At 44.1% G+C, this 58,730-nt stretch overlaps 1 protein-coding gene across 1 annotated transcript; it reads left to right on the plus strand.

Annotated features, from left to right (window-relative positions):
* Positions 1-7,298: 7,298 nt before the first annotated feature.
* On the plus strand, positions 7,299-25,050 carry LOC121858849 (ATP-dependent RNA helicase DDX18-like). The gene is made up of 5 exons (XM_042355509.1): positions 7,299-7,428; positions 12,288-12,427; positions 13,958-14,100; positions 14,682-14,763; positions 24,925-25,050. Exons 1-5 carry the CDS (start codon positions 7,299-7,301, stop codon positions 25,048-25,050), a joined length of 621 nt encoding a protein of 206 aa, XP_042211443.1.
* Positions 25,051-58,730: the final 33,680 nt, after the last annotated feature.

Here is a 58,730-nt window from a genome sequence, read left to right on the forward strand (position 1 = left end):
CTATAGACTCATGTTATGGCAAGTGATACATTGGCAGCTTCCATAATGCCGGTGGCACATTAATGCTTAGCGTGATGGTAATAACATTGCCACGACGCTGCTAGCTAGGCTGAATAAATATAAATGGAGCAATACATATACATACATAATACATAATCCATATATACATACAGTACTTTGGATATAAATTGTGTTTACAGTTCACAAGAGTAAGTGTGTAAATGCTGTTAAATTTATTTGATAGCACTGTGTCTGCAAAAATTTTGTGAAGGAAAATGGCATCATCAAATTGTAAGAAGCAAAAGTATGAAGATGAAAAACTGGAAATTTTAATGAGAGTAGGAGGGATTTTGCATTCACCGATAAAGGAGGCAAACCTTTGTCCTTTCTGCAATGTGTCATTCACTCACTACAAAGCCAGAAACTTGAAAAACCACTACAAAAGCAAATCACAAAACTTTTTGTGTGATTATCCACCTAAATCAGAATTACGGAAAATCAAGCTAACCGAAGTTAAAATCATCACTAAATAGCCAGCGGACACTGTTGACAACGTTCAGTAAGGAAGCTGATAACGACGACTGAAGCTAGTTTTGTTATTTCATGGAATATTGCCATGCTAAACGCATATTCTGATGGAGGTATTGGTAAGAATATAGCTTAAGTTGTTGCAGTGTTAGATCCAAATAACACAAAACTCAGAAACTAATAACAAACCCAGTTTCACACCACACTAAGCAGAGTATATTTTCTAGATAAGTGCTGATGTTGTAAGCAGATGCAAAATGATTTGAATGAAGATTTAGCTTTAGCTCTTGATGAGTCTACAGACATACAAGACAACCCACAACTGGTGGTATTTGTTCGTTATGTTTCCTCTGATGTAACTGTGAAAGAAGAGATGTTAGACTTTGTGGCACTAAAAGAAACAACTCGTGGTGTTGACAATAAAATGCCTTGACAGAGCCTTAACAAATGCTGATGTTCCACCGATAAACTTGTCAGTGTTGCAACAGATGGAGCACCTGCAATGGTGGGGTAGATATACAGGACTAATTGCACTCATGAAAGTACTCCAAATTCCCCAGAGTTCTTTATTCACTGCATCATTCATCGCCAACACCTAGCAGCCAGATACTTCAGGTACGAAAAATGTTATGAAATTTGTCCTAGATATTGTCAAATTATCCGCTCAAATGAAGACCCACCGACAGTTAAAAACTTTAATGAAGAACTGGAGCTTGAAGACAATCTCAACGATGTCTCTTTCACTACGTGAGGCTTGCCCATCAGCAACGCCCTGAATGGGTTTGTAGATCTGTTGGACCTCTCACTACTTTTCTTGAAGAAAGAAAAAGAGCCTATCCTCAACTGGAAAATGATGAATGGATGCAAGATCTGTGTTCCTTACTGATATAATGAAACCTCTACAAACTCTCAACTTGGCACTCCAGGGGAAAAGATTATTTCCTATCTTACTCAAAAATTTCAGCTTCCAGAATAAAATAAGAGTTTTCAAAGAAACACACTGTCAAGAAACTTCAGCCACTTCCCCATCTCAAAAGGGAATAAATAGATTCCCTGATATTGAAAAAGACCACAAACTAGAAGAATACAAAGATAAATTACAAGGACTGCTTGACAATTTCCTAGCCAGATTTCATTATTTGCAGAAGCTGAAACCCTGCTTCACCTTTCTTATAAATCCATTCATGGTTAATGTAATCAATGGTGGTTGTCCATTCTCGAACCTCTGGTTACAGAATCAGCTGCTGAAATGGAACTAATGGAATTTCAGGAGGACCTGGGCTAAAGATGATCCATAAATCTCAGTCTACAGTTGAGTTCTGGAAGCAAGTTCCAGAAACAAAGAAACAAAGTCTCCTGAACTCAATAAAACTAGTATCGCCTCATCTCAATTTTCAACACAACATACTTCTGTGAATCACTGTACTCTGTGATGAAGTTTGTGTCAATCATACAATCCTCACAAATCAACATCTGACGGAGCTTACGTCTTGCAGTTGACGCATATTGGCGGATTTTCAAAGACTCACAGCCAAGTTAGAGACCCACAAGACTTCTACTGGTAGTAATGGTCTGCATATACACAAAACTTTTATGCTAATGACAAAATAGTACTGCTAGCAGTAAAATAAATTACACAAAGATTAACTCTCAAAATTTTACAGCACAAATAGTTGTTGTTAAGTACCGCTAAACATTTCTAAGGATAGCAGGAGTTCATCATATAAAATGGTCTTATGGCTGAATAACCTCAATAAAATTATGAAGATTAATTTAAATATTTACATTTATACAGCTACTCCTGACGACTTACGCCTACTTGACTACGACCACCGACATACGACTTCTAGTCATACCAAAATTTTATCAAATTACGTATTTTCGAGTCCTGACATTAGTGAGTGCGGCTATGCTGACAAAATTTTCAATTGTATTTCACTTTAAAATGGCTATGAAAATGAGAGTTTTGTGGTGCTAGAAGAAAAAGACACCCATTTTAGATTTTCTATGTATTATTTAAGCATTTTCACTTACTTACGACCAATGACTTACAACCTGGATTTGGGTCCTAACCTCGTCTAAATTGAGGAGCAGCTGTATACATTTTGATCATTAAAATAAAAATAAATCTAATCTATGCCGTTTGAAGGAGGATTTATTAACCGAGGATAGTGATCGGTGGCTTTTCCTCGCGGCGTTGTTAGTAAACAAACGTGTTATTGAGGAAATGGAATTCACAGCCCCACGAAAGAAAAAGGAAGCCCAACTGGGCAGCAGACTTTATTATTGGTGGATGCTAATGAAGAGAAAAGTTAATATTGAATGGCTGCTTGAAGGCTTTCCTGAATAATAAAGACGAGGGGGTTATTTTTCAATATCAACCTCACCTTTTAAGTATTTTCTTACCATTTAGTAGATATCATCGAGTAATGAAAGAATATACTTAAGTAAACGGCGATTCAACAAACGCGTGATACTTTGGATTTATTAATTGTAAAAATTTTTTCAAGTCCCAATTTATGTTATGGTAACACGCAGCATCACTCTGTTGGTTGCTTCACCACCCATTATCCAGATGAAAATATTTTTCACTAGTTTTCTTGCTGTTTAGATGATTCTGACATTTATCTTGGGGCAAATAACTTTTTGAGGTTAAGTTAGGTCAGAAGTTAGGCGTAGCCTGCTAGGTCAGGTAACCTAACCTAACCAAAAAAGTGGTTTGCCCCAAAGATAAATGTCAGAATCATCTAAACCAGCAAGAAAAACTAGTGATAATTTTTCATGCAGAAAAGGTGATGGGTGGTGAATAAAAATAACCAAAGAGGGCTTGGCTGGAAATTACCATAATAAATAATAATAATAATAATAATTAACGGTTTATTGAAAGAGCTTGGCAGCCAGAAGGCTGAAAATATACAGTTACATATTTGGGGAAAATACTAAAAATATACAAGTAACATAAGTGACACAAATAAGACATATAATAACTAGATGGGGAGCTCAAACTACAGTTCATTTCAACATAGTGACAGTGCAAGGAGTAGTGTTTACTGGGAATGAATACACTGGTTTATTACAAGTTATTGATAATTTTTACAATGGTTGGGACTGGGCTGTTCTTATAACGATCAGTTCGTTGCACGTATGGGCTGGATGCGTTGTGGTGTCGAACAGCATTCTCGGACTAGGGATCTCAGGTGGTAGTAGAGCCGTGTCGATGATGGTGTGAAGCTTCTTACCAAATTTGCAGATGAGGTCGTGGTGATGGTCATGAGAGTCGACAGTGTGTTGGCTTCTTGATATGTGGAGTAGGAAGGGGAGAGTAATCGCATGCCCTCACTTTTCTAGGTGTTTACGTTGTGTGGCATTTAGGAGGAAGACCAGGTGGGGGAGCATAGGTGAGCTTGGGAAGTATGAATGTTGTGTAAACACTGAGGGCTCGGGCAGGAACCCGAGGGACTTGAGTCGGGAGGAGGTGGAGACGGAAACTGGAGGATTTGACAACTTCACTGGTTTGTGGTTTCCTGGTGTGGTGAGGTCAGTGGCAGAGTGTGAGACACGTTGGTTCTCAGTATTGTCCAAGTCAAGACAGAAGATCTTTGCTATAAAGAGGTAATACCAATATACTCACAATATACTCACTATATTCATTAAATATATCTCCTATCCCGATAAATGCTGTCGCCGCTGATGATGTTGTTGCTTCGCCTTGGTATCAATTAACAGACCACTATTACGGACTTAGATGTGCTCCCGGTGTCTAACTTAACAGTGAACTATTAAGGCCCTTAAAAGTTTGGTGTATGTACTATTAGTGCTTAACGAAAATGTCAACCTTAACTGTTTGCTAGCACTTAAAGGTTTTGTGTATACCGGCCTTGATAATTGTAGCAATATCTCTTTCCGCATGAATAATGTTCTGACAATATTGAAACTTTGTAAGGTGGTATCTGATTAAAATATCTTTAATTTTATTGGTTTATTTTTTTTTTTTTTTTCCATATTTTCCTCCCAAGTTTTACCGAATGTTTTCTAAGGCAAATAAATTTAATTAAAAATACGCATTTGGATATTTTTTTTACCTTTTATTTCACCAATCTCATTTTATATTAATGAAATGCAGAGTTGCATATTTTTCTGAGATGTTCCGTAGTTCATTATGCATTAAACTTACTCAACACAGATAAAATAAACATCACTCAAGATTTTGATAACATTTGGTATATATGTGAGCATTCATTATTGAAATTAATTCAAATTAAGAGTTTAAAATCTACATACATTAGTATATAATGCTGCACACGTCTATTTCTTAGTAATACAGTACTGTACAGTAAAGCCCCATAACGGATAAATATGTCTCCAATATTGCAGTGTAAGGTGAATCATCGGTAATGAATCCTTAATTACCATTAAAATAAAGCAATAATAATTAGATGCGTTCTGTCTGACCTTTCATATATGTTGTGTGGTGTTTTACCCTCTTTTCCCCAAAAAATAAAATTAATGAAAAAATAAAACTATATTCTTTAAATAATGGTTGTTAATAGACATTATACTAAATAAATGAATAATAATATGTAGTAATAAGAGGAGGTGGACGCCATTGTTGTCGCCAGTGTTTACACCCGGACGATGGTTTTCCATCTGATACTGAAGAAAATAAGATTTGTTGTAGCTGTAGTAAAAATATTGTTAAAAAATGTTTCTTTTAATTAATGTTATTTAATGAATGTACAGTAGAAGTAGCCACTGATGGTAAAGAGAAGTGAGATGGCAGAAGGCTAACGTTCACGTGCACAATCATGTAAACAGGCCATTTCTGTTATGTACAAAAGATTCATAATTGTTTATTACTGAATGTCTAGTTGATTTAATTAATATTTATTTGTGCAAAATGAACCACACAATTCATTAATAATACTTAGAATATTAAAACACGGAGGAGATGAGACGGTGTTGTTTTCAGTTATGTTTACACATGTGACTGACTGGTTCTACATATAAAACTGAAGAAAATAAGACCCTGGTTTTGCTAAAAAATGTAAAAATTAATATGGTTGTTTTAAGTAACATTATTTAATGTTAATAAATGGAACAATAGAAGTAGCTAACCACTAAATAAAAGAAAAGTGATACTAGTAACGCCAACGTATGTGGCAAGCATAAGTGAAAACATATCGTAATTTCTCTACATATATAATACAGTTATTACTGTTTACATATGTTTTAATTAATGCTTCTGAATTAAAAAAATCTACTCACCAGTGTTGGAGATGAAAACACAAGGACAGCCAATGTTGTTGTGTGAGTTTTACTGATGAAGAAGTTGCCAAGTCATCAGGTTCAACTCTGGCTGAAGCTGTAGCTCCATAACGTTAAAAACTTGACTGGGCAAGTAGCTGCCTTCCTCGATTATTTTGTGTAGTTCTTCTGGATAAGCATTAGCAGCAGATGAGTCACCACTTGCTGCCTCACCAGTGACTTATAAATTATGTAATCGGTGGCATTGTTAGAACCTTTCAAACCAGTCTCAACTAGCACTGAACTTTTCTGTTTTAGACCACTTTAAATTTAGATCATTAAACATTGCTAGGGCTTTTGTTTGAATAATTATAGTGCTCAATGAGTATGCTTGATTTTTCGCCAATCCATATACTTAAAAGTCTCCATTCTCCATAACCTCACTCGCTTTGGCAAACTTTAATTGCACTTGTAGACAGAGCACTCTCTTTAATTTTTCTCCATTTCTACGGATAGTTTTCACTGTTGATTCCGCAATCCCAAAGCACGCAAAATATCCACAACCCTCAACCTTTTCATACCGCTTTAACACATTTAGTTTCTCGCTAAGCTTATACACTTACTATTACCTTGAACCAACACTACCATCACTTACTCTCTTGCTCATGTTGAATAGGAACTCAAAAATGTCGTAGAAACCTGGGAATGTTTTTCCTGTTCCTGTTCAGATGAAACAAGGCCCGCCAAGCTCCGACTGTTATTTACTGGCGATATGCATTATCACCATTAGCCCAGCTCTTGCTGCTATTTTTTTACTGAATTTTTATAATACATATCGATTTAGTTATTATTTATAGTATTTTATTTTTTTATATTTTCAGTAATACGTATTAAAATAATGACAAATTTAATGGATCCTAAATTAACCAGGGTCTTAAATATGAATAGTCGTCAAACCGTCATCGAGGCTTTACTGTATTTGCATATCTTTTAAATATAATGTGTATGTAACAAAAAACGCGTATAAAGTTTCTTCATGTCTTAGGTTCTCGAACATTTAAAGATTATAGTATGCTCTCTTTGGGTTAAGCAGTCTGCAACCTTTTATATATAGTACTATAACAGGTGTTTTAACAAGACCCCACAAATTTCAGTTTAGACTAGTGTACCTAAGTCAGTTGATACATCACCCTGGCAATAGATATTTATATAATCTTGGTACAGTTGACTAAAAACACATCATCCTGTATACCCCTCTTCTGTACCATAAGTATAATGTAGTTGGAATCAGCAGCAACGAAACTTCACAGATGATTGCTGCCTCCCATTACACCTAACTTCCACTGATGGAAAGTGCCTTTATTCCTGACAGTGAGAAAAGATTTGATATAGCTATGCACTGAAAATTTCTCCTTTCCTCCCTAGGTACCAGCACAGTCGGGTTTGATGCAACAACAAACAGATCCTTTGAAAGTATCCGCAGCCGCCCTAAGAAACTATGAAAGCAGTTGATGGGGTTTACGGAGATGACGGAGATTCAAGCCAAGGCAATTCAAACTTTTGAAGGACGATTACGGGAACAGCTAAGACTGGGCCGGACACTGGTGTCATTCCTGCTGGAGTTAATATATAAATTGAAGTTTAAACCCAGAAATGGTAAGCAGTGCTAATTCTGTGTTAGGAATGCCCATTTATTACTACTAGTTAGTGTATTTGCATGCCTGTGTTTCTGGAAAATCTGTGTAAAACTATCAATATGCTGTATCAGAATTTTCCATTTTCTCTTACTGGAAAGGCTCGATAGTTCAATAATACCGCAGTTTAATGAAGGTTGACTGAAGATAAAACACCTTCAATTTATAATGAGGTACAGTACTTGAGCACTTTTATTACTTCAAACTTACTACACACACACACACACACACACACACACACACACACACACACACACACACACACACACACACACACACACACACACACACACACACACACTCCAAGGCACTTGACAGGCTACAGGCATGGACTACGGAGAACAAGGTCACCATCAACCACACCAAAACCATAGTCATGCACCACCACCACTCCAGTGCAAGCCCCAGCAGTCACAGTGGGTGCCCATCCTCCAGCTGGTGCAGTCTGCCAAACTCCTGGGTGTAACTATAGACAACAAACTTGACTGGAAGGCCCATGTAAATAACACAGTCAAGGCAGCCTCAGACCGCTCTACATGCTACTAAGACTTAGGGTCACTTGGGACACCCATGCCAGTGCTGAGGACCATCTACAACGCCTTTTATTCTCCCCAAACTAACGAGGCCACCAGCCTGGGTCGTCTTCTCAACTCCACCCAACAACGTCAGCTGAGAAGGTACAGAAAAGGGCCTGCAGAATCATGCTCGCAGAATACCCGCCACCAGCACGCCTTCTACCCTGGAAATGCCATCCTCAGTGACTTCCACCACCAAGCACTGGAAAGGTTTGCAGGGGACTATTGCACCACCCTCGCATCACACCTCCTGCCACCGCAGCCCCCACCCACCTCAGCGACAGTCCGGCCACTACAACAAAATACAACCCAGAAGAGCCCGCACCAATAGATATAAGAACAGCACCATCCCATCTATTGTTAAAATAATAAACAACCTGATTTATGTACTGTACAGCCCTATAAATGTATTCACTGCATATTATATCATTATGTCTAAATCAAATGTAAGTCTGTATATTCAGCCACCGGCTGCAACTCTATTAATAAACCGTTAATATTATTATTATATATATATATTTATTTATATTATTATTATTATTATTATTACTACTACTTTTTATACTATTATTATTATTATTACACACACACACACACACACACACACACACACACACACACACACACACTACATCCTTGACCACCGGAGGGTCAAGACGCACCTGGCCTCTCGAGCAGCCAGGTCAACTGTTAAGCGGCCCATACCAACCCTCCCTGAGCCACTTCTCCCCACCGAATATCAACAAGTTCTCGCCAGAAGTTACAATTTAGGAAAGGAATGGAACCAGTGTTAAACAGAGTGAACATTGGTGAACAGTGCTTAAGTCAGTGAGAACAACTCAACAGTAACAGTCGCATCTCAAGTTCTTCACACAGTGAGGTCCCAGGTACCCAGTGATAACGGCTCCGTGAGACCCAACAACCATGTTAATCCGTCTACGATAGGAAGGCCTGGCGCCACACCTCACTCATATAACACCATCTGTGAGGAATTACTACACCACGTCAAGTCCTCATAACACCATCTGTGGGATTACGACACCACGCGGATGCCCCTCATAACACCATCTGTGAGGAGTTACTACACCACGTCAAGTCCCCATAACACCATCTGTGAGGGAATTACTACACCACGTGAGGTCCCTCATAACACCATCTGTGAGGAATTACTACACCACGTGATGCCCTCTATAACACCATCTGTAGAATTACTACACCACGCCGGGCCCCTCATAACACCATCTGTGAGGGAATTACTACACACCACGCCAGGTCCCCTCATAACACCATCTGTGAGGGAATACACCACGTGATGCCCTCATAACACCATCTGTGAGGGAGTTACTACACCACGTGAGGCCCCTCGTAACACCATCTATGGGAATTACTACACCACGTGAGGCCCCTCATAACACCATCTGTGAGGGAATTACTACACGTGAGGCCCTCATAACACCATCTGTGAGGGAATTACTACACCACATCAGGTCCCTCATAACACCATCTGAGGGAACTACTACACCACATAGGTCCTCCTAACACCATCTGAGAGAGTTACTACACTACGTGTTTGCTGTTCAACACCTACATTAATCTGAATGTTCACTGTATGTCCTACCTATCTCTAATGAAGGCTTTTGTTATACCACCAATGTATGTAATAAGTCATTTATGTCCAATGTATATTTTCAGCCTTCGGCTGCAGAACTTTTCAATAAACCGTTAATTATTATTATTATTATTATTACATATATATATATTTTAAGATCTTTTAAAACCTTTTATTTATTTTCTGATTTTGTAGATGTTCTGAAAATAAGAGTAATGATGGACTTTATCCTTTAGGTACTGGTGTCATCATAGTGTCCCCAACACGTGAGCTGTCTATGCAGACCTTTGGTATTAGTGGTGAAGTTATGCAGGAGCACACCCAGACCGCTTGTCATGGAGAGGTCCGACCGCAAGAGTGAAGGAGTCAAACTGTCTAAAGGTTAAAACTTATCACATTACTGAGATTTGGTATTATTCATGGTAATGTCTCCAAAAATTTATACTGTATACACTACCTTACAGATTTTCATGGAGATTTAGTGAGTGCTTATCTTAGAAAAGCAACACTGTCCTTACATTTGGGGGGCTTCACATTAACAAGTGAAGACAACGTTGTTTTTATAATACAAGCATTCACACAACCTCCAAGAAAACTATAATGAAGTGTATACATTTTTCTGAGACATCCTACCAATGTAAAACAAGAAGCTCTGGGTTAAGTGAATTTGGGTTTCAGGTATATGAACATGTCTTTGAAATTTCAATTACTTTGAAAACATCTTATAGTTATCAGATATTTCACAAGCTTTGGAAGAATAACTGCTGGGAATGGTGAATATAAGACCTATAGTCACATAGCTATTTAATGTTGGGAGAAAAGCCAAGTATTTTCTATTATATACAAGTCACGGTGGTAGATGGCTGTTACATTTTACGAATTTCTATCTATTTGGAACACTTTACATAACAAGCATTAACCTTTTTTAATATTACTTGTATTTTAGGGTTAATAATATATATTTTCCATTTAAACATTTTTTAAAAATTTCTGTGTTAATTGTTACTTATGTTTTTTTACGGTATTATTTGATTTGAGTCTTTTAAGCCTTTATTATTATCCGGCGATATATGACTGTTCGTCACCAGGATGTAATTACCTCAATCGGTAAATCAATCAATCAATCTTTTCTGTGTAGTATCATTAATTTTGTTTTTGCTTTGTTTTTCAGGAGTAAATATACTGGTAGCTACACAGGAAGACTTCTAGATCACCTGCAAAACACACCACATTTTTTGTTTAAGAACTTAGTGTGTCTAATTATTGATGAGGCAGATCGATCTTTGGCGTGGGATTTGAAGAGGAAATGAAGCAGATTTTGCGGATACTTCCGGAGTGAGTTACTCCACCAACTGGCACATCCATACAGTATTATTAGAGTTTTAGTTTCCCAAGTTTAAAATGTATATTGTAAGAGTAATAGTGTATAGTATTTGATATATATCTATTGGCCAGTTTTAGTTGGAAGGTCAATATATTTCATCATTGTTGTTCCTGGACTTTCTGGTGTCAGAAATATAACTTAAGCTTCTGTACACCATTGAGCAAAAATATTACATAGGGATCACAGTCTTTGGAGAGGAACTCTATTGAATTTTGAGACAGGGTTGAAGGCCAAGGTTATTATGTACACTCGGTAAAAGTCTACCGTACAGGTGGGGTCGATGATTTTCCATCTGAACATTCCGTTGTCTTCTGGAGGGTTAGTAGGCCTGAATGTGGGACATTTCGGTACTTAATTTGGTAGGCCGAAATTAGCCATTTCATTGACAGTATTGAATTACTTTGTTACAATATGACTGGAGAATGTCAGTACAGTATATCTAGATAAGTTAAACAGTATGTTATATTACATATTCCATGCACCGTGGACTACAGTAACCATTGTAGTGGATGAGTTGCCATATAGGAATGCATTATATGTTTGACAGAATTAGTGGATATCATAAGGTAGTGCTACTTCACTTTGGGCTAATGTCACATTATGTCATTCTTTATTTATAATGAAAAAATATACCATGCTGTTCTGAAACGTCTGAATAGCTCCACAGTTCATATATACACATTCTTTATGTAAGATATCAGGAAATGTTGGTAGCACTAATTACCTAAATCACAATACTGTATTAGGCTGCTACAACCTCCGCTCACATTGTGTATTCAACATGGAGAAACAAGGCATAGTTTCAGGCGCCGATCACTTGTTTCGGCAAGTGTGGCTGAACTCATACATGCGCAGGCTACCAATGCGAGAATGCCTCGGGGCTTTTCTAACACTTCGTTTTTAGTGACAGTTTGTTTTGCAGGAATTGTAACAGGGAGTTTTTCTTTTCCGGTGTGCAGTGTATTTGAGTGTAGGTTTTTCTTTTATTTCCAGCTTATCTTTTTCTGTGATCATTATAAGTACTCTGCTTTTGATAATGAGATATAGTCTTATATTTAGATGTGAAAAAATTACAATTATAAGGTCCAGTGTCATTATTCTTAAGGATATTCCGTAAATTTGGAATGTTTTGAAAGGTAATTAGGGTGATACATTTGATTAAATGTGTTTGAAATGTATTAGTAAAGCTTTAGATGTCAGGGTTCACAGGACCTCATCTGGTTATGCTGTACTAAATTTTAATCCTTTCTCAGAACGGCGACAGACAATGCTTTTCAGTGCAACTAAAGACAACAAGACCAATGAACTGGTTAAACTTGCCCTCAAGAGTGAACCCATGGAGGTGGATGTTGATGCTGACAAAATAAATGCAACTGTTGAGGATTGGAACAAGGTGCGGTATAGTCAAATTAAATTTAATTATAAAGGCACAAAATAATAAAATCTGTTTTACGGTTTGAATTACAAATATCATTATGTAATTTTACATCTGCTTCACATTAAAAGTTATGTCAAAATGTAATGTGTTATCAGGTTTTTCACCCCTTGATTCTTATTTAGGAAATGATAAAGAACCTTATCACAAATGAGGACTGGAAAGTTAAAATTGACGGCGCCTAAAGCAGGGGTGTACCATGTTAGGATTCAGGAAATTATTTTTAAGCCCAGCTCTCACAGGCTTCAAGTAAGCAATGGGTGTAAGATGTATACCAATCGACGGAGAATTGAAAATGGGAAAACCTTTATCTCAAATTTGCATATTTGGCACTGATGCTCCTGCTTTAAGTGATGCCTCAATTGTATATATAGTCATTTACGGAATTTTCTTTTTAAGGTTGTCACAGATATTTATCAATTTAGAAATTGAGGTAGAAGGAGGGATACAACATGATGAGATGATGTGAAGAAAATGACATCAGGATATGTTAAGAATTGGGTAGCATTTGCCAGTGTTGTTGTGACGGTGAGGTACAGTGTTGAAGTAAAGTAATTGTTTAAGATGTCATTCACGAAAAAGTAAAGTATATAAGTCCTTTGAAGAGCATGAATGAAAAGGACACTTAGCTTGTGTCTTTGAGTGTCCTGATTACCAAGGTTCAGCTGTACTGTACAGTAAATTTGTGTTTACAACTGGGGAGAGTGATAAATGGTTTCTTCCTTTATGGTATAACCTAACTAACCTGTACAACTCAGGCGATTGTTTGTGCATTGGTATTTGGTCCAACATTTGATGATATGGAAGGCAGGCAGTGGCTGAAGCCATTGAAGGAGTTTATGTGTCATTCTGCTTTAATTAAGACAGGAAGATGTTGAATATACTAATTGACCATCCAGCGGTAATGTATTTCTCCTCCATTAGCGTATGTGGTGTGCCCAGCAGACAAAAGGTTTCTGGTTCTGTATACATTTATCAAGAAGAATCGGAAGAAGAAGAAAGTGATGGTGTTCTTAAGTTCATGTATGGCTGTTAAGTTTTATAATGAGCTCTGAACTACATTGACCTTCCAGTTATGTGCATACATGTAAGTTTCTTCTTTACTAGTTCAGGCCTTTTCTTGTTTAATGCAGGGTACAAGTTAGAATTATTATTATTTATTAGCCCTTAAATGGTGGATAAGTTCCTCATATGTCACCATGAGTGGAAAAACTATAACACATGAAATTTCCATTGTGGCCACTGACCCTACATCTAATGCCAATTGAAGTTGGCCACCTTAGGTCGTCCCCGAATCATGTTTGTTTTTACCTTTCCTTTTTTTATACTCTAAAGTTTAATGATGACTGTTTGCCAATCATTATGTAAAGTAAAAAGACATTATTAAATGCCTGTATATTATAGTTTTACAAATTTTCATGGTTAAAATGAGATATGTCCTTATGCGGTGTTTAAGCAAAAAATTAATCCCTTTTTTTATAAGGAAAGCAAAAGCAGGTGAAGCCATACCAGCACTTTTACCAGTTCTGTAATGCTGAATCAGGTATCCTGCTGTGTACAGGCGTGTTCCTAGGTTGGGATATTCCTGCTGTGGACTGGATTGTGCAGTATGATCCTCCTGATGATCCTAAGTTGGTGCTTTACATGTGCTAAGCCAGAAAATTGTCAAAATTTTTTATGAGGATTAGCTTTTACGTACTGTAAGGGTAAGTAAGCTAAATAATTCAGGGCATCCCATTTAACTGTGTCGATACTGATATTTTAGGTTGTCTGTCTTTCTGGAGGACAAGTCAAAGTCACGTTTCTATGTAAATTATTTAAGTAAAATGCTTTTTAAGTAGGAAATGTTGCCATAATGTGAGTGCATTTTATTGCCTCCTTTGATTGTTGCATCTGTGACCTTTGTTTTTTGTAACTGAGATTTACAACCGAACCACAGTATCATACTGAGCATCTTGTAAATTTGTTTGATTAGTGCAGTGAAATTTATGCCTTGATAAATTAAACTACCTTTGTTATCAGCAACTGTTTGAAAGGGAAAGTTACAGCCTTTGGAAGTTTTACGTGTGAAGGACTTGTGTTACAGTAAAATTCATGTTTTATAATGTCAGTACATAAGAAATATTGATTGCATTACCTCGAGAAGTACATACTGTACCTTTTATTTTTATTTTTATATTTATTTTTTATTTATTTATTATTTTTTTTCTAGGAGTACATTCATCGGTGGTGAAGAACTGCCCGTGCTGGTGGCAGTGGCAATGCACTCTTGTTTCCTTCGTGAGAGAGATTGGGTTTGTGCATTATCTGAAAGCTCAGAAAATTAATGTTGATTCCATGGACATTACTTGGAGTAAAGTGGCCAACATCCAGTCTCAGGTATGTCACTAAGGTTTTATTTGAAGGATTATTTAGTTCCTTTAAAAGTAATCTGGTTTAGTTATCAGCAGGTGAACCCTGTTTATTTTTATCTGATGATTAACCTCTTTTAATATATTATTTGGTAAACAGCAGAAGATATTATTCAGCTCGGAGGCAACATCGTAAACAAAAGTTAAATACATTAACACTTAGACCCTCGCATCGTAAGACCTGCTAACCCCCATGCGGACATATTTAGCACTTAAAAAATTCATGTCATTTATAAATGGGTTAATCAAACATGAGAACCTGGATATAGAACTAATGGGGCAGACCCCAGTCCAAAAATGCAAAAGTAAAAAAAAGTGATTCATTAGGGAGGATAACACTGCCCTCTGGGTTGTTTAAGAAAATCATGTTGTAATACCTAACATAACCTAACCTAATCTAATGCATATCAAGGATAGAACAATAAAAAAATATGAAATGGAACTCTCTGGGTTGAAAAATCAGACTTAAGTTTGGTTGCCAACAACTGTTTTCATGAAAATGATTGTTAAGTACAGTAAGATTTTATATTTTGCATTTTAAATTTCGCGAGCACTACCTAATGTAACCAGGTCTTATATTTGGCGTAATATATCATGAATTTCGTGAGATCCAGCCAGCTGAACCCGAGAATCCAAAATAGCAAGATGAATGCTGGCCACCGTCTTTAATGACGTCACACCCCTCTTACCAGTTAGTCATTTCTGCTTCAATGTTTTTGTCATAATTGGTTTGTTAGCGATTGATGAATAGGGAATGCTGTTTGTAAGCGAACTTTTGCATACAAATGTTGGCTATAACCGATTCCATCATCAATGTTTTGATTCCACCCTCAATGTTTTAAGCATCTTGCGGGGTTATGCAATATTTACAGTTAGCGTTTGACATCACATGTTCAAGTGATTCGTGTCTTTTGTTTGTGAAGTGTTTTTGAGGTACTCTGTAATTTTTATTTATATTTTTGCAAATTTAGCTGTTATCCATAAATACCTATGAGAAAGAATAAGTAAAAAGAATGTTTAGCAGTGAGGACTAATAACGGTTGAATCGGCGTGGTTTTGTCGATGCTTTGTGATTTTCGCTGTTTTCTCCAATTTTGTTGTGTTAGCGATGAATATGGAAAAGACAAGGTAAGAAGAATGTTTCCATGGCGTTCTGGTGATCGAATTGTTGGTGGTGAGCGTAAGGTTTACAAGAATGCAACTATCGCGTTTTAGCCAGCGCCACCCTAGCGACCTCCGGGCTGCTATTGTGTGCATTTTGGGTGGTGCTACCACCTGTCGAGTCAAGGTAAGCCTCTACCTCTGCTGCGGGTCCTACTGGTGTTGGTGGGGTGGTACAGACCCACCTAAGCGATTAAATAAGGAAAGGAGAAGCGGGTCTATCATAAGGGAGTTAAGTTTGCCAAGTACTCGTGCAGGATAAGCAGCGTGTGATAAGTTCCTTGAGGAAGGCCTAAAAACTAGTTTCCAGAAAGCACAGTCAGGTTAATAAAGGCAGAATTTATATCATTTGGAGGTTATAAATGGGGAAATCAGAGGTTGATGTAGAGTGGCCAGTCTATATTGTTATTTTTCCATTAGTTTAAGTATTTGCATTTGGCGAATTTGAATTGGCACAATTTTCCAGTCTATATTACTCATAAAATACAAGATCTTACTGTACTGTAAATTGTTATATGTGAGTAACCACAGAATTTGTATTATGAATAAATAGAAACTGTATACAGTAAAACCTGTGTAAGGTGAATCATTGTATCATGAATCATTAATTACCATTAAAATAAAGCAATAATAATGAGATGCGTTCCCAAGTGTGACCTTTTATAACTTTTGTGGCTTTTACCCTCTTTTCCCCAAAATAATACAATTAATGAAAAATGCAAACTATATTCTTTAAATATTGTTTCTAATGCACATTATACAACATAAATCAATAATAATATGGTCACACAAGAGGAGATGTGATGCCATTGTTGTCAGTGTTTTACACCCATAACCATACTGTCAGTTATCCATCTGAAACTGAAGAAAATAAGACCCTGGTTGTTGCTGTAGTTAAACAAAATATTTATGTTTTAATTAATGTTATTTGATGTACAGCAAAGTAACCACTGATATTCAAAGAAAAAAGTGATAGTGGAGCATGTGAATACTAGCCCTCAAGGAAACGCGTCATTTATCTTAAGAATATGTACAAAAGATTCATTATTGTTATTACTGAATATGAATTTGATTGAATTAATGTTGATATATGCGAAATGAACAATGCAATTCACTAATAATACGTAGTATATTAAAACACATAAAGAGGAGAGAGCGGCATTGTTTTACGTTATGTTTATAACATCCGTTACAAATGTGATGGTTCTACATAAGAAACTGAAGAAAGTAAGACCTGGTTGTAGCTGTAGTGAACTTAATGGAAGAAAAGTATGTTTTAATAATGTTATTTAATGTACAGTAAAGGTACCGGGTAACCACTGATGTTAATGTAATGGGGGGATTTAGAGGTAGAAAGTATAGATAGAATATTTAGTTGTAGGTGTAAAGAGAGTAAGTTTGGTAGCGTGGCGGTTAGTTATTTACCTGCACAGTATATATATACGTGCTTAGGGGAAATCTTCTCAAACGCCAACTCTAATGGTACAGCTATTTATTTTCACTCAATGACACAGACACATTAATAGAACATTATATGAAGTTACTAGAACATTATATTTACGTTTCTAGACACTGATTCTCGGACATAAACATGAAATGGATACACTTCCACCGTAAGTAACTCACCCTATGGATAGCTCTGACAAAGACTCACGTGTGACCTGAGGGAGGCCCAGCGGGTGCTGCTGGACTGTCTCCTATGGGGAGACTGCTAGCTGGAGATGCGGTGCTGGGAGGAAGTCTCCTCCCGACCTCAACTTTTGTGGCGTGACTCCGTCTTCCTTCCGATAGTGTTGTAAAGTTGTCTGAATATGAATTGGTGAATGGGCAGTGGAAGGTGCTGCAGGGCCTTTATATTGGAGGAGACGGCAGATGACCTCTCTAATTAACACTAAACTGGTTAGATCTGGACAGTTGTGTTTGCCCAGGTCGGTAATGCTTCCTAATTATAACCGCCCGGGTGTGTCTTGGCTGGATGTGGTTTCCTTAACATAGTCATATCACTCGGTTAACTCAAGTACTTAGTGGCTGTCAACTCTCCTGGGACTGTAGGGTGTGCCAACTTATGTGGGTTACCACATGGGCATCTACTTACTGTTATATGCGTCGTTCTTCTCTGGGCTGTAAGCTTTGGTCTGATAAACAATCATTACATTAAAGAAAGAAAAGAGTGATAGTGGAACGGCCCTCAACGAAACTATGATTTATCTTATTAAGAATATGTACAATGAAAGACAAAAGTCGTGTCGTGAAATTTGGTGAAAACATTATGCCAAGGGTTAAACTTTTGGTGCGCTCTGCCTTGTGGTAGGGGGCTCTCATAATGTTTCACGAGTTAGGAGTATATTTAATCTTCGGACAAAACCGCGTACGACTTGTCTTTGATTGTACGAAGATTCAATATTGTTTATTACTGAATATGTATTTGATTGAATTAATAAATGCGAAATGAACAATGCAATTCATTAATATCGTAAGTATTAAAAACACAGAGCAACGAGGCGGCATTGTTTTCGTTCATGTTTACAACACTGTAAGCGCTTCTGCATCACCTTACAAGGATGTAGGGAGTGCCCAATAAAAAAAACTCATGAGTCCGTGACGATGGTTCTACATAAGAAACTGAAGAAAATAAGATCCTGGTTGTAGCTCTAGTAAAATTAATAAAAAATGAATATGTATGTTTTAAGTAATATTATTTAATGTTAATAAATGGAACAATAAAGTAGCTAACCATTAATGGTAAAGAATAAACGAAATAGATTTGGAAATCGGTATGTAAGTGCGTACATGTGAAAACATCTTCATTTCTCTACATAAGAATATGAAAGATATTACTGTTCATATATGTTTTAAGTAATACTTAGTAATGTAAAACAAAAATTCTATTCAGTAATGGTGGTAATCTAAGACAGTAATGAATATTGAGAGTTTTTACTCATGGCGTCATCAGGTTCAACTCTGGCTGAAACTAAAGCTTTCCATAAAGATATATCTGTTGTTGAAACTATTACTGAATCTGAAGTTTTGCTGAAGCTGCCAATGATGCTGAATTTGATGGTGTAGCTGAAGTTGATGGTTTAGGCCTCAAATAATAAAGCTGTTGAAAGAACCCTTCACGCCGCTTTCTTTTCTTATTATACATCTTTATGTAAAGGTCATTTGTGTTTTTCACATCCCTGTTAATTTTAAGGCCGTTCTGTTAATGGATCCATAGAAAATATGTTCATTGCTTGCTCCATATAATATCCACAGACCTCTCACCGTTTCATATCGTTTTAACACATAGTTTCTTGCTAGCTTATACACTTTTCTTTTAGCGTGAAAACAAAAGGCCCTCTAAGCTGCGACTGTTTATGCTGGCATCACCACTCACAAGTCCGGCAGCCTCTGTGTGCAGGGCGTTTATTTATTTATTTTATTTTTGTATAATGCATATCGGATTTAGTTGTGAAGAAGAAAACTAGAGTCGAGCCTTTTCTAGGCTTTATTGTTCATATAACTGACCAAGGGTAGTATGGCATCTGGAGAACAAAGGAATATTCTAGTAAGTGAAGGGAACAATGAAAATTACTAATATAGGTAATATAACTCCAAACAAAACAAAAACCCAATGATAAGAAACATAACAAATGTACATACACATAACAAACTAGCATGGGTTCAAGTGTACAAGTGTAGCATAAATTTATTACAGTTATAATTTATATGAAAATTTAATTTTACTTATTTTTATAATATTTTGTAAATTACAAAAAATAATGGTTTAAATTGCATTGGGTCCTAAATTAACTAGGGTTTTAATATGAATCGTCATTAGTAGAACCGTCGATTATCGGAGGCCTTCCTGTACTGTACAGTTGGGGCATATTGTGTTGGAAGATGAGAGTGATCAGGAGCAGCACGTGGGGGTGGGCAGCTCCTCAAGATTCCTTCTTTACGTCTTTATGCAATTTCATCATAATTCCTTATCATTTAGGTTCATTTGGTGCCAGGGTGATAAAATATCCTAAAAATCTTTCCTGAAAAAAAATCCTCCTCACTGAGTCATTTGTTTAAAGACACTGCTGATTGGCCTAGTTCATCTTTAACACAACATCCATCTTCAGTACTTAATAAATTAGTACAGTGTGTTTATCATCACTTAATAAATAATATTGTTGTGTATTTATCAACACTTAACTAATATTGTAGTGCATATTCCTTGGTTTATTCATTCAACAGTTGTCTAGGTGTACAAGTAACAAATTAAGGCATCACTTATCACCAGTAATACAATAAGTAAGATCTTCATATTAAATACTATACAGTGTAACTTGTTGTAAGCTGGTTTGCGAAAGCTCTTACAAACGCATCCTGAGTGAATACCTACAAACGCTTATTCTTTTACTGTATTTTCAAGACATATTACAAATTACGTATTTTATTTTTCTCATTATTGAAGATGTTATATTAATCATGATGAATCATACGCTATAAGAGGTTGATCTACTGAATCAATAAATAAACCTATTGATCGAAACCCCCAGTCATCCCCTCTCAACCGGCTGGCCTACATCAAATCTGATTAGAGCAATGTACAGTATTCAGTGAGCAAGTGCTTTTCATATGATTTTTATTTATTTGTTAATTTTACCCATTTCTTAAAATATACATGTATAGCCCTTCATAGTTTTAACCCATTTCTTGAAACCCTCTAGTATCCCCATTAAAGATACTACTGTAGATACTCTTGAAAAAGGTCATCGGAAATTTTGGAAAGTTACGGCTTTAGGAATGATTTTCCGAGCAAATTTCAATTCCGTTGGGTTTGAGGGATTCCGCAAACGGAAATATTACTAGAAAAATTGAAAACAATCGGACCCCGTTTAAGTTAAGCCATGAATAATGTTTCTATGTACAGTACATATGTGTCTGAGGTGTATTTGTAGGTGTGAGCATATTAATGGAACTACATTGACTCGCTAATTGGACCCCTTTAAACCGGATTTCGGATAATTTGGACAAAATCTGAACTTTTCTTTTAGATTTGTAGGAATATTACCTATAGGACCTTAAGCTGAAATGCTGGTCCACCCACTGCTGGGATAAAACACCAGCGTCTTTTTGGTTAATGTAACATCTCCACCACTAGTGTGGGAGATGCAACAGCTTCAGACATGAAAAATATTTGCCATTTACTGCCAGTAAACAATGAAACGTAAAATATGTACCAATTAGTGATGAAAAGTTGTGCAGTTCCTTCAGCAAATGAAGCTCACCAACTTACAATAGGCTAAATTATGCGTGTTTTCAGTAATCTATGTTGAAGTTCTTAGCACAGGCTAACTTATCATATCATATACGCCCTCACTTCCTTGATTATTTCATTCCGTTCTGCGGTGCCTAGAACCCAGGATGCTCACATTCCGCAGTGGGTGTACCCCTTTACTACCCCTTACGAAGGTGAAGTATAATTTTTTATTTAGCTCATAAAATTCATACAAATTATCCGGAAGAATAAAATTTACATTGCTGAATTCTTACAATTTGATGATCATTTTGAATATAAACATCATAGATTTTGCATTAGACATACAAATTTTAGATATAATGTTTACTCTGAGTAAATATGTTATCTTTTGTGCAAAATATATGACATTTATATTAAAAATATTCCTGGTCTTACAAGGAATCCAGCAATGTCAATTATATTATCCTAACTTTAGTCTGATTTATTATTTATTACTAAAAAGGTAAACAGTCTGGTATTCCCACACATTTATCTGGTAGGAGGACCGCGACCACCACCTGGCATGTGTGAAGAGTATTTTTTATTAACTGAAGATATTTGTTTTAGCTCATAAAATTCATACAAATTACCCGCCAGAATATAATTTACATGCTGGAATTTACACTTATGATTATTTAATATAAACATCATATATTTTGCATTAGACATACAAATTTTAGATGTAATGTTTAATCTGAGTATGTTATCTTTGTAAAATATATGACGCTTATATCAAAATATTCCTGGTCTTACAAGGAATCCAGCAATGTCAATTATATTATCCTAACTTTAGTTTGAGGTATTATTTAATACTAAATGTTAAAATCTAGTTTTTTCCACCCATTCTCTTGAAGGAGGGTTGTGGTGGGGGAAGGGTTGGGACGACTGACCATCTGGCTCAGTTGGAAGAGTGGTGGGAGGCAAGGTGGGGTACTTTGATTGACAGATAGTGTCGAAGAATATTTTTTTTATTAACTGAAGATATTTGTTTTAGCTCATAAAATTCATACAAATTACCCGCCAGAATATAATTTACATTGCGGAATTCTTACAATTTGATGATCATTTTGAATATAAACATCATATATTTTGCATTAGACATACAAATTTTAGATGTAATGTTTACTCAGTAAATATGTTATTTGTGAAAAATATATGACATTTATATTCAAAATATTCCTGGTCTTACAAGGAATCCAGCAATGTCAATTATATTATCCTAACTTTAGTTTGAGGTACTATTTATTACTATACCTGGTTTTCCAAAATTTCTAAGAGGGAAGAGCCAGGAGTGTAGTGTGAGAAGGGGGAGGGGTCCATTATTTGAATGGACATTAACTTGACACTGTATTTCATTTCTCTTAAGTATTAATTGTGTGCATGTACCATCATAAAATTAAGATGTTATTTTTACTAGAACATAGGTATTGTGTTGAAAAAGTGGAGTTTGGGGGTCAGCTGGTCTCTATTTCATTTAATCCCTTATGTTATGTTATTCACTTTACGTGTTTCTCACTTTCCGTGGTACCCTGTGGGTTACATTAACTGCGTAAAGTGAGGGTTGACTGTATACGTATCACAGTTCTCATTGATCTACAAAAATACCGTAATAAAACGTTTTCGATATTTCACACTTAATATTATACCCGGTAATCTACTTCAACCTCCTATTGTTTACAATCTAAGCATGACGCACCACCAGCTGTTGAGTATCAGCTAGACGTACACGTGTTTTTCAATCGTTTTCAGTTAAAAACTGTTACATCACATGTATATTTTACCTTAACTGTGCCTAAATGAATATATTCTCGAAATAAATAGTAGTTTTGCTGAAACGTGATGTATTTTAATGTAAAATAGGATAAAATACATGACGAAAAACAAAAGACTTTACCTAAGCTTCCGATGTTCAAGAGAAGTTACTCATTCTTTTAATAGTTTTTGGTTAAAATACTGTTATATTACAATGGTATTCTAGTCATACTGTGCTTGATATAATGCATTCATGGAAATGTAATATTTTTGCTGAAATGACGACGATTACAGTGGAAAGTGGATAAAATCGTGACGAAAACAATGACTTTCGCCTCGCTCAAAAGATGTTACCATAAATTTTTTCGATTGGTTTTCAGTTAAAAACTGTTGTATTACAATAATCTATCCTAATTGACTTGAATAAATACTACGATACCATATTTCTGAATATTTTCATTAAAATCCATCCAAATCATTTCCCTTGTCATCGCAGCACCAAACAGCTTCTCCCAGTCCTCTCCTTGAACAGGGCTAGAGGGTACGCTGTTGAATCGTTTTCAGTTAAAAAACTGTTACATCACACGATATTTTACCTAAACTGCGCCTGAATGAATATATTCTCGAAATAAATAGTAGTTTTGCTGAAACATGATGTATTTTAATGTAAAATAGGATAAAATACATGACGAAAACAAAGATTTTACCTAACCTTCCGATGTTCAAGAGAAGTTACTCGCTTTTTAATAGTTTTCGTTAAAATACTGTTATATTACAATGATATTCTATTCATACTGTGCTTGATATAATACATTCACGAAATGTAATATTTTTGCTGAAATTACGTGACGATTACTGTGGAAAGTGGATAAAATCGTGGACGAAAACAATGACTTAGAAATATAATGCAATATTAACCCCTAAATCAGTTAATTCGACAATCGGCTAAACGACACCCTTCCCCTATTAGTCCGGACTAATGAGGGTCGACTGTAGTTCACTAAATCGAAGTTAAAAATAACGAAAAAATTCCTTCCACTAAATCCAGAGTATAATGTATATACTGTACATTATTTACATGTACAGGTACTTTACTGAATACTGAATTTAGAACTTTTGATCATGTATTAGTCTTTGTAACACAAATTGTACAAGGCAACACCACATTCTTTTACCAAGTTATCATATCTTTGTACCATGGTTCACAGTGGCTGGCGGGTGGGAGAGAGAGGTAGGGCAATTGTCTGTAGGCCTATCACTGTTCTAACTTCTCCAGCAAATTTGACATTATCTGGGTTCTGTTTCCTCCCATCATTGTCTTCATCACCCAATACTACTGTACTGTATATCAATGCCACTCAAATCAAAGCAACTCTTGATGAACAGAACTACTGTCGAGCAAATGCCTGTGCTTGGGCGGAGGAGGGGTGGGTCATAAGAGGTCTAGGACATGCATCCTCAATATCTGGCAGGTCACTGAGGGATGAGTCTTGAGACAGATACACTTGAGTTGAATTGCCAATTAGTCAACTATCCCATACCAAATATTTCATCCCATGCGGATATTCAAATGTGCCGCTATTAAGAACATTCAGGAAAGTCACCCTGGGTTAAGGGTTAATGCTAACCTAACCTACCATTTAACATGGGTGTTTAATCATCAGGTGAAATAATTTGGGATTCCAAATCTTCATGAAATCCAATTTATCATTTAAAATAAAATATTGTACAAGAAAAAAAGGATATGTACTTGTAATGTAGAATTTTTGTAACATGAAGTAAATTAGGGCTGATATGTAAAACCAATTTCTATTATGCATGACAAAAAATATGCTAGTAAATATTCATTTCCTCACCAGCTGGAAAAGTTGATGACTCAGAACTATTTCCTCCATGCCAGTGGCAAAGAAGCTTTCAAGGGCTATGTTCGAGCATACAACTCCCATCAACAGAAAGATGTTTTGACATCAACACACTGGACTTGAAGAAGGTAAAAAGCGGCTTTTATAATCGTTGTCTTTCGATGCTTATCTAAAACCTAAATTTAGAGAGTCTGAATTCAAGAGTACAATATTGTACTTTAAAAATTTGTTTTAAATCATATAAAATAGTCATTCGTAAAACATTAATTTGGCTTATCTTTTACAGGTTGCAAAATGTTTTCTAGTACCACCATTGGTTGATCTGGGTTTTCAGCTGGCAGAAGACCTGTCGCGTGGTGGTGGTGGGGCTACGGTGGAACAAGAAACAAGTGGCAAAGACCAAAATATTCAGACCAATTAATAAGAAGAATTAGGTGGATAAAGATAAATGGATAATATTTAACAGTAAAAATGGATTTATGTACTTTTACTCTTACATGTTGAAAGTTATAGTGTACCCCATTGGTCATTGGTTGACCCATTATGCTGCAGTTAGATATTTTATCAAACTTGATCTTGTTAACTGTGTTATGAAACTGTATGAGTAGTGATTAACACATGGTGAAGTGGCATTGTCATGTTTAATCTAACTGTTCCTGTTAATCCTAACAGTTCTAAAGTCTATAATACAATTCTCTTGAGGTTAATTGTGTATATCAACCATGTTCTTCTGCAAAAGTTTATTGTGTAATGGGAGTCATCAGCTGTAATATAATTAAATATTTTACAGGTGCTTTTTTTTCATCAAATGTTGAACCAAGATTAACCAGCTTCATAAACAGTATTACTGTTCTCCAGTGACAGCCTAATATTAAGGTCTGTCTTATTGCCATCTTGGCTAAGTTTTTCTCAAGTACATGTACATTTTGGACACCAATAACAAGATGAGAATCCTCTTATGTAAATATTTGATATGTAACATCCTTCAATAACTCTTAATCGCAGCTAAGGTTACCAAACTACCCCTTTCCTCTCCCCATATGTACAGGTATCCTGATGGGGTTATCCATCACAAATTGAAATATCTTAAATCAAATTCATAACATAAGGTCCAATAGGATACATTCTAGCCAATCAGATACACTTGTATCACTGAAAAACTACACTTATAAGATAAATAGAAAACAATTAAACAGTCTCGCCACCATTAAGAACAAGCCTGGTTGCTTCATAATGTCAAGCTTCACCTCTAGAGAGAGAGTTCCTGAGCGCCTTTGGCCTTCCCAGATGCAGGAGCCTTCAACAACAACTTGCTAGACATTTTCAAGGTTACACTGCTCATTTCACAGCTACAAAAACAGAGTAAAAACACTTGTCACAAAACAGCAAAAGCACTTCACAATCACAGTAATTGTAAGGAATAAATAAAAATATTAATAAATAAAAGAAAAGTACTGTGTTACCATTTGGCAATTGTTTCATGGACCTAAAGACAGAAAACAGCCGAGATATCCCCTGCCACTCCCCATCTCCTGCTGTGAGGGCTAACCCAGTGCATGTAAGAAATGTTTATTCCCTTTCTGTTTTTGCCTATGATATATACAGTAAACCCTTGCCATTTGCGAGAGTTAGGTTCCAAGAAATGGCGGGAATTGGCAAACCGCTAGCAAAACTTATATAATACCTACACTGTATAAGAAACCTAAGTCACTGATACTTATATTCCTATGGAAGTTTGGAGCTTGATGAAGTGGTGCATTGTACAGTAGCTCAAAACAACTATCTGTACATACTTTGTGGGAAACAATATGAGACCATGGACGATAAATATTGGTATATGAGGGCTGTCACTAGTCACACGTAAAATTTCGGAGCATATTGACCCCACCTGCACAGATAGTTGTTTAGCTACTGTACATAGGGAGACACATGGTTACTGAACCACAGGGAGATCATCAGGAACACTGTTGGAGAGAGGGTGATGCAGTGGTGGTTGGTGGAGAAGTGTACTGGGAGGTGGCACTATAGCTAGGAGGGAGGGTGGAGGACAGTAGTAGAGGCTGGTTCTTTCTTGAAAACACTGTGATTGGTAGTTGTTTCTCGGACCACCTTAAGGCTGCGCTCCACAAAAGGGTCGTGGTCAACAATGAAATCATTTACCATCTTTACCTGACGAAATAGTTCACCAAAATTATCCAAGCCCCAATCCTCTTCTGTCAGTTTCTCTCCATGTCCATCAATCGGCTCTTCCATGTCTTCAGCAGCCATGTCCACAAACCCTTCACCACCCAATTGATGTGCAACACTCACAATGTCATTCACATTCTTACTATGAACAGAAATCCCTGAAAGTTATTCACACACTGGCCATAAGGTGAGCCAACAAGCATTCACTGTCTCTGGTTCATTGAATGCTTCACTGATGGTGTTAATACAGTCTGCAATGCTGTACGCCTTCCAACACTTGCTAACATCAGGGTCTGTGTCCATGGCCCCCTGGATACCACCAAAAGAGCGCCGGGTGTAATGTGCCTTGAAGAGTGTACTGTATTACACCCTGATTGAGAGGCTGAATAAGAGCTGTGGTGTTAGGGGTAGAACACCATGTTCACACCTGGATGGCTAAACTGCAAACTTTCTGGGTGGCCTGGTGCAATGTCAATCAATAATAACAACTTGAATTCCATCTTCTGGAAGCAAGGTATTGTTCCATTTCTGGTATGAAGCATTTATGGAACCAATCCATGACTGCTTGCACAGTTACCCATACCTTTTTGTTGGACTGGCAAAAGATTCTTGTTTTCCCGCTAAAGCCCTAGGGTTTGCTGAGTGGTAAAGCAAGCCAGGTTTGATCATGTGACCAGCTGCACTGCCACAGAAGATGAGTGTCACTGTCCTTGGCTGCCTTGAACCCAGGGGCACTTCTTTTTATTATATTCGCCACTTTTCAGCTTATTTGCCGTTTGGGCGTTTCTCATCCAGTGTTAGTACAGGAAGAAACCTGTGTTTGGTAGTGAGGGTCACACTGATAACACTTTTCTCTCGGGTGTCCGGCCGAGGCTCGAATCTTGATATATTGGTGAGTGTTAAGCGCTGTACCACCAACACTCCAATTTTCTTCCAATATAGACCAGATTCATTAAACAATTGCTCTGGTCTATAGCCTTTCTCTTCTATTATTTTCTTTAACCCTATACGCCCAGGAGACATTCCAAAAGCCGCACTGGCGCTGGTCACGCCCAGAATGCCGCTTTTCCCCGCCACTGTTTGAATGCCCTTCACGGGCTAACAGGTACCAGCGTGACTATTGTCTGTATACACGGAGGGGAGTGGGTGGGCTCAGAGCAATCAGTAACCATTCCCTGTCGCCATGGAGTCGCCTCAACCTCCGTGTCATGTCAACCCCGATCAAGCCCGGGTTGGATAATGAGATATAACAGAACTATTTGATGAGTGCTGTATTGTAGCGATTTCTGGTGAAAGTGGTGAAGAAGGCAGTGATTATATGTCTTGTGATCATGATGATAGCATCGTGGTTGACTCGATGGTTTAGGGACAAGTGGTGATGAGGCCAAGCACAGCCAGCCGGCGTAGGCTCGCCACCCATTTGCCCAGACAAGGGCCAATGGATGCCTTTGGTCTGATGGCAACAATTCCTACCTTACATCCCTGATTTCAGACACTCATCAGGTGGAATTACTCGAAGCCTTTGTACAGAAGTATCGCTTGAGATGGACTACTCTTGTGCCTTTTTCGATGGTATTCAAGGACTTGATGTGTAAGAAACCAATAAATTTTGTCAGTACACATGTGATGCTGACCCCGCTGGCCCTCTTTGCCAAAAATGCGCCGATGGACTGATGATGTGTCCTGAATTTTATGTGTTTTTTGCATTACTAATGCTTATATGGCACATGTGAAAACTTAATTCAGAAGTACTGGATATCTCCTGATGACATCACAGCAACTCGCTGTTTTCGAAATTCATGTCAAGAGACCGTTTGCCTCCATCCCACGCTATCTACACTTTGTGGACAACAACAACCCTGGGCTGGTGACTGACCCTGGAAAATAAGGACAGTTTTAATGGTGGTGAAGGAATGATTCATGAAGTTCTTCAAACCCTTCCAGAAAATAGTGGCTCATTTAGTCCGTGCTTTTCAAAGGATTTGTTGTTTTTCGACAATACATTCCTTCAAACGACATCACATTGGGATGAAGTTCTTCATGCTGTGGTTATGTAGACTGGGTATGTCTTAGATCTCATTGTTACACAGCAAGTGATGTAGACATACTCCAAGGACGACCCACATGGTTTCTTCTGGCGCTGTTGTCAAGAAACTTATGGACCATTACTTTGAAGGAATCACGCCTCTCTACACGGGTAATTATTATACCTCTCCTTCCCGGCTAAGTTCACTTGAACATGACACTGTTTCTTGGGACAGTACGCAATATATTAGCATGATGAGCGTACTGTTTAAGTGCTGTCAACCACAAGGGCAAATGGGGGCAGGCAAAGGACAGGGTAACAGGAGAGGTAGTGAAAAATCTGACGCCTCGTGGACTACAACGTCAACATGCGCTTTGTGGATAAGAGTGACACCAGGTTGGTGCAGTTCAGTGTGTACGGAAATGTCTCGAGGGTATAAGATGTTCCTACACCTCTTGGACATCACCATCTTGAATGTGTACAACTTGTACCTTTAAGATCCGGGAAAAAAACCCCCTTTAGGGTTTATCAGAAGCAAGTGATGAATTAATTCCTGGAGAAATATGACAACATTGTGCTGAGCTACCACGACGTTGAAGCCAAGCAAGACTCCTGACAGACTTCCTTTTAGACGTGACTGGGCTGCTCGTCACTTTACCTGGACGACTTTTCCGACTCTTACAAGTGGTCGACGATGCAAAGGCGGTGTTACGCAGTAGGAACATCACAAAATGCCCAGCTAAAGGAAAGGATGTTGACGCGTGCAAGGAGCACAATGTTAGTCTCTGTGCACCTTGGGCCGTGGAGTACCACTAAGAAAAACATTCTAAAACAATGTGGCACCTGAGGAGTGCTTGTAAATAGTGTAAATACTGTAGTAGTGTAAGTGTATTTTAAGTCGTCAGGGTAACACAACACCACCATCATCACCTCCTACAGGTGGTGAAAGGGAAGCTTCTTGCGAGTATTCACTTTTGTTTATTTTATTTTCATTGCTTGTCCATTTTATCATGTTGTATCAAAGATATTACTAAAAGTAGTGTAGTTGTATTGTAGTGTAGTATTACTTGGATGGCTGTATTAGCCCCTGTCTTATAGACATAACTATTTAGTTAAATATTGGTAATACAGTGGTGCCTCGATTTACGTCAATTGAACCCACAGGGTACCGTAAAGTGAAAACCGTGTAAAGTGAACAACAGAACATAGGGATTAATTCCACTAGAGACTGGCCCGACCCCAAACTCCACTTTTTCCGTACACAATACCTATGTTCTAGTAAAAATAACATCTAAATTTTATGATGGTATGCTCACATAATATAAGAGAAATACAGTCGCCAGGTTAATGTCCATTCAAATAATTGACTCAAATCCCCCCTCTTCCCAGCTCACTAGCTCCTACCTCTGAGAAATGTTTGGGTGAAACCACCTCAGACTAAGTTAGGATAATATAATTGACATTTCTGGATTCCTTGCAGGTCGGGGAATATTTTGAATGTAAACTTCATATATTTTGGCACAAAAGATAAAATATTTTGCTTTGTGTAAACCAAATTATTACATTAGATCTAAAAATTTGTATGTCTAATGCAAAATCCATGATGTTTATATTCAAAATGATCATCATATTGTAAGAATTCCAGCAATGTAAATTATATTCTGGCGTGTAATTTGTATGAATTTTATGAGCTAAACAAATATCTTCAGTAAATAAACAAAGAAATATTCTTCAAGGACACTATCTGTCAATCAAAATAACCCACCTCCGCCCTCGCTCCTTCCTAACTTCCCCACCCCCACCTTCCTCCTACCAGAGAAGAGATTGGGAGAAAATAGTATATTTACATTTTTAGTAATAAATAATATCTAACTAAAGTTAGGATAATATAATTGATATTTCTAGATTCCTTGCAGGTCAGGGAATATTTTGAATGAAAATCTCATATATTTTGCACAAACGATAAAATATATGCTTTGTGTAAACCAAATTATTACATTAGATTGAAAATTTGTATGTCTAATGCAAAATCCATGATGTTTATATTCAAAATGATCATCATATTGCAAAATTCCAGCAATGTAAATTATATTCTGGCAGGGTAATTTGTATGAATTTTATGAGCTAAATAAAAAAATAAAAATAAATTATACTTCATCATGATATGAGTAGATGCACCGCGGAAAGTGCAAGTCCGGTTCTGGCAAGGTACCACGTAATGAGAAATCAATGAGAAATTCACAACGTAAAGCGGGTAATACTGTATATTTGAAATGTGTAACTATCACCCCTGTAATTTTCCTCCGTAGCTGGTAGGTAGCATGTTCAGCACGTGATGGGTAAGTTCCACGACACGGTCCCCAGAATACCCTAGGTTAGCTATCTGGCTGACCCACGAGCAGTATGTAATCAGTTCACTACAGTTGGATGTCCTCAGAGCCTATTCCTGATAGCTCCTCATTAGCCCTCACAATTACAGTGACTATTACGGTGATTATCCTTGACAGTGTACATAGACTCTTTTATAATAAACCAAGAAAAAGGAATATACAGTATTGGCCTACACAAACCCAATAAACATTTATCTATGTTCTAGTTCTGCCAGAATATAAGGCAGCTTCACCAGTGCCTGTTACGAGGTGACCATCCAGCAAGGTTGTTAGAATAAAGACAGCCTATAGGTAGTTGTCATACAACAAGTAATAGTCTGCCAACAGTTACCAGTTAGCAAAACGGTAGAAATAATTTGTTCTTTCCATCACTGTGTTACACTGTTACTAGAAGTGTTACATAGGATGGCAGTGGTTTGGACTTATATACAGATATCTATAATAACAATCAAATATAGTGTTAAATGTGACAAAAATTATTTTTTCCTGAAGATTATAATACATGCACATGATTATACAATCGATTTGGGGCCTAGTGAGATTCTGTTACATGTTGAGAGATACATCCTTGTTTGACATGATCAAATGTTTTTCTCAATACATTTTGGGAGAGAGTTATTAATAATTCACACTAATTTGGCAACACGGGACTGGTTCATCTAGATTGTGTCGACACATCATCTAGCATCCTGTTTGCTCTGAAGAGGAACGTGGCTACTTCACACCTTGAGAGGACGTAACTCAGCGCAGTTTCGCCTGCAACACTCCAAAACTACTCCAGCAACATTCCTGTGTTCTAAACATAGTTGAGATTTTTCCTTGGCGACATCCCAAGTGTGTTGCAAGTTCATTGTAACAGGCAGAGTCTTGTATACAGAGAAGCTTGTCTTGTGTTCGTCAGTCTCATAGTGGCTTCTATTCGCCGTGGGTCTCTCTCATCAGTGATCCCAGCGAACCTTCAGTGAACCTAGTGACTTGAGACTTCACCTGGTGCCCAGCTCCGACATTTCTAGGTCATCAAACTTCAGTTCCTAGCACTCGCAATTCGGTGGTCGCCATAGTGACGGTTGCCTTGACAACGAGGATGCAAGCAGAGTACGCCATCTTGGATCGACTCCATGGGTAGTGTCTCACATGGACTGATATTGACACCGATTTTTTCTCAGCTAATTGGCTCCGCTATGGATGTCTACGGATTTGTAGCCATATTTTTAAAAAATCTTCCCAGAAGTTATTCGTTTTCTTCAATCAAGTCTTTCCGTATTAGGTATATCATAAACATATGCTATTATTATACTCCACATTAACATTTGCTACAGCACAGCATCACCTGTGAGATGTGTAGGCCGTAGGGTATGCATATTAGATAAGTGTCTTACTTATTTGTATATAAATATACTAAATTTTTCTCCTATTCATTTATAGATGTTTTAATTCCTTTATTAATATTATATATCATTTGTTGTACGTGGGTACAAGGTTATTGTGTAGACTGATTTTTACAGTCATTTATATTTGATGGATGACAAACGTAATTTTTGTGTCCTGATATTACCGTGTTCGTGAACGTTATAGAAGCCTCAGCTTAGGTTGATGACCCATTTCAGCCAGAAATTGATTTAGCTTCAGTACTAGTGTTTATACTGAACACGAATTTGCAAGAAACACAGATGCGTTTAGAGGGTGACCCTTCTTGGTAGTGAACAGGTAATTTAAACCATAGAACCTCGTATCAGGTCGTAATACAACACACCCCATTTTGGGCAAGTTCCTTCGTTCTACAGTCTGATAGTGTCACAGAATCCTTCTTTTCCTTCTCATCCAGTAGTGTGCAGTTAGGTCTAGTTAATAACAACTCTTTAACCATGTACAAATAGTTCAGGCGCGTCATTTAACAAGAAAGTTCTGCAAGTCATATGAGTTCGCGAGTTTACGGCGGAAGATGATTATCGTGCACATGCATTATACGGTCATGGAGGATGCAATGAGAACCATCCAAACAACGGGAGATGAAGAACGCAAGTTTTGCATTGCATCAAAGTAGGCAGTTATGCTAGCAGACATTTAGATGCTAGGTCTTGCACATCCTATACACGACGTTTAGAAAACACTCATTGGTCTCTTTGAATTGGTATCAACGCAAAATTACCTGAATTGGATTTTAGATGGTTGATCGTATTCCCAGCGTGATATGCGTGAATATGCCATGACGTGTTTCACTTATGGAAAGATTCAACAGGATATCCTGGCTACTTGTCATAATTCAGCCTGGGTGGACTCACAAGACAGATTGTCCAAGGAAAATTCTGCACAGTTGATGGAACTGTTTCATTTCTACTGGTCATTTGTGACCCAGTACATAATCCAGGCGAAGACAACTTAAATTACAAGCCCACTGATAATATTTTTGATTATGGCAGGTACGCACACTATTAAGTCACCGTGCACTCCAGCTTGCAAGGGCGGTAACAACTTTGGAGCCAGTTCAACAATTGAGTTCCCAAGAATACGGCGCCAAACATGAAGCAACAGTTAGTAAGACTTACGCAGCTGCTCTCCTCAGGTCTCTATTCAGACCATACAGCTGATATGGGGTGTTATGCCATGAGTCTCCTGCCCATACTACGGAAGAATGTTCAGCACTCAGACGATGTAAGGAGATAGGGACTGTTGTACCACAGTGTAACCAACCTCTTGTTGCAGTACTGAACGTATTATTGGTTTGAGGCGAGGTTAACAAAGCTTGCCTGGACACTGATATGGGTGCATGCCCGAATTTTATCTCGTTAACGTCATATCAAGAACTTCATGAAGATCCTTCACCAAACATTTTTAGTTAGACCTAAGGAACACTGATCTCTCAGATTTCTGGTATGCAGTTGGACATAACAGGAAAGGTAACATTGCCAATACGTTTTCTAGATGTGGTGTGTACTTTTCTGCAGATTTTATAGTCCAAGACTTTCATTTACCAGTTGATGGTTTATTAGGTCTTCCAACTCTTCAATTAAACTTAATAGATGTTCACCTAGCTGTATTCTATCATGGTTAATGGTGTTTCTCTTCAGTGTCATGTGGTGTGAACAATTGTTTTCAGGAAGGAATGTGTCCCTGAAAACAGTGAATTCTGCGCCAGCGGACAGTGTGATTCTTTCCCAAGACGGTTGGATTCTGACCGAAATGGTAGGATTTGCTCCAGAATAGGTAGAATTGTCCCAGATACGGAGGGATTCTGCGCAGAATGGTAGGTTCACCCAGAAGTGGTAGGGTTCTGTCCCGAATAGGGTGAGTCTGCCCCTGATATGTTGGTTCTCTCCAGGAGAAGGTAGGTTCCGCTTCTGGTATAGGTAGGGTTCCGGCCAGAATGCGTTAGTTTGCCTAGGGAGACAGTGGGATATTGTTCCAGAAAACGGTAGGATTCTGTCTAGAGAATAAGCAGGTTCTGCAAGGAGACGGTAGGATATTGCTCCAGAAATGGTGGGATTCTGCCTGAGACAATGAATTCTGTCTGAAACGGTCGGTTTCGCCCACAATACGTGGTTGCTCAGAATACGGTGAATGCTGGAATGCGGTAGGGTTCTGCGCAAGGAATCTGTTAGGATTCAGTTTAGAAGATGGAGGATCCAACCCCGGAGACGGTAGTGTTCTGGCTAGAATCGGTGGGATCGCCCAGAAGATGGTAGGGTTCTGCCCCAGAATGGGGTGGACTCCGGCTGAATAGGGTGGGACTCCGCCCTCGAAGATGGTGGGATTCCGTCCCGGGAGACGGTGGGGTTCTGCTCAGAATATGTTGAGATTCCATTCTGAATAGGGTGGATTCACCCCGAATAAGTTGGTTCTGCCGGAGGTGATGTAGGATATCGCTCAGAAAACGGCAGGATTCTGCTGACAGAGGTTTGTTCTTCCCAAGATTGTAAGATTTTGCTCTGAAAATGGTCGGATTCCGCCCAGAATATGGAGGATTCTGCTCTGAATACGGTAGAATTCTTCCGTAGAATCTGTTGGGATTCTGCCCTAGAATGGAAGGAATACTTCCAGTAAACGGTATGCTTCTGCGCTAGAATGCGGTAGGATCCTGCCCCAGAAGATGGAGGTTCTGCCCTGGAATAGGGTAGGTTTCTGCCCTGTAACAGGGTGGGTTCGCCCCAGGTGTGTGATTCCGCCCAAGAATACGGTAGTATTCTGCGCCAGAGCTTGGTAGGTTCGCCTCGAAGATGGTGGAATCCTTAAGATGGTTAGGATTCTGCCCATTATTCGGTAGGATCCTGCCCCAGAAGATGGGTTCTGTCCCGGATGGTTAGGATTCTGCCCAGAAAGGGTAAGGTCCTCTGCGAACAAGTTTTGCTTTTTCCTGGTTGGACGTTGAGGATGGGCAGTAGTGGGGTCAACAGGTGCAGTCCTGGATGCACATTTGAGCTGTGGTGGTGACACTGTATCTGTTGTCTGTGAAGAAATGGAGTTGTGATGGTGACACTGCATCTGTCTGCGCCCTTAGCATCTTTGGCGCCCTTAGCATTTGCTAACTCGCCTAATGGAAGCGGTAACCTGACTACCATTATTGTAGTCTGAAATATTTCTTTATATTTTTCCATGAAAGGTTTTCTGATTTAAAGGTTTAGTTAGAAGTATTTTATTATTATTGAATAAAAGTGAATGTATTAGTAATATTAAAGTATTTTTATGATATAATTACGTAAATCAGAAAAACTAAACGAATCGCTGTGATCATTAACTCTTAAAAGCTGCTGGGTCGGCTCAATAGATGGCAGGTATAGAGCACTGTGCGTCGTCTGCTTTGTTTATATACTATGGCTTGTTTACATATACTGTGGTTTGTTTACATATACTATGGCTTGTTTTACAAATACTATGGTTTGTTTACACCATCTTAAGGGCGAAATTCAAATTCAAAAAACATTACAATAGTAATACCATGTTTAAAGTTTTCTCGCATAGTAACGGGTCAGGTCAACAGATGGCGCTGCTAGGCAGATCTAAGACATCACATTTTTTGTCGATATAGATGGTAGCTCTCCGTCTTGTCTACAAACGAGTGTTTCAGCTGAACAATTTAAAAGTAATGTACAGTATTATTATTTCTGTTTATTTTTCTTAAGTTTATTTTTTTTTCTTTTCTTCATTACGTTATTAATTTATTTATATTTTTTATATTTCTTGTATATTCGGTTGAGGTTTGGTTTTTTTTTATGTTGTCTTATTTGTGATTACTTTTCGTTGGTTGACATGTTGAGCATTGGTTCTTTAACTTGACTGTGGAGGTGTTGTCAGTCGTCATCTCCTTGACGGTAACTGTTTTTAAGATGTACAGTGGGTGTTATTTTAGTGTATTTAGTGGTTGGGTTTATATTGTGTAAGGTCTGATATATTGATTTATTTATTTGTAGAGTTTATTTTAAGCGGAAATACTTTACAAATATTAAGATAACAGTTGTCTGTATGTGAACAAGCGTGGTTTGGTCGTTGCTCTTGTCCATCGTTAATTGCTTTAGACAATACTTTGCTGTTTTGGTTTGTGTTTTATTTATTAATAGAAATATGGTTTACTTTGTGTATTTACGTTCATCTTGTATTTCATATTGGTCTGGTTTCCCTACATGTTTCCGAGAATGAGATCTCCCCTGTCTCCTCATGTAGGTAGGTTATGTTGGTTTGGTTTTGGTTCCTTTGGCTATGTGTTTTTTTTTGTGTATTTTTGTGTTTTACTCAGTTTATCTCTTTTTCTGCAATTGTAGTTTGTTATAAATATTATTTTGAATTTTTTCTTTAACTTATATAGTTTGGTCAGATTGAGTATGCGCGTTAAGCTCATAATTCTCGACCCGAGGCAGCCAATGGGCAGAATATTTAGTTTTGTTTCTTTACAGTAATGGATCAGTTACTGTTGTGTTGAAAGGCCAGTTTGGTTGCAGTGGTCGTCGGCGTGGAAGTACAGCCTTTATTGAGGGTAAGTTTGTTAGACTGGTTTTCGTTAACCTCTTATCATCTCTTTTCCCATAAATATATTTTTTTCTAGTTTTTGCTTGATTTGAAGATGATTTTTGTCTTTGGGGAAATCATTCTCCTTACCCGACAATGTGAGGGAGGTTACCTGTACTGGTTTTTGGGCGGGGCTTTGCAGTAAAGGAATGTAGGTAAATACTAAAGCGCAAACAACTCTTATAAAACTGAACTTGGGTTTCTTAACATGTGAAAATGTTAAGTATCGCTTAATTATAAATCCTTCATCTTACCACCTACTAAACCCCGAAATCGTGAATAGATAAACTTTTCTTGTTTTCGACGAAAAACACGGACCTCCACACACACGTCCACCACGGAGCACGAGAGGAGAGGTGTGGTCGTGTTCTCCCTGTGCTGGACTACCTCCCTCTTGTGTGGTCTGTGTTTGCCTGATGCTGGACCTACACCTCCCTCCCTCCTGTGAGGGTCTTGTTCTCCATGTTGCTGGAGCTTCACCTTCCTCCTGTTTGGTATTTCCCCTCATGCTGGGTAACACCCTCCCTCCTGTGGTCTTGTTCTCCCCTCTTGCTGGACCTGCACCCTCCCTCTGTGTGTTCGTGTTTCCTGATGCTTTTAGACTACACCTCCTCCCCTCCTGTGAGTTTTGTTACACCATGATGCTGGGCCTGCACTCTCCCTCCCTCCCTCCCTCCTGTGGATGTGCTGTTCTCTCCCTGTGCTGGTTTACAACCCTCTTCCCTCCCCTCCTGTGTGCTTGTTCTCCTCATGCTGGTTCCTCTCCTCCTGTGTGGTCGTGTTCACCCTGATGCTGGGCCTACACCTCCCTCCTTCCCTCCTGTGTGGTATTGTTCTCCTCATGCTGGACCTGCACCCTCCTCCCTCCCTGTGTGGTGTATTTCACCTCATGCTGGTTCCTCCCTCCCTCCTGTGGTTTTTTGTTCACCCTCATGCAGAGCCTACCCTCCCTCCCTCCTGTGTGTTTGTTTCTCCCTAATGCTGGACCTACACCTCCCTCTCCTGTGTGAGTGTTTTCCCTCTGTGCTGAACCTACTTTCCCTCCCTCCTGTGTGTTCTTTCACCTATTGCTGAACCTACACCCTCCCTCCCTCCTGTGTGTTTTCTCCTCATGCTACCAGACCTCCCTCCCCTCATGTGTGAGTGTTTTCACCCTCCATGCTGAGCCTACACCCTCCCTCCCCTCCTGTGTGGATGTCTTCACCCCTGATGCTGGACACCACCCCTCCCCTCCTGTGTGGTTCTTGTTCTCCCTCATGCTGGCCTACACCCTCCCTCCCCTCCTGTGTGTGTTCACCCTGATGCTGAGCCTACACCCCTCCCTCCCTCCTGTGTGATGTGGCCTGTCCCTCATGCTGAGCCTACACCTCCTCCCCTCCTGTGTGGTTTTGTTCTCCCTCATGCTGGACTTACACCCTCCCCTCCCTCCCTGTGTGGTCGTGTTCTCACATGTGGACCCCTACCTCCCTCCCTCCTGTGTGGTCTTGTTCACCTCATGCTGGACCTACACCTCCTCCTCCCTCCCTCCTGTGGTCTTGTTTCACCCCTCATGCTGGACTTCCTCCTCCCTCCTGCCCTGTGCTGTTCACCTCATGCTGGACCTACCCTCCCTCCCCCCCCTGTGATGCTTGTTTCACCCCTCATGCTGGACCTCCCTCTCCCTCCTGTGTCTTGTTCACCCTCGCTGGACCTACACCTCTCCCTCCTGTGTGTTTGTTTCTCCTCTGCTGGACCCCTACCTCTCCCTCCCTCCTCCCTCTGTGTGGTCTGTTCTTCCTCTTGCTGGACCTACCCTCCCCTCCTGTGTGTTTGTTCACCCCAGTTTGCTGGGCCTCACCCCTCCCCTCCTCCTCTGTGTGGTCTTGTTTCACCTATTTGCTGGACCTACTCTCCCTCCCTCCTGTGTGTGTTCTCCCTCATGCTGGGCCTACCTCCCTCCCTCCCCTGTGTGGTCTTGTTCACCTCATGCTGAGCCTACACCTCCTCCCTCCCTCCTGTGTGTTTTATTTCTCCTCATGCTGGACCCTACCCTCCCTCCCTCCTGTGTGGTCTTATTTCACCTGATGCTGGACCTACCCCTCCCTACCTCCTCCTGTGTGGTCATGTTCCACTCTTGCTGGACCACCCTCCCCTCCCTCCCTGTGTGTCTTGTTCATCCTGTTGCTGGACCTACACCTCCTCCCCTCCTGTGTGGTTTTGTTCCCCCTGCTGGCCTACAACCTCCTCCTCCCTCCCCTCCCTCCTCCTGTGTGGTCGTGTTCACCTCATGCTGGACCTACCCTCCCTCCTGTGTGTCTGTTCACCTGATGCTGACCCTACACCTCCCTCCCTTCCTGTGTGTCTGTTTCCTGATGCTGGCCTACACCTCCCCCCTCCCTCCTGTGTGGTCATGTTCACCTCATGCTGGCCTACCCTCCCTCCCTCCTGTGTGGTCTTGTTCACCCTGTTGCTGGGCCCTGCCCTCCCTCCCTCCTGTGTGGTTTTGTCTCCTCATGTGGACTACACCCTCCCTCCCTCCCTCCCTCCCTCCTCCTCCCTCCCCTCCCTCCTGTGGTGTGTTCACCCTCCTTGGACCTACACCCCCTCCCTCCTGCTGTGTATGTGTTCCACCTGATGCTGACCTACACCCTCCCTCCCTCCTGTGTGTCTTGTTCACCCTGATGCTGCCCCACACCCTCCCTCCCTCCCTCCTGTGTATTCGTGTTTCACCTCATGCTGGGCTTCCCCTCCCCTCCCTCCTGTGTGTCTTGTTCACCCCTGATGCTGAGACCTACCTCCCTCTCCCTCCTGTGTGATCGCGTTCACCTGATGCTGAGCCTACCTCCCTCCCCTCCTGTGTGGTCATGTTCTCCCTCATGCTGGCTACCTCCCCTCCTGTGTGGTCTTGTTCACCTGATGCTGGGCCTACCTCCCCTCCCCTCCCTGTGTGTCTTGTTCTCCCTCATGCTGAGCCTACCCCTCCCTCCTGTGTGAGTGTATTTCACCCTGATGCTGAACCTACACCCTCCCCCTCCCCTCCTGTGTGGTCTGGTGCACCCTGATGCTGAGCCTACACCTTCCCCTCCCTCCCTGTGTGCTGTGTTCTCCCTCATGCTGGGCCTACCTCCCTCCTGTGTGTATTTTTTCACCCCTGTTGCTGAGCCTACCCTCCCTCCCTCTGTGTGTTTTGTTCTCCCCTCATGGGCCCTACACCCTCCCTCCCTCCCCTCCCTCCTCCCTCCCTCCCTCCCCTCCCTCTGTGTGTCTTATTTCACCTGATGCTGACCTACCCCTCCCCTCTCTCTCCTGTGTGTCGTTTTGTTCTCTCATGCTGGGCCTACACCCTCCCTCCCTCCTGTGTGTCTTGTTCACCCTTGCTGGGCCTACACCCTCCCTCCCCTCCCTCCCCTCCTGTGTTTTGTTCTCCCTCATGCTGAGCCTACCTCTCCCTCCTGTGTGAATGCCTTCACCCCTGTTGCTGAGCCTACACCCTCCCTCTGTGTGTCTTGTTCCCCTCATGCTGAGCCTACCCCCTCCCTCCCCCTCCCTCCTGTGTGTCTGTTCTCCCCTCATGCTGTCCCCTCCCTCCCTCCCTGTGTGTCTTGTTCTCCCTCATGCTGAGCCTACACCCCTCCCCTCCCCTCCTGTGTGTTTTGTTCACCCTCTTGCTGAGCTTCACCTCCCCTCCCTCCTGTGTGTCTTGTTCACCCTGTTGCTGAGCCTACACCCCTCCCTCCCCTCCCTCCTGTGTGTGCTTGTTCTCCCTCATGCTGAGCCTACACCCCTCCCTCTGTGTGTGTTCACCTGTTGCTGGACCTACACCCTCCTCCCCTCCCTCTTGTTGATCTTGTTCACCCTGTTGCTGGTCACCTCTCCCCCTCCCCTCCTGTGTGGTCTTGTTCACCTTGCTGAGCCTACCCTCCCTCCCCTCCCTCCTGTGTGTATTTCACCTCATGCTGAGCCTACACCTCCCCTCCCCTCCTGTTGGTATTTACTCTCATGCTGGCTCCCCCTCCCTCCCTCCTGTGTGGTTTTATTTCACCTCACTTGCCTACCTCCCCTCCCTCCTTGTTCCAATGCTGAGCCACCCCTCCCCTCCCTCCTGTGTGTTTTGTTTCTCCTCATGCTGAGCCTACCTCCCCTCCCCTCCTGTGTGTCTTGTTCACCCTGTTGCTGAGCCTCACCTCCTCCCCTCCCCTCCCTGTGTCTTGTTCTCCCTCATGCTGAGCCTACACCCCTCCCCTCCCCTCTGTGTGTTTTGTTCTCCTCTTGCTGGGCCTACACCTCCCTCCCTCCTGTGTGACTTGTTCACCTGATGCTGAGCCTACACCCTCCCTCCCTCCTGTGTGGTTTTGTTCTCCCCTTTGAGCCTACCTCCCTCCCCTCCTGTGTTTGTTCACCTGATGCTGAACCTACACCCTCCCCTCCCTCCTGTGTGGTTTGTTCACCTCATGCTGAGCCTACACCCCTCCCCTCTGTGTGTTTGTTCACCTGATGCTGCCTACCCTCCCCTCCCTCTGTGTGGTTTTGTTCTCCTCTTGCTGAGCCTACACCTCTCCCTCCTGTGTGTCTTATTCACCTCTTACTGAACCTACACCTCCCCTCCCCTCTGTGTGTATTCACCTGTGCTGAGCCTACACCTCCCCTCCCCCTCCTGTGTGTGTTCTCCCTCTTTTGAGCCTACCTCCCTCCCTCCTGTGTGGTCTTGTTCACCCCTGATGCTGAGCCTACCCTCCCTCCCTCCTGTGTGGTGTGCTCCTGATGCTGGACCTACACCCTCCTCCCCTCCCTGTGTGTTTTGTTCTCCCTCTTTTTGAGCCTACACCCCTCCCCTTCCCTCCTGTGTGGTCTTATTCACCCCTGTTGCTGAGCCACCACCCTCCCCTCCCCTCCCCTGTGTGGTCTTTTCCACCCCTGTTGCTGAGCCACCTCCCCTCCCCCTCCCCTGTGTGCTTGTCCACCCTCATGCTGAGCCTCACCCTCCCTCCCTCTGTGTGTCTTGTTCACCCAATGCTGAGCCTACCCCTCCCCTCCCCTCCTGTGTGGTTTTGTTCACCCCTCATGCTGACCCCACCTCCCCTCCCTCCTGTGTGGTGTTTTCACCCCTCATGCTGAGCCTCCACCCCTCCCTCCCCTCCTGTGTGGTATTTCACCCCTCATGCTGAGCCTACACCTCCCCTCCCTCTGTGTCTTGTTCACCTGATGCTGAGCCTACACCCTCCCTCCCCTCCTGTGTGGTCTTTTCACCCTGTTGCTGACCCTACACCCTCCCCTCCCTCCTGTGTGTGCTTTCACCCTCATGCTGGGCCTACACCCTCCCTCCTCCCTCTGTGTGGTCGTGTTCTCCCCTCATGCTGAGCCTACACCCTCCCTCCCTCCCTGTGTGTTCTCCCTCGCCACTGAACCTACCCTCCCTCCCTCCCTGTTGGTTTTATTTCTCCCTTTGGCCTACACCCTCCCTCCCCTCCTGTGTGTGTTTCACCCTGATGCTGAGCCTACACCTCCCTCCCTCCCTCCTGTGTGTCTTGTTCACCTAATGCGCCTACACCTCCTCCCCTCCCTCCTGTGTGTTTTATTTCACCTCATGCTGAGCCTACACCCTCCCTCCCTCCCTCCTGTGTCTTGTTCTCCCTCATGCTGAGCCTACACCTCCCTCCCTCCCTCCCCTCCCTCCTGTGTGTGTATTTCACCCTCATGCTGAGCCCCACCTCCCCCTCCCTCCCTGTGTGTGTTTTGTTTCACCTCATGCTGAGCCTACACCCTCCCCTCCCTCCCTCCTGTGTGTGTTTCACCTGATGCTGAGCCTACACCTCTCCCTCCTGTGTGTGTTTTGTTTCTCCCCTCATGCTGAAACCTACCTCCCTCTGTGTGATGTATTCCACCCCTCATGCTGAGCCTACACCTCCCTCTCTCCCCTCCTGTGTGCCTTTACAATGCTGAGCCTACACCTCCCCTCCCTGTTTTGTTTCTCATGCTGGCCTACACCCCTCCCTGTGTGCCTTTCACCTCATGCTGAGCCTACACCTCCCTCCCTCTGTGTGTCTTGTTCACCCCATGCTGAGCCTACACCCCCCTCCCTCTGTGTGTGTTCTTGTTCACCTCATGCTGAGCCACTCCCCTCCTGTGTGTTGTATTTCACCCTCATGCTGGGCCTTCCACCCTCCCTCCCTCTCCTGTGTGTTTTTGTTTCTCATGCTGAGCCTACACCCCTCCCTCCTGTGTGGTCTTGTTCACCTCATGCTGAGCCTACACCCCTCCCTCCTGTGTGGTCTTGTTCACCCCTCATGCTGAGCCTACACCCTCCCCTCCCTCCCTGTGTGTTTTGTTCTCCCTCATCTTGAGCCTACACCCCTCCCCTCCCTCCCTCCCTCCCTCCCCTCCCTCCTGTGTGTCATGTTCTCCCCTCATGCTGAACCTACACCTCCCTCCCTGTGTGGTCTTGTTCACCTGTTGCTGAGCCTACCCCTCCCTCCCTCCCTGTGTGTGCTGTTCACCCTATGCTGAGCCTACCCTCCCTCCCCTCCCTCCTGTGTCATGTTCTCCCCTCATGCTGAGCCTACACCCTCCCCTCCCCTCCTGTGTGTTATTTCACACCTCATGCTGGACCTCCCTCCCCTCCCTCCTGTGTGGTTTTGTTCTCCCTCATGCTGGTTCCCCTCCCTCCCTCCTGTGTGGTCTTGTTCACCCTGATGCTGAGCCTACCTCCCTACCTCCCCTCCTGTGTGGTCGTATTTCACCTCATGCTGAGCCACCACCTCCTCCCCTCCCTGTGTGTCTTGTTCATCCCTGTTGCTGAGCCTACACCTCCCTCCCTCCCTCTGTGTTTGTTCTCCCCATGCTGGCCTACCTCCCTCCCCTCCCTCCCTCCCTCCCTCCCTCCTGTGTAGTCATGTTCACCCCTCATGCGACCCCCTCCCCTCCTGTGTGTGTGTTTCCCTAATGCTGAGCCTACACCCTCCCTCCTTCTGTGTCTAGTGCACCTGATGCTGAGCCTACACCTCCCTCCCCTCCCCTCCCTGCTGTGTAGTGTGTTCACCTCATGCTGAGCCTACACCCTCCCTCCCTCCTGTGTGTCTTATTTCACCCTGTTGCTGGTACACCCTCCCTCCCTCCTGTGTGTTTTGTTCCACCCTCATGCTGGACCTACACCCTCCTCCCTCCCTCCTCCCCCTGTGTGTCGTGTTCACCCTCTGCTGAGCCTACACCTCCCTCCTGTGTGGTCGTGTTCACCCTGATGCTGGGCCTACACCCTCCCCCTCCCTCTGTGTGATCGTTCACCCTGATGCTGAGCCCCACCTCCCTCCCCTCCCTCCCCCATGGTCATGTTTCACCATGCTGAGCTACCTCCCCTCCCTCCTGTGTATTCTTGTTCACCTAATGCTGAGCCTACACCTCCCCTCTGTGTGTCTTCCACCTCATGCTGAGCCTACACCCTCCCCTCCCTCCTGTGTGTCTTATTCTCCCTCATGCTGAGCCTACACCCCTCCCTCCTGTGTGTCCTTGTTCACCCAATGCTGGGCACCCACCTCCTCCCTCTGTGTTGTTCTCTCTTGCTGGGCACCCTCCCTCCTGTGTGTGTTCCACCTGATGCTGAGCCTACACCTCCCTCCCCTCCTGTGTGGTCTGTGCCTGATGCTGAGGCCTACACCCTTCTCCCTCCCTCCTGTGTCTTGTTCTCCCTCATGCTGAGACCTACCTCCCTCCCTCCTGTGTGGTATTTCACCTGATGCTGAGCCTACCCTCCCTCCTGTGTGTCTTGTTTCACCCTCATGCTGCCTACACCTCCCTCCCCTCCCTCCCTGTGTGTTTTGTTCTCTCACTTACCCAAACCTACCCTCCTCCCTCCCTGTGTGTCTTGTTCACCTCATGCTGAGCCTACACCCTCCCTCTGTGTGTGTGTTCACCCTCATTTGACCTACACCTCCCTCCCTCCCCTCCTGTGTGTCTTGTTTCTCCCTCATGCTGGGCCTTACACCCCTCCCCTCCCCTCCTGTGTGTCATGTTCTCCTCATGCTGAGCCTACACCTCCCTCCCTCCTGCCTTGTTTTGTTCACCCTCTTGCTGAGCCTACACCTCCCTCCCTCCTGTGTGATGTATTTCACCTATTTGCTGACCTACACCTCCCTCCCCCTCCCTCCTGTGGTCTTGTTCACCCTGTTGCTGGGCCTACACCCTCCTCCCTCCCCTCTTCGTCTTGTTCACCCCTCATGCTGAGCCTACACCTCCCTCCCTCCCTCCTGTGTGTCTTGTTCACCCTCATGCTGAGCCTACACCTCCTCCCTCCTGTGGTCATGTTCTCCCTCTGCTGGGCCCTACCTCCCTCCCTCCTGTGTGGTTTGTTTTCCCTCATGCTGGCCTACCCTCCCCTCCCCTTGTGTGTCTTGTTCACCTCATGCTGAACCTACACCCTCCCTCCCTCCTGTGTCATGTTGTTCTCCCTCATGCTGAGCCTACACCCCTCTGTGTCTTGTTCTCCCTCATGCACTCCCTCCCTCCCCCTCCCTTCCTCCTGTGTGTGTTGTTTCCCCTCATGCTGAGCCTACACCTCCCTTCTTTGCCCTTATTTTCCCCTCATCTGTTTTCCTTTCTCTGTCTTATTTCACTCATTTGAGCCTACACCTCTCCCTCTATGTGTGCTTCTTCATCTGTGCTGTCTACACTCACTTTGTGTGTTATTTCACTCTGATGCTGGCCCTACACCTCCTTCCTCCTGTGTAGTGTATTTCACTCTGTGCTGGACCTACACCTCCTTCCCTTCTGTGTTGTTGTTCATCCTGATGCACTGAGCCTCCCTCTTGTGTGTCATATTCACCCTGATACTGAGCCCTACACCTCCCTCCCTCTCCTGTGTCGTGTTGTTCACCTGATTGTGACCTACCTCCCTCCTGTGTGTCTTGTTCACCTGATGCTGAGCCTACCTCCCCTCCCCTCTCCTTGTGGTCTGTACCCTGATGCTGAACCTACACCCTTCCTCCCTCCCTCCCTGTGAATGTTGTTTCTCCCCTCATGCTGTTCTTCCCTCCTGTGTGGTATTTCACCTGATGCTGAGCCTACCCCTCCCTCTGTGTGTTCACCTCATGCTGTTCCCCTCTCTCACCTGTGTGTGTTCTCCCTCATGCTGAGCCTACACCCCTCCCTCCTCCTGTGTGTCGTGTTCTCCCTCATGCTGAGCCTCACCCCTCCTCCCCCTCCCTCCTGTGATGCTTGTTCACCCTCATGCTGAGCCTACATCCTCCCTCCCTCTCCCTCCTTTGTGATGCTTGTTTTCTCCCTTGAGACCTACACCTCCCCTCCTCCTGTGTGTCTTGTTCTCCCTCATGCTGGGCCTCACCTCCCTCCCTCCCTCCCTCCTTTGTTCATTCTCTGTGCTGAGCCTACATCCTCTCCTGTGTGCATTCTCCCATGCTGAGCCTACACCCTCCCCTCCCTTTGTAGTCTTGTTCTCCCTCATGAGCCTATCCCTCCCTCTTTGTGTGTATTTATACAATGCTGAGCCTACACCTCCCTCGCTTGTGATGCCTTCTCTGTGTGCCTACACCCTCCCCTCTTTGTGTATTTCACCATGCTGAGCCTACACCTCCCTCTGTGTGTATTTACACAATGCTGAGCCTACACCCTCCCTCCCCTCCCTCCCTCCCCTCCCTCCTGTGTGTCTTGTTTCTCCCTCATGCTGACTCCACCTCCTCCCCTCCTCCCTCTGTGTGTGTTACCTCTCTCATGCTGGGCCTACACCTCCTCCTCCCTCCCTCCTGTGTCTTGTTTCCCTCATGCTGAGCCCCTGCACCTCCCCTCCCTCCTGTGTGTTCGTATTTACCCATGTCTGAGCCTACACCTCCCTCCCACTGTGGTATTCCACCATATTACTGGCCTACACCCTCCCTCTCTATGTCGTGTTTATTCACCCTGTGCTGAGCCTACCTCCCTCCTGTGTCGTGTTCTCCTCTGCTGAGCCCACCTCCTTCCCCTCTGTGTAGTCATGTTCTCCCCTCATGCTGAGCCTCCCCCTCCCCTCCCCTCCCTCCTGTGTGTGTATTTCACCTCATGCTGAGCCTACATCTCCCCTCCCCTCCCTCCTTTGTGTCTTATTCTCCCTCATGCTACACCTCCCCTCCCTCCTGTGTGTTGTTTCTCCCCTCATGCTGGCCTCCCCCTCCCTCCCTCCCTCCCTCCCCTCCTTTGTGAGTCTTGTTCACCTGATGCTGAGCCTCCCTCCCTTCTGTGTGGTGTTTTTTCTCATGCTGACACCTCCTCCTGTGTGGTCTAGTACACCTGATGCTGGCCTACACCTCCCTCCCTCCCTCCTGTGTTGTATTGTTTTCTCATGCTGCTACACCTCTCCTGTGTGGTCATTTCACCTGATGCTGACCTACACCTCCCTCCCTCCTGTGTGTTCATTTCACCCTAATGCTGCCTACACCTCCCTCTCCCTCCCTCCTGTAGTCTTGTTGCTTCCTATGCTGCCTACCCTCCCCTCCCTCTGTGTCTATGTTGTTTCTCATACCTCCCCTCCTGTTGTGTTATTTCCCTCATGCTACCTACTTCCTCCTGTGTGTGTATTTTTCTCATGCTGAGCTACCCCCTCTTCTGTGTGGTATATTTTCCTCATGCTGGGCTTTCACCTTTCCTCTGTGTAGTGTTCACTCTGATGCTGGACCCACACCCTCCCTCCTGTGTAGTCTTCTTCCTGACGTTTGATCTCTACACCTCACCCTGTGTGATCTTGTTCTCTGATGCTGAGCCTACACCTCCCTTCCCTCCTGTGTAGTCTTGTTCACTCTTATAATAAACACACCTCCTTCCCTTCTGTTATTCATCCTGATACTTGTTACAAACCTCCCCTCTGTGTGGTCATTTCACCCCTGATGCTGGTCTACCCTCTCCCTTCTCCTGTGTCGTATTTGTTTCAATGCTGACCTACTCTCCCTCCTGTGTGTCCTGTGCACCTTGTGCTGAACCTACTCTCCCCTGTGTCATGCACATGTGAGCCTACACCCTCCCTCTGTGTCTGTGCCTTGTGCTGTTTACACTCTCCTTCTCCCTCCTGTATGGTATTTGTTTACAATGCTGAACCTACACTCTCCTCCTGTAGTCTTGTTCTCCCTCATGCTGGGCCTACCCTCCCTCCTGTGTGTGTTTTTCACCTCATGCTGAACCTACACCCTCCCTCTCACCTGTGTGTCTGTTCTCCCCTCATGCTGAGCCTACACCCTCCTCCCTCCTGTGTGTGTGTTCTCCCCTCATGCTGAGCCTCACCTCCTCCCCTCCCTCCTGTGTGGTCTTATTTCACCCCTCATCTTGGCCTATCCTCCCTCCCTCCCCTCCTTGTGATCTTATTCCTCCCTCGCTGAGCCTACCTCCCCTCCCTCCTGTGTGTTTCTCCCCTCTTGCCTCCCCCCTCTCCCCTCCCTCCCTCCTTTGTGTCTTATTCTCTGTGCCTACATCCTCCCCTGTAGTGATTTCACACAATGCTGGCCTACACCCCTCCCTTTGTAGTCTTGTCTTCCTCATGCTGGGCCTACATCTCCCCTCATTTGTAGTGCATTTCACCTTGTAGGCCTACACCCTCCCTCTGTGTGTGTTGTGCTGAGCCTACACCTCCCTCTCCCCTCCCTCCCTCCTGTGTTGTGCTTGTTCTCCTCATGCTGGGCCTACCTCCCTCCCTCCTGTGGTCTTGTTCTCTCTCTTGCGGCCTCACCCTCCCTCCCTCCTGTTTGTATGCTTATTTCCCCTCATGCTGAGCCTACCTCCCTCCCCTCCCTCCCTCCCTCCCTCCTGTGTGTGTGTTCACCATGTGTCACCCTCCCTCCCATGTGTCATGTTCACCGCTTATTACTGACCTACACCTCCTCCCTCTCTGTGTCATTGTGCTGAACCTACACCCCTCCCTCCTGTGTGTGTTCTCTCTCTTATGGGCCTCCCTCCCCCTCCCCTCTGCTTGTGTCTTTTTTCTCATGTGCCTACCTCCCTCCCCTCCTGTGCATGTTCACCATATGCTGAGCCTACCTCCCTCTCCTGTGTGTGTTACCATGATGCTGGGCCTACACCTCCCCTCCCCTCCTGTGTCGTGTGTGACCTGCCCTCCCTCCCTGTTATGGTCGTGTTCTCCTCATCCTTGAGCCTACCCTCCTTCCCTCCCTGTGTGTGTATTTCTCCCTCATACTGGGCTTCCCCCTCTCCCCTCCCCTCTGTGTCTTATTTCACCTCATGCTGACCTCCTCCCTCCCTCCCTCCTTTGTGTGTTATTTCTCCTCATGCTGAGCCTACACCCCTCCCTCCCTCCTGTGTGGTCTTGTCTCCCTCATGCTGAGCCTCCTCCCTCCCCTCCCTCCCTCCCCTCCTTTGTTGTCTTGTTCCTTGTGCTGACCTCCCCTGTGTCTTGTTTTCCCTCATGCTGAGCCTACCTCCCTCTGTGTGGTCTGAGTGCACCTTTGTGCTGACCCACCCTCCCTCCCTCCCTCCCTCCTGTGTGTTGTTTCCTCATGCTGCCTCCCCTCCTGTGTGTTTTCACCTGATGCTGAGCCTACACCTCCCTCCCTCTGTGTAGTGTTTCACGAATGAACCTACCTCCCTCCCTCCTCCCCTCCCTCCCTCCTCCTGTGAGATGCTTGGCCCTGCATGCTGGGCCTCCTCCCCTCCCCTTGTCATGTTGTTTCCCTCATGCTGAGCCTACCTCCCCTCTGTTGTCTTATTTCTCATTACTACCTTCCCTCTGTGTATTTTCTCATGCCTACCTCCCCTCCCCTCTGTGTCATGTTATTTCACCCCTCACTTTGAAGCCTCCTATGTGTGTTGTTTTCTCCTCATGCTGAGCCACCTCGCTTCTGTGTGTATTTTCTCATGCTGGCTTTCTTTCTCTGTGTAGTCTTTCACTCTCATGCTGGGCCCACACCTCTCTCCTCTGTCTTCTTCACCTGATGCTGATCTCACCTCACCCTGTGTGGTCTTTCACTCGTGCTGAGCCTGCACCTCCTTCCTCCTGTGTGGTGTGTGCTCTGTGTAGACCCCTCCTTCCTTCTGTGTGTCTTATTCATCCTGATATCCTTCTGGACCTCCCCTCCCTGTGTGTCATATTCACCTGTGCTAACCTACCTCTCCTCCCTCCTGTGTGTGTTGTGTTCACCCTGTGCTGAGCCTACCTCTCCTGTGTCTGTGCCTGTCTTCACCTCCCCTCTGTCTTACCGACCTTCCTCTCCCTCTTGTGTCTAGTTCCCCCTGATGCTAGGCCTACACCCTCCCTCCCTTCCTCCTGTGTCATGTTTGTTCACCTGATGCTAGACCCTACACTCTCCCTCTTGTGTGGTCTAGTGCCCCTGATGTGTGTGCCTACACTCTCCCTCCCTTCCTCCTGTGTCGTGTTTTTTCACCCTGATGCTGATCCTACACTCTCCCTCCTGTGTGGTCTAGTGCACCTTGATCACTGAGCCTACACTCTCCCTCCTTGTGTCGTCTGCATTGCACCTAATTGAGCCTACACCTCTCCCTCTCCTGTGTAGTCCCATTTTGCCAATGCTGAGCCTACACTCTCTCCTTGTGTGGTCCTAGTTCACCTTGTGTTGAGCCTACACTCTCCTTCCCTTCTCCTGTGTGGTCTAGTACCTATTTGTGGCCTACACTCTCCCTCTTGTGTGGTCTCCATGTGCACCCTGTGCATGAGCTACACTCTCCCTCCCTTCCTCCTGTGTGGTCTGTGCACCTGATGGGCCTACACTCTCCCTGTGTCTAATGCACCTGATTGGCAGGCCTACACCTCCTCCCTTCCTCCTGCTTGGTCTGTTGTTCACCCTGATGCTGGACCTACACTCTCCCTCCTGTGTGGTCTTGTGTTCACTCTGATGCTGGTTACACCTCCTTCCTCTGTGTGATGCTTGTTCACTCTGATGTGAACCTGCACCTCCTTCCTTCTGTGGTCTTGCCACTCTGATGCTGAGCCTACACCCTCCTTCCCTCCTGTGTGGTCTCGTTCATCCCTGTGCTTTGCCTGGGCCTCCCTCTGTGTGGTCATATTCACCTGATACCAAATCTACACCTTTCCCTCCCTTCCTCTGTGTCATGTTGTTCACCTGATACTGAGCCTCCCTCTGTGGTCTTTGTGCCCTGATATGAGCCTACTCTCTCTTGTGTGGTCATGTTCACCCTGATGCAGATACCTCCCTCCCCTTCCTCTGTCGTGTTGTGCCTGAATGCTGAGCCTACACTCTCCCTCCTGTGTGGTCTGAGTGCACCTTATAGACCTACACCTCTCCTGTGTGTGTGCCTTGATACTTTTAGACCTACACTCTCCCTCTTGTGTGGTCATATTCACCTGATGCTGGTCTACACCTCCCCTCCCTTCCTCCTGTGTCGTGTTTGTTCACCTTGATGCTGAGCCTACACTCTTCCTCCTGTGTGGTCTGGTGCACCTTGATACTGAGCCTACACCCCTCCCCTCCCTGTGTGGTCTAATTGCACCTTATTGCTGAGCTTCACTCTCCTCTTTGTGTGTCCTCCTTCACCCTGATGCTGGGTCTGCACCCCTCCCCTCCCTTCTCCCCTGTGTCATGTTGTTCACCTAATGTGGGCACTACTCTCCCTCCTGTGTGGTGTGTGCACCTGATATTGAGCCTACACCTCCCTCCTGTGTGGTCTAGTACACCTTGATGTTCCTCCCTCCCCTTCCTCCTCTGTATGTTGTTTCACCTGATGCAGTGAGCCTGCACCCCTCCTCTGTGTGGTCTGTGCCTTGATGCTGGACCTGCACTCTCCCTCTTGTGTGGTCCATATTCACCTGATGCTGGATTCACCACCTCCCTCCCTTCCTCCTGTGTCATTTCTTGCTCTGTTGCTGGGCCTACACTCTCCCGCTCCCCTGTGGTCTTGTACCTTATTAATTGAGCCTACTCTCCCTCTTTGTGGTATATGCACCTGTTGTTGGTTCCCCTCCCTCCCCTTCCTCCTGTGTTTGGTCTGGTGACCTTGTGCTGGGCCTGCTCTCCCTGTGTGTGTAATGATACTGGTGGTTGACCTACACACTCACTCCCTTCCTCCTGTGTCATGTTGTGTTCCACCTGATACTGAGCCTACTGCTCTCCCTCTTGTGTGTTCATGTCACCTGATGTTGACCTCACCTCCCTTCTCCTGTGTCGTGTTGTGCCTGGTGGCTACACTCTCTCCTTCTGTGGTTGAGAGTGCAGTGGGTAGACCTCTCTCCTCTTGTGTGTCTAGTTGCACTCTGATTAGCTACTCTCCTTCCTCCTGTGTGAGTTTGTACCTTGATGCTGGTCTCCTCTCTCCCTCTTGTGTGGTCTTGTTCACCTGTGGTGAGCCTACACTCTCACTTCCTTCCTCTGTGTAGTAGTTTTGTTTTCTGTGTGGTCTTGTTCCTCTGTGCTGCCTACTCCCTTCACTCTGTGTGTCTTCCCCTCACAGGCCTACCTCCCTTCTGTGTGTATTTTTTTCTCATGCTGAGCTTCACCTTTCTCCTGTGTAGTCTTGTTCTACTCTGATGCTGCCCCTCCCTCTATCTGGTCTTCTTCACTTATGCTGGTCTACCCTCACCCTGGTCTTGTTCGCTCTGATGCCAGACTACCTCCTTCCCTCCTGTGTGGTCTTGTTCACTCTGATGTGAACCTACACCCTCCTTCCCTTCTGTGTGGTGCTTATTCATCCTGATGCTTGACCTGGAGCCCTCCCTCTGTGTGATCCTTTTCACCTGATGCTGAATCTACCCCTCCCTCCCTTCCTCCTGTGTCATGTTGTTCACCTGATGGCCCTGAGCCTCCACCTCTCCCTGTGTGGTCTAGTACACCTTGTGCTGAGCCTACCTCTCCCTCTTGTGTGCACAATGGTGACCTACATCCCTCCCTTCCTCACATGCATGTTGTGCCTATTTTGAGCCTACACTCTCCCTCTTGTGTTGTCTGTGCACATGCTGAGCCTACACTCTCCCTGCCCTGTGTGTTCACCTGTGTGAGCCCTACACCCCTCCCTCTTGTGTCCGTGCACCTTGATGGTGAGCCTACACTCTCCCTCTTGTGTGGTCTGGTGCATGATGAGACCTCACCTTCCCTCCTGTGTGGTCTGGTGCACATTTAGTGCTGGACCCTACACTCTCCCTCTTGTGTGGTCATATTCACCCTGATGGTGAGTCTACACCCTCCCTCCCCTTCCTCCCTGTCGTATTTGCCTGATGCTGAGCCTACACTCTCCCTCCCTATGTGGTCTAAGTACACAATGCCTGAGCCTACTCTCCCTCTTGTGTGAAGCCTGCCAGCCAGGCAGGCCTCACACCCCTCCTTCCTCCCTGTTCATGTTGTTTCACCCTGATACTGAGCCTCTCCCTCTTGTCTTGGTCTGTTCACCAATGCTGACCTACCTCTCTCCTGTGTGGTCTGAATGCACCTTGTGTTCCTCTCCCTCTTGTGTGTCTGTGCACCCGTGTGAGCCTCCACACTACTCCTGTGTGGTGTGTTCACATGATGCAGACTACACTCTCCCTCTTGTGTGGTCTGGTGCACCTTGATGCTGACCTACACTCTCCCTCTTGTGTGGTCATGTATTTCACCTGATGCTGATCTACACCTCCCTCCCTTCCTCCTGTGTCGTGTGTTCACCTGATGCTGAGTTCCTCTCCCTCCTGTGTGGTCTGGTGCACCTTGATGTTAGACACCTCTCCCTCTTGTGCTTAGTCTACATGCACCCCTGATGGCTGAGCCTACACCTCCCTCCCTTCTTCTGTGTGGTCTATTGCACCTTGTGCATTTCCTCTCCTCTCCCGCCTTGGTGGTGCACCCTGTTGTGGAGAGCTACACACCCTCCCTTCCTCCTGTCGTATTGTTCTGCCCTGATGCTGAACTCCACTCTCTCCCTCTTGTGCATTCGTTATTCACACTATGCTGTGCCTGCACACCTCTCCCTTCCTCCTGTATCGTGTTGTCACCTATTGGTAGACCTACACTCTCCCCTTCTGTTGGTCTGATGCACCTTTGGTAGACCTACACTCTCTCCCCATGTGGTCTGAGTGCCTGATGGTGAACGGCCTACACCTCCCTTCCTCTCCTTGGTAAATGCACTGTTGCTGAGCCTACACTCTCCCTGCTGTGTGTCTTGTTGCACTCTGATGCTGAGCCTACACTCTCCTTCCCTTGTGATATTGTTTTCTCTCATGCTGCCTACCTTCTCCTTGTGATGCTTGTTTTTCCCCTCGTACTGAGCCTACACCCTCTCCCCATGTGATGTAATTTTCCCTCATGCTGAGCTTTTTCACTTTCCTCCTGTGTGCTTAGTCTTGTTCACTCAATGCTGAGCCCACACCCTCCCTCTCTATGTAGTGCCTTCACCTGATGCTGGAATCTACCCTCACCCCTGTGTGAGTCTTGTTCACTCTGATGCTGGGCCTGCACCCCTCCTTCCCTCCTGTGTGGTCTTCCTCTGATAGCCAGGCCTGCACCTCCTTCCCTTCTGTGGTCTTGTGTCCTGATACTTTGACCTGGAGCCCTCCCTCCTGTGTGGTCATATTCACCCCTGATGCTGAATCTACACCTCTCTCCCCCCTACTCCTGTGTCGTGTTGTTCACCCCTGATGTGAGCCACCACCCTCCCTCTCTGTGTGGTCTAGTACTGCAATGCTGGGCTTCACCTCTCCCTCTTGTGTGTCCTTATTCACCTGATGGTGAGCCTACACCCTCCCTCCCTATGTGGTCTTTGTGCACTGTGCTGAGCCTACTCTCCCTCTGTGTAAAATCTAGTGCACTTGATGGTGAGACCTACCTCTCCCTCTTGTGTGGTCTGTTGCACCCTGATGGTCGTGCCTCCCTCTTGGCCTAGTTGCAAGTACCTGATGGTTTCACACTCTCCCTCTTGTGGTCTGTGCCTTGTGGTGGGCCACACTCTCTCTTGTGTGGTCTAGTGCACCCTGATGGTGGACCTACACTCTCCCTCTTGTGTTGTCTCAGTGCACTGATGGTGAACTTACCCACCCTCCCTCCCTTCTCTCCTGTGTGGTCTGTGCACCTTGATGCTGGGCCTACTCTCCCTCTTGTGGTCGTGCACCTGATGGCCAGACACCGCCTCCCTCCCTTCCTCCTGTGTTGGTCTAGTACCTTGGTGTGGGCCTACACACTCTCTCCCTCTTGTCCAGTGCCGTGCACCTGATGCAGACCTACACCTCCCTCCCTTCCTCCTGCATGTGTTGTTTCACCCTGATGAGCCTGCATTCTCCCCTCTTGTGTGGTCTGGTGCACCTTGATGGTGGGCCTGCACTCTCCCTCTTGTGGTCTAGTGCACCCCTGATGAGCAGACCTACACCTCCCTCTTGTGTGGTCTAGTGCCTTGATGGTGAGACCTACACTCTCCCTCTTATTCCTTGATGCAATACCCCTGATGGTGAGCCTACACCCTCCCCTCCCTGTGGTCTCAATTGCACCTAATGGTGGCCTACACCTCCTCCCCCTTCTCACTTCGTGTTGCTTGCACCCTGATGCTGGCCTACACCTCCCTTCCTGTGTATGGCACCATTCTGACTACTCTCTCTTGGCCTTTTTTGTGTTGAGCCTACCTCTCCTCCCTTCCTCCTCTGTGTCGTGTTTATTTCACCTGATGCTGAGCCTACCTCTCCCTCTTGTGTGGTCTATTACCTTCATGCTGAACCTACACCTCCCCTCTGTGTGGTCTGAGTACACCTTGATGCTGGACCTACACTCTCCCTCTTGGTCTGAGTGCACCCTGATGGTGGACCTACACCTCCCTCCTGTGTGGTCTGGTGCCTTGATGCTGGGCCTACACTCTCCTGTGTGGTCTGTGCACTTGACTGGCTCTCCCTCTTCTGTGGTCTAGTACTGCACTTGTTGGGCAGGCCTACCTCCCTCCTGTGTGGTCGTGCACCTGATGGTGAGCCTACACTCTCCCTCTTGTTTTGGTCTAGTGCACCCTGATTGTGAGCCTTCCACTCTCCCCTCCTGTGTGGTCTTGTGCACCTGATGGGAGCCCTACCTCTCCCTCCTGTGTGGTCATTTCACCTGATGGTGAGGCCTACACCTCCTCTGTGTGGTCTATTGCACCTTGTGCTGAGCCTACCTCCCCTCTGTGGTCTGGTGCACTTGATGCTGGTTCACTCTCCCCTCTTGTGTGGTCTGTGCACCTGATGGTGGACCTGCCTCCCTCCTGTGTGGTCTGGTGCACCTGATGGTGAGCCTACACCTCCCTCTTGTGTGTTCTGGTCACTGATGGTGAGCCTACACCCACTCCCTCCTGTGTGGTCTATTGCACCTGATGTTGAACCCACCCCTCCCTCCTGTGTGAGTACAGTTGCACCTGATACTGAACATACCTTTCCCCTCTTGTGTGTCATATTCACATTATTGGTAGACTACACCCTCCCTCCTGTGTGGTCTAGTGCACTGATGGTGAGCCTACACACTCTGCTTGTGTGTCATGCCCCACACTGATAGTGAGCCTACCACCTCCCTCTGTGGTGTGCACTTGATGCTGGATACACTCTCCTCTTTTGTGGTCTTGTTCTGCCCGTGGGCAGACCTGCACCCTCCCTCGCTTCATCTGTGTCGTGTTGTTTCTGATGGTGGGCCTGCACCCTCCCTCCTTGGTCGTATTTTTGCCGATGTGGACCTGCACTCCCTCTTGTGTGGTTAATGCAGCCCTGTTGGCAGGCCTACCTCCCTCCTGTGTGGTCTGGTGCACCTTGATGGTGGGCTAGGCCACCCTCCCCTTCCTCCTGTGTCATTTTGTTACCCTGATGCTGAGCCTACCTCTCTCTTGTCATTGGTATAGTGCACCTGATGGTGAGCCTCTCTTTTGTGGTCTGTGCACCTTGTGCTGAGCTTACACCTCTCACTTCTCCTGTGTGGTCTGTGCCTTGTGCTGAGCCCCTCCCTCTTGTGTGGTCTGGTGCACATGGTGGGCCGCTACCCCTCCCTCTTGTGTGTCTGTGCACATTGTGGACCTGCACTCCTCCCTTCTGCTCCTGTGTGGTTGGTGCCTTGATGCTGGACCTCCCTCCCTCTTAGTGTGGTTGGCTTATGGTGGACCTACCTCTCCCTCCTCTGTGTCTGTGCAATTGACTTCCCCTCCCTTATTGTGTGTCATATTCACATGATGGTAGACTACACCTCCCTCTGTGTGTATAGTGCACCTTGTGCTGAGCCCCTCCCTTCTGTGTGGTGTGTGTACCTGGCTGGCCTACACCTCTCTCCCTGCTTGTGTATTCACCTGTTGGTGGGCCTACACACTCACTCCTGTGTGGTCTGTGCCTGTGGTGAGCCACTCTCCCTCTGTGTGGTCTGTGCACCTTATGGTGAGCCTACACCCTCCCTCTTGTGTGGTCTGTTCACCTGATGGTGGACCTGCCCTCCCTCTGTGTGGTTGTGCCTGATGAACCCCTACCTCCCTCTTGTGTGGTCATATTTCACCTGATGGTGAGTTCACCTCCCTCTTTTTGTTAGTCTATTTTACCTGATGGTGGACCTACACTCTCTCCTCTCCTGTGTTGGTCTGGTGCACCTGATGGGTAGACCTACACTCTCTCCTGTGTGGTGTGTCACCCTGATGGGCCAGGCCTACCTCCCTCCTGTGTGGTTGTTTGTGTGGTCCTCCTGTGTGGTCTAGTGCACCTTGATGCTGGGCCTTTGTGTGTTGGTGTGTGGGTACACCTCCCTCCTGTGTGGTCTAGTGCACCTGATGGTGAACCCCTGCTCCCTCTTGTGTCTGTTTTCCTGATGGTGGACCTACACCCTCCCTCTGTGTGGTCTTAGTGCACCTGATGGTACGGACCTGCACACTCCTGCTGTGTGTGGTCTTGTGCACCCTGATGCTGACCTACTCTCCCTCTTGGTTGGTCTGGTGCAACCTGATGGTGAGCCTGCCCTCCCTCTGTGTGGTCTGGTGCACCTGATGGTGGGCACTACTCTCCCTTCTTGTGTGATATTCACCTGATGGTGAGCCTACACTCCCTCTGTGTGTAGTACAAATGCACCTTGTGCACAGGCCTACACTCTCCCTCTTGTGTGAGTGTTATTTCACTGATGAGCAGGCCTACACCTCCTCCCTTCTCTGCCGCGTGTTGTTCACACAGTAGGCCTGCACCCCTCTCTGTGTGTGTGCCAGTGCTGGGCCTACACCTGCTGTGTGAGTCTGTGCACCGTGGGCCCAGACCTACACACTCCCTCCTGTGGTCTGGTACCTTGATGAGCCTACACCTCCCTCCCTTCTGCTCTGTGTCGTATTTGTTCTTCTAG

The sequence above is a fragment of the Homarus americanus genome, unplaced genomic scaffold, assembly GCF_018991925.1.
Source record: "Homarus americanus isolate GMGI-L3 unplaced genomic scaffold, GMGI_Hamer_2.0 scaffold18927, whole genome shotgun sequence".
Lineage (NCBI taxonomy): Eukaryota > Metazoa > Arthropoda > Malacostraca > Decapoda > Nephropidae > Homarus > Homarus americanus.

Excerpts from the sequence above, each read along its gene's own strand:
- LOC121858849 (XM_042355509.1), top strand. The coding sequence starts at position 7,299 with ATGACGGAGATTCAAGCCAAGGCAATTCAAACTTTTGAAGGACGATTA. Across the intron at positions 7,429-12,287 it reads GAAGTTTAAACCCAGAAATG|AACGGCGACAGACAATGCTT; the intron begins GTAAGCAGTGCT and ends ATCCTTTCTCAG. Across the intron at positions 12,428-13,957 it reads CTGTTGAGGATTGGAACAAG|CAAAAGCAGGTGAAGCCATA; the intron begins GTGCGGTATAGT and ends TTATAAGGAAAG.